We start from the raw sequence: 72,089 nt of genomic DNA, 5'->3' as shown, positions 1-72,089 counted from the left end.
TTGAACAACTCTTAGTCTGTTTCAACCGCCTTCTGAATAGGTCGAATAAGCAAAGTAAGCAGATGCTCGTTGATAGCAGAAATATATTACATAAGAAGAATAATAAGTTAACAGATGCATGCCTGTAATAATTGTTCTTGCTTTTATTAGAAATTTATTGAATAGGGGTGGTTCCTCTTAAGTGCCCACGATCTGCTTTCATTTTAAGCCTACCATGAACAAAATTAGGGAGCATTTCGATCGAGTCTCTCGAAACCAAAACTTAAGTAAATCAGTGGAAAGGAAAACTGTGGAAAGGAAGCAATCGAAACTGTAAGTGAAACCAACCAAAGTGCTTTTGACGTGTGTTACAAAGTGACCAAGACGTGATTGGTGTTTTTGGCTGAAACGGGAGCTTCCGTTGCTTCTTGGTGGGTGGGCTACTTGTAGGCTAGCAAAGCAATGCATTCCCAGATTGCTTTGAACACTCACATTTGCTCACGTAAAACAATATAACTCGTCAGATCATTTTATTTTGTCGTTCCCAAGTGGTTATCAACAACTTTATTGAACCATAGGTAGAGAAGAGGGTAGCAAACGAGGGTTCCTGATCCCGTTTCACGCACAAAGTTACCAAAAAATCGCGCGTCTTGTGTACTTTAAATAGTATTTCACGCGCTATAAATATAAAAAGGAAAACTTTAACCTCACTTACCTTGCTTTCCTATAAAAGTTACGAGTCAAGTAGTGATTTTTTTGGCCGTAGTCACGCGTATAAACTCTCTGCCACCCTCAGACAAACCTGCAGGCTTGAGATCGCAGGACGTTATATATGTAATCTCTGACGTTTGAGTGACATGGAAACGAATTATCCAGAAATTAATATTCTGATGGCACGTTGAAGAGGTTCGCGTTGCATGATGGAAGTTTCGGATTATTTACGCATTTCGCGGGAAAATTAAGTCATAGTAGTTCGGTCAGTCTTATCTTTGACCATTTTCTTTTTTTTCCTAATTAATGTACTTTTTGTTTCCAATTCCCTGTAAAATATTACTACATTGGTGTAATATGACGTCACGTCTCTGAACAAATATGCAAATTTGAAAACTCAAACGTCGTCTGGAGGCGATCGATAGTCAGGAAAAGCTCCAACTTATGTTATGAGACGTAATGTCATATTACACTAATGTAGTCATATTTTACAGGGAACTGGAAACGAAAATTACATCAATAAGAAAAAAAAAAAAGAAAGTGGTTAAAGATGACTTTTAGACTAAGGTAGATTCACGGGCAAAGTTTGAAAGAATCGATTTTTTGACCCGAAATGCACCGGACCGCTTTTAATGCCGTCCATCCGAATTCGTTCACTTTGGCAAAGTTTCGATGATTAGAGGGAAAAAAGACATTTTTAAAGCCAACGTAGGTGAGTTTAGGCGGGGTTTGCGGATTTTTTATATTTGTTTACATTTCGCTTTAATTCATCGAAGTCGAACAGGCCTCGACGTGTTCTGAAAATCGTAATTCTGATCGCATCTGGTAGAATTTTTCAGTCACATGATTGTTATAAAGGAAAGACCCACTGGAAGCTTAACTTGCTGATGTGTGGTGCGTATATTTTCCTCAGGGTCCCTGTGCTTTATGTTTTCTCTCGTGGTCGTTTCTTTTCTTTTTCTTTTTTTTAAACTAAATACTCCCTTTGTCTGTCTTCGATTGACACACCATCTTTGTTGTGCGCCTAATAAAAATGGCGCATGACAAAGGGATTACTCAGTTTAAAAAAAAACATACAAGAGGATTTCTCACGTTGTAACTGTAAGTTCGACGTTTCTTCCAACGTTTTTAGGAAAGCACCATATAAGTGCGTGGAAGGAATTTTCAGGACAAATATTAGAAACTGCTAAGTAACATTTATCCCTTAATAACTGTCTGATTTTCAGTCTAGGAGACGAAAATAATTTTTTCCCAATCCTTTTGAAATAAATCTTTCTTTCGTAGACTACAAATGTTCGCATAATTTTATTTCATTCCAACAAGGCAGACATGCTATGAAGACAGAGCGTGTTATCTATTTAAGGTTTCGGCTGAACAATGGGGCACGTTCTGGAATGAACCAATAAATGCCCGGCTGTCAAAAATTTACACATAATTTCCGCTGCAAGGTTCTTTCAAACTTCATAAGAGTCTCAGATATTTGTCACGCGATTTCAAGACACTTAGAAAACATTTTGGATCCGATTTCCGGGAACAGTCTTGAACTGAGAATAGATGTTTTAGATGTTACTATTGTTTCTTTTGGAAATTTTATATTAATTGTGCGAAGCAGAAATTTGTCAGCGGCGATTATCAATATCCATTTTTTCTTTCAGAAAACTGTTCACAGGCAAATTTTAAGGAACGAAATAAATTGATGATAACGAAAGAAGTGATGCATAACACCAAAAGAATGTTCTAAAACGAAATGTTATTCGTTTCATAAACAAGTGATTGAGTGTTACATTAAATTTGTTAAGATTAATGAAAAGGCTATTCTAATGTTTACTTTAAAATCAATAAATTGGAAGTTTCTAAGTTTTGATATTTATGCTTTCTTTCAAAAACTGTCCACAGGCAAATTTTAAGGAACGAAATAAATTTTATGATAACGAAAGAAGTGATGCATAACACCAAAAGAATGTTCTAAAAAGAAATGTTATTCGTTTCATAATCAAGTGATTAAGTGTTACATTAAATTTGCTGAGATCAATCAAAAGGCTTTTCTAATGTTTACTTTAAAATTGATAACTTGGAAGTTTCTAAAAAGTTAGCCGTTAAGCGCTTGAATTTTTCAGAGCCCAACTCAATACTCAATAGACTAAAGAATAATAAACCTTGTTTCGAACGTCTACAATAAATTGACCAAAATTCTTGGCATATGCATCTTTGATAATGCAAGAAAACGACCAACTTTCCCGGAAAATCCGCCGAATGCGTTCGGTTGAGAAACCAACTCCCTCTTGTTGTGAAATATTATTCATACCTAGTTAAGCTGATTTTTTTTTCACATGTGTTGTGCTTGGCCAATTTTTGAGTGTTTTTACAGAGACTTCATATTCATTTTAGTAACCATTGCTTTTCCAGTTTTTTTTCACTTCATTCAAGGATGCGAGGCCTTGCGGGTGTAAAAAAGTATGGAATGAAGAACAAAATCGAAAGTTTTCAGAAATGGTTACCGAAGTAATTCTAATCGACTTTACAGTAATAATCCCTTACTCGCCCTAATGTCGCCTTAAGCGCTCCATATTTTACCACCGACGAAGAATTTGAATTTAGTAAGACAACGCGGTAATTATAATTCCCGAGGAGTTTTGAATCTCACTCGCTAGATTGCTTCAAAAGCTTTTGAAAAGTCGCAAACTTTCTTTTTACTTACTCACAAATGAGAAGAGTTTTTTTTTTTACCAATTCGGTCACAAGCATGGGACACAGAAAAAATGCTGAGTCATGAAGAATTGAAGCTCAGACCTTCGTCCCCTGATGCTCTACAACTGAGCCACAGAGACACCAAGGTGATCCACATTAACATTACTGCATACTGCTAGGATCAACAATGTCGAAAGCCTCATGTGTCAAGTAAGAAAATGATGAATCTTCAGCAAAATGAAGAAATATGTTTTCCGCCTCCAGTTTTACGAGTGTGGAACGAAGAAAAAAAATAGGACTCAACATCTATCTTACATTATTAACTCACGCAGGGCTTTCGACACTGTTGATCCTGGCAGTTTGCGGGATGTGCGTCACATATGAGCTTAGTAAGAGTCTGACTAAGCGTACAGTCTCTGAGGCCCAGTGATAGAGCGTCTGAGCGTGGTCTGACCCGAAGATTTAACTCATGAGCTTTCTAATTTCAATTTCTTAATTCTCAGAGCCAGTTTAGAGTCTCTATTTTGGCGGATAATTTCGAGGAGTTTGTGGTCCCACTTTACATGCATAAGTTCTTGACTGTTCCTGTAAACGTCATTATACTAATCCAAAGCCCATGATACTATTTCTATTTCAGGACAACCAGGTGACTGAAAGGTTCAATTAAAAAATACGAAGGAACTCGCAAATTTATTTGAGATTACAGCTTTTTGAGCAAAATAATGAACAAGAAACTAACTAAAAGCATGCTGTATTATTCATTAAGTTTATTCACTAGATCATTCCTTATTCATAATTTGTTGCTGTATATAATGATTCGATTTAGCACCCAATCCACAATAGGCGACGTATTCACTCGGTGAGAAACACTGCGGAGTGTGGTCTGGCAACAGCCAGAGGACGCGAAGTTATTTGAAGATCAATGCAAAAGTTTACGTTCTAGTTTACAAATTTATTCTTTTTGATTGCTCAAGAGCCCATTTATTAAAAGTTCTGGTAAGCATTGGTCCGAAAATGCTGTTTTTTAGATATCAATGGCTTTGAAATTCAAACTATAAAATGGTGAAGAAAACGACTTAGAACAGGCTGGATTTTGAGCGAATACCTGCCACGCTGTTCCCTAGATTAAGATCTCAGAATATGACCTGTGAAGTTACCAAAACGTGGGAGAAACGACTCCCTGGGACAAATCTAATCATTATATAATACGTGCAGTATTGTATAGTGACACGCTTATAGTAGTCGATGATCTTAGTTCCATTCTGTCGTTGTTGGCTTCTTTTCCTTTTTCTTTTTTGCCGGAGTATCATAATCATAATAGTAATAATAATAATCAACTTTATTGTTACGTGACGTTGGTAAGGAGCCCGGTTGTTGTAGAAGTGAAATGGATATAGATGTCTGGGCAACGTTATTACTCTTATGTACATTCCGTCACCCCATGTCGCCCAACACTCCTGAGTTTGTTTACATTTGGATCAGTTCACAGAACATAACCTACAAAAACTAGAAACCGAGCGAAAAGCTTGCAGATGCTCTTGTTTGAGAAGAAAAGAGAACCCCTCACAGAGTACTATAAAGTTTAAGAACATAAGCTCGCTGATTCCTACTTAGATCGGATGTAATTATGCGATTTACTAATTGTGTCTATATTTAATCAAATCACTAAGGCCGATCAATGGGCAGTGGATCGTGAACAATTATTACGCTAATCAATCATTTTATGATTTAATCTATGCCTCCACAGCATAGGTAACATATAGACTGGACCATTGGACCCTTGGACTATTGGACTATTTCTTGGACTATTTTTTTGGACCAATTTTTGGACCATTTTTTGGACTTTTTTATTTTAAAGGCGCAATTTTTCTTTCACTTATCCGATATTCATTAAATCCACACAAATGCAAATTATAGAATTACTTTACACCGCAAGGTTTACAAGCGGACATAAAACTGCAGGTTGTCACTCGCTTTTGATACACTTAAATGAACTTTCTCATGACATGTTTTAAGAAAGCAATCACGGAAACATACGCAGAATTACAAGTCAGAAAAAATTACTTACACTATAGTAACCGTCTGTTACAGATTTTAAAAGTTTATTACATCGTTTGTCCGTCTTCTCAGAACTCATCAGCTGCCTCCGGCCCAGTGCAGTTACATCTCACTAATTAAGAAAGATCATACATACACAGTTTGTTAACAAGTCTACAGCACATATTCCAATGTAAAAGCAAGGGTAAATTGCTTGTAAAAAGGGTAGATTTAAATTCAATCTGGCCATGAATAATTAAGCTGCAAAACCTTTCTGATTAGCTCTTTCCTTCCTTCTGTTGGGTGTCTCGGACTGGTTTTTCCATCTTGTCTAGATACGCTTTTTCTTTTTTAGTAGTTTTTCCGTTCGAAATACCACCAGTTTTTGTTTGTTGATAACCTACGCTTGACGATAGTTTACGCAACCCCGAATATTCTCGAAGTCTTGAAAACACAAATAGAACTGCGCTTGAAAGAAGAGGAATCCCCTAATTCAATTTCTGTTATCTATCAATCCATGTTACCGGATCAGGCTAATCAACGTCCAAAAATTGACCTCCTCTCAACCCGTCAAAATGAAGACACAATCGATGCAATCAAAGGGGCTTGTCGTACTAAAAATGATGATACTTTCAAATCTGGGAAGGCCCTTGGATGCAACGACTTCGGAGGCCAAATGATTCAATCATTTTTCCCACAACTGGCCAAAAAAATTCCAGTCACAAGGAAATTCTTACAATTCAGTCATAATGGACTCGCTCCAGAGGATTGAAATAGACGTTTCTCACAAATTTGATTTACTTGAACATTGATTTCAGCGCCACAACGATGGGAACCCGCTAACAGTCTATTAATAAAATCACTGAGAGAAGAAAAGTGACTCCTCAAGTTTCCATAGTGCTTAAGTCTTTATCCACGGATAAAAAAAAAAAGCAATATCATTCTACAGTGGAATTATGAGTTTTCGGTGTGACTGATAAATTTGGTATACCAGCTGTGTCGTGGTTGACGATGCTAAGGCATTTGTCTGCCTTGTCAAAGTGGCTACATGTCAGGGAATGTTTCCTAAGTTAAGCATTATATTGTTATGAGGTATCTAGCTAGTTTATAATTATAGTTAGTCATTTAGTTAGTCAGTTAAGTATGAATTAACCTTTCGTTTATATTTAGAACGAATGTAATGCATGAATTCGAATTTTGAAGTTATTTAGTCTATTTAAGTTTTGAGCTGTGGTGATGAGTTTCCGAATCGTGACAGCCTTTTCTAAAATCCTTTAGTGGACTTGCTTAGTTTGTCTGCTAACCCTTCTTTGGACTTTGTTTTGGCTAATGCAGTCAGAAGTTGATTAATTTGATCAGAAGCATTATGATTAAGTGTATAGCTGATGCATAGATTTATTAAATCCACACAAGTGCAAATTACAGAATTACCTTAAACCACAAGGTCCACAAACGGACATAAAACTGAAGATGGAAAAGATTATCACTCGCATGTGAAACACTTAAGCTGCTCTGGATCGTTGGTTGAATTTTGTTCAAAGCTACCATTAAAGCACAGCTTGATAGTTCACAACATGCTCATCAGGAAAACTAAAATATTATTCCATTGACAGCGCCGTGGGCAATGGGGCGTGCAAGACTCTCGGGCTTGCGAACCATCCATGTCGTGAGCTTGTTTAGAAAGCGTCGCATACTGCATTCCGCCCTGGGGTGCTGGCATTGTCTAGAGTGGCCTTACATTTCTATACATGCTAAAATCAGCAAGTCTTAGTCTTGTCTACCAAGAGGGTTAGCATTGCATCATCACCCTGTTATAAAATTGCAGCTGGAAGCTTCCAATCAAGGAACGCACCAACGAATATTACAACGTAACGCTGAAACTAAATCTCTGGTGGCCGGGACTAAGTTACCGACAGTAGAAGAGGTTTGCTGAGAAGATATATTTCGATCAGAAAAAGCACTTGTCTCAATTTTCATAAATACTAAACTTCTTATAACTTTCCTTGATGTTCAACAATATGTAAATTCCGTAACTTGAGTAGTGTCATTAGTGAGCCTGCTTATACTGTTTGCACTTTAGGAATTTCATGCAAAAATATTTTGTGTTCTGAACTGTGGTAACCATTTTATTCTTTACCTGTTTTAGTGTAAATTGTTCAATTTTGTTCAAAGTTACCATTAAAGCGCAGCTTGATAGTTCACAACATACTCCGGCGGAAACAAAACTATTACTCCGTTTACAGCACCGTGGGCAAAGGGGCGTGCGAGACTGTCGAACTAACGAACCATTTATGCCTTGGGGGTCTTTAAGTACTGTCTCATCACATATTCTTCCCTGACGTGCTACCACCGGAACAAATTAAAGCCTGTCCTTCCTAAAAATTAATTGGAGCAAAAAGTAAACAACGAGAGAATTTTTTTCGGCAAAGCTCGGACAAACTCCCCTTAGTTGGCTTGCAAAATGCCGTTTATGTCATGTATGCCAAAGGGTTTCGTCTTTTACTGATCTAGTAGGATGGATGTACAGCGTTAAGTTCGAAGCTTTATTGAAGAAAACGAATACAGATGCTTAACAGTTGGCGACACAAATTTGTGTATGTAAATTGAACCAAGTCGGGAAGAACTCCAACTTATGGCATAAGACGTGACGTCATAATACATTATCACATGTCATATCTCAAGGTAGTTCTAATGTAAATCTGAGCGTTCTAATCTGTTCCTGCTTGGTCCGTTTTCTTTTTTTTTCGCCATATAAACCAGTTCCTTGGAAATGGTCATAAGCCCTGTATTTTTGCAGATCGATAGTGCCAGCAGTCTTTTACGTCTGTCTGTCTGTCTGTCCGGTGGTCAAGTTTCATTCTCCGCTTTTGTGATCTAAGGGTTAACAGAAGACATACTTTTAGAAACCACAATACCCTGTTGTCGTATAACGTTAATCCATCGTCATTGACGCCAGGAGGTCCCGTCCCATCGGTTTGCGGTTTCAGGAGGCCAGATAATCTCCTGGAGTGGCGCGTTTGCGAACCTATATTAAACCTATTTTTTAAGGAATACAACCACATTGAACAAATTAATAGGATATGTAGATCTGACCGATTTTCGTCAGATTTCACCTAAACATTCCAGGAATAATGAAAAACGAAGGTGTGTCGGGAAATTTGATATTTGAAACTGATAGCACCTTTTGAATTCCATTTGAACGAACGAAACGGCTCATGAAAACCACAAGCAAGCCAAATAAACCAGTTTCTCGGAAATGGTCATAAGCCTTGTATTTTTGGTCGACGATTGACGTACTACGCCCGCGATTTTAAACTTCAACCCTTTGATCATAGAGTTAAAATCGTTGGAATGCAACTGGTGGAACTTGATTTATGAGTGCACTGAATGTAGCCGGAAAATTATATCTAGTCACTTTTAACTTTTCCTACTCTACTTTATGTGTATCATGTATACCATTTGTTTCGTTAAGTTGCAGATACATGCATCATGGAAAACAAAGCTAACGGTTTGAGAGACTCCTTCGTGGCCAGACACACTACAGACCATACCTTACGCTTGGAATTACTCTGTCGTAATCAAAATGGCTTACACCATGACCGAGGCTCAGGGATGGGGGCAGAGGTGCTTTGCGATATCTTTACAGACTGAAATATACCAATATTTATTTACTTAAACAAACTGACCTTGTTTGAAACAGCTCAATGATTTATGACGCATCAAAACGAGCATTCCAAGCGATTAAAATGAGTCTATATCGCCCGCTCAAAGAGCTAGCCATGTAATACATATTTTTGCAAATTATCTTATTTTGTTTCATTTCTCCAGATTGCCGGGTCACACATTATTGCTACTGACTCGTCTGCAGCTGGTTCCCCCTCGGCCGAAGTCTTCCCAACGAACTTTCAAGCTTTAACTCTGTTTGCATTGTCTGCACTGAGTATAAGACCTTGGAATGTTGAGTCTTTAGGGTCCGCAAACAACAGTCCTCTTGCATTGGTGCAAGGAGTAGCCAGAGCAACGGTCCAAATGAACAGGAGAATGCGGGAAAGAGAACAGCGTGAATTGGAGCGGGAACAACTTCAAACGAAACCAGAACAGAAGGGAAACCGAGATTAGAATGAGAAGGAAAAGAGAAATGATTGAAAGAGAAAGAAGAGAAAGAGAAGTTAAAAACTACTCAACCGTTTTAATGCTAATAAGTTTTGTGAAGTTGATAAAATACCTGCTCGTTTACTAAAGGAGACTGCTGATGCATCTGCAGTTCCTCTGAATATGCTCTTCAATCTACCATCAAACGGGGACGCCTGCCTTAATTATGGAAATCAGCTAACATTACGCCCATTAATAAGGATAGTGACCGGGAGCCAGTGGAAAATTGTATAGGACAGAGAAGTTGATGTAGTATTTGTAGAATTTTCATGACGTTTTTGTCATGATATCCTCTTAGCCAAGCTTTGCAAATATGGTGTCGGTAGAGACTTGGTCAATTGGTATAGAGATTATCTAACAGAGGCTCAACGGCGTGAAGCAGTGAAAGGAGAGGCTTCTGATGGGCTAACCGTGACCTGTGATGTTCCACAAGGTTCCTTATTGGGACCATTGTTCTTCATAGTATACATTAATGATTTACCAGGGGTAATTAGTATGAACAGTTCAATTGCTATGTATGCTGATGACAGTAAAATGTACAGGCTCAGAGGCAGATCTAGGGAAGGGGCCCGCGCCCGGAAAAGCTGGCAGGGCAAGGGACAAAAAGTGTAATATGAATAAGATGACAACTCGAGTAACTAGGGAAAAGTCACCTTTAACTGAGGAATATAATATGGAAGGTCAACCTTATGAAAGTGTTAGTGTGTATAAAGATTTAGGATTATTTACTGCTTGTGATTTTTCGTGGAACCAACATATGAATAAAATGACCAAGGCTAATAGGGTTTTAGGGCTGTTTTAAAGGACTTGTAGGGACTTAAATGACATTGGTTCTATGAAAACACTTCACTATTATTACTAAAATATTCATGCAAAACTTGAAACCCACATGCTAAATACAACATTAATAAATTAGAGGCTGTTCTTCGAAGAGCCACCAGATGTATCACTAAGTCTGATGATCATTATGATACTAGATTATCTAAGTTAAAATTGCTGTCATTATCCAGAAGGAGGTTCATAAGAGATGTTACAGTTTTGTTTAATGCAAATAATGGACATAATGATATAGATATCTCAAACAAGCTCCTATTTTGTAAGGACAGAAATGTAAAATATAACTTAAAGGAAAATGACACACAGGACCTTGTTCCAAATTCTAGATGAACTAATGGTTTTATATAGCTGTTTTAACCGAGTTGTTTATGAATAGAATAGTCTACCTAATCATACTAGAGAATCAAATTATATTGCAGCCTTTAAAAAGAACGTTTTAGTTTTATTAAGGATAATTAGAACTTTTATTTTTATATTTGTATATATACTTTTCTCATACCTTAATTAGTGGCACATCCCTAGCATGGTGCGTCAATGCTTTTGGTTGTCTCCTTCTCCACAACGTTTCTTTATTGTAGCGATAATTTAATTTAGTTTATTGTCTATTTGTAATCTAATTGCGTGAATCTGTAATAAAATTAGACTTTAAGCTGCTCTTCTATTTCTCGTCGTAATGTAACTTTTAGCCCTGCGATTTTCTCGACCAACGTAGAAAGCGAAGTTAGCAAAACAAACAAATTTTCTATATTCTTTGTAAACATATAATTACTCGGAGCTACTTCACACTGTTCGATCGAGAGGTAGCAATGTTCTATTTTGGTGGTATATCATTTTGTATAACTACTGTTGACGTCACGGGGAATTAGACATTCATATGGAAACGGGGAAGCCTCGCGGATGTTTTTGCGGGTATTGCAGAGTGGAAGACCTACTTTTTCAATGCAATCAGCTTTCATTAAATATTTGCGCAGCTACTCCATCTTTAGATGCGGATATCTTATCTAACAAGCCTGATACATATTTTTTGATTGATGCCTTGTGAATAAGACTATGCATTCATTCTGCTAGTGCTGTGGCATCCGATACCCGATAAATTTAATACAAGAACCTTGGGTCGTTTCACGCCGGCCCCCAACACTTCCTTAAGTAGAAGTGAAAATATAGCCATAAAAATAATTGAGGCTCCTGAATTTTTTTTCAGGGCTTATTTTCACCAGTACTTAAGTGGTGTTCATAACTGCGAGGATCGCTTCCATATTCGTATCTTCCTTCATTTTACAACCGAGTAAAATCATTTTCCTATTCTGCACACGAGGCTTTCTACATTGTTGATCCTAGCAGTAGATAATAATGAATTATCTCACCCTGGAGTCTCTCTGGCTCAGTTGCAGAGCATCAGGGTGCGAAGGTCTGAGGTTCGACTCTTCATGACTCAGCATCAACACTTCTTTGTCCAATGCTTGTGACCGGATCCGAAAAAAAAACTTTTCTCATGCGTTTATCCACAGTAAATAAACAACAAGAGATTTACACTTTTATTATGATTTAGAAGGTATAGAATACTGCAACAACTTATTCGTTTAGTAACTCCCTAGGAGCTTTCGATCTCATTCATTAGATTGCTTCAAAGGTTTCTGAAAAGTCGCATACTTTCTTACTTGCATACTTTCTTACTTGCCTAGTTGCCTGCTTGCCTACTCATTTATTTGCTTACACAGATGACAGGGTAATGCTTTTGAGCTTTATAACAGGCCTGTCACCACAAATAATAAAAAATACAAAATCATATTATTTTTTCCCCAACATCATGCAACAATGTTTTTTTTTTGGTCAAGTGTGTTTTTCTTTTCTGATGTCTTTATTAAAAAAGCTTGGCTGCCTGGGGGTGATTTCGCTCTTTATTCCTCACTTTTTTTTAAACCGCAAGGCCTTGTTTCCTCGAATGAAGTGAACTGTAACTAGGGAAACATTGGTAACTAAAATGAGTTTGACGTTTCTGTATAAAACACTCGAAAATTAGGCCAAGCACAACACATGAAAAAAATAATAATAATAATAATAAAGAATAAGGGAAAAAGCAACAGAGAATCCGTTGAAACAGGTATGAATAATATATCACGACAAGTGGCGGATTATCTGGGAAAGTTGGTCGTTTTCTTGTGTCATCGAAGAATAACCGGTAATGAATAATATTTGTCACAACAAGCGGTTAGTATTTAAAGTCCCGACAAATTGTATCCGTTTGTCTACATTTTTTAATGTTTAAGGTTTAAGGAAAGCGCATCAATGCCATGGATTAGTTGCGCTGTTGATAAAAACCTTTTATCGACGGCTGGATATAAAGTGCCACGCAACACATAGCATGGATCGCACAATAGGAAATGGAAAACTTTTAAGTCAAACGAGTAGGGTCGCACTTGAAACATTGAGAAGTGAAGTAGACCAGAAACATGTTTACCGCGCGTATGAAGAGATAGCGCGATCATATTTCCTGCTGAAGTTGTCTTGATGTTCATTTCAGAGAGTTCCCATAATTTGCGAAAAAATATATTACATTGTAAGGGATACTAAAATTGACGAGCATTTATATCGAAGACGCGTGTTTTCAAATTGATCGTGTTTCAAATCGACAAAGTTTCACTGACAAGCGATAGTAACACAGTTTTAGCTCCTTGCTTGGCATAAAATATTGGATCCTTCCGTGGGTTTGGAGGTGAGAAATATGTTTTTTATCAACTGCCGTATCAGCTTTTTCTGAACGCTCAGGACTTGCAGTAACCGTAGTAATCTAATGAAGCATAACTTAAATTTTACAAATTCATAGTTTTTATGAATTAGGTAAAGCTCAAGCCGCATGAAGTTAAGAGAGATTGTCAATGATTTTCGAGAATCCGGCGACAGAAGCAAAAATTCAACTTTTTTTTTATTTGCTCAAAAAGACCCTTTTAGTGAATCGTTTTCAAAAATAATATTCAAAAGTTCCAGCGAGTTTTTATTTTGGAAAAAAAATACGAAAGTTCGAAATCGGCCAAAACGTACCTAATTTGCATAATTTCTATTGGGCTTTTAGTGCATTTTCACAACGCTCGTACAAGACAGCGAAAAATTATCTTGGATTCATTTTTTCATAAGTTGTTTTTCATCCCTCGGAGTAGCTTTGCAACTATATTTCATCTCCAACTGAACTTTCTTTCTTTTGTAGCCTGAATTTTGCTATATTTCAGACGACCATAACATCGAGGGTATACAAATGTACATAAAATAAAAGAGCTCTTTTCAACGAGAACTTCTTCATGTTTATCGTGTAAAAATATTATTTTTGGCCCGTGAAAAGCGAGCGCGCCAGACCAAAATATATAGCGTGCATTTTCACGGAGATAGGCCATTTTCCTTGCTGTACTCATACTGCAAATCGCACGCTATTGGGACAAAACTCGACGTGTTTGGTCTCTACTTCAGTTTTGATTCATTTAAATATATCAATTTTAACTTAAAAATTAACCCTACCTTTATTGTTAAGTGAACAAAGCACCGATTTAGGTAAAGTTTTTGAGTTGACTTTTCTCGAGTGCTAAATAAACAAATCGCTGTTTACAAAGATACCAGCTCTGTCGACGTGTTTTTAGCTGAAATTGGCCTGCCGCATATATTGTTCTTTAATTTACAATCTATCCCAACGGAAAAACTTTAGAGTAAATTACACGTAACTATAAATTTTATTGTAAATACTTGAGCGTGAACTAAATAAAATCTTCGCACACTTAAAATATTCGAAACATGTAGTTGTCGCATGAAAATACTAGCTTAATTGTGCATGAACCTCGGTGTTTTGCTCGGTTGCTTTTGTAGATTTCTACCACTGTCACTGTAATTAAAACAGTATGTTTGTGTAGTCCACCTGTTTACATACATTTTCAAATCAACTGAAGGTTGGAATTCTGTTGGTAAAAATTGTCGAAGAAATCCGAGAAAAATGGCATGTAGCACCGGGCAGTCGTGCTACATTCCATCTCCCCGATTTCAACGAAACTTTGCCAGGTTAAAGGATCTACCCCAAAACTAAAAAAGACAAACTGGTTTCTATTTTGGTTTTTTCCGGGAGGATATAGACCACCCCTCCGGTTTTTCTTGATCCTTAGTTAATGTCCACCTCAAGTATCAGTCAATTTGATTGACGGCTTGTCAATCAACAGAGGCAAATAAACGACTGAGTTTTTAGACTTTTTGATTCATCCAAATATTTGACAACTTTGAAAAGTGAGATGCAAAGATCTTTATTATTTTTTTTTAGCTTAATAACAGCTGTACCCTCTCCTGCAGTCTTCGTCTAAATTTGCAAGGTCACTCCTTATCTTCTGCCTTGTTAGGGGCGATTGCCTTACTAGTTTCCTCCCCTGTCCAGCTCGTGTCAAGGAGATAATTCTTTGCTTTCTGAGAAATGGTGGCTGGTTTTTGTGTTTTCCAAAGAGCCCATGCAAAGTCCATTTGGCTAGTTAGGGATGTTTCGTCAGAAGTTTACCTGAGGTCCGACCTTGAACGTAGCCACCCCCTTTAAAATGGCAAGCCGGTCTTCGTCCATTTTCTCCTGATCTTATTATAGGCAGATTTTCTGTCAGCTTCACTGTGTTTGCTTTTGTTAGGGTGCTTTTGGATGGCAGCCAATGACTGAAACGTCTTGATACATCCTTCCTCTTAGCAAGAATATCTCACTTTCTTGTTCTGTCCGTGACGGATTGGATGTAGCTCTCGCGATGAACCGCGTTCAGGGATCCGTGCACGTTGCTGATAACCACCCACTTCTACGATTAGTTTGCTGAAGGTTTCTAATGCGATGAGCCTAGCGAGACCCTTAGGTGCTCCAAACTGTGCCAGTTGGTCTGCGCTATAAACTTGTCGCAGTTCTAAAGTCAGAGGGAGGGTTGCCCACCTCTATTTATGTGAGCGTCTCTACAGTACTTGCGTATCCCTAGCAATCATATGATATAAAGTTCATTTCAGTCACAAATCATTAGTTAGGAAAACTGATGTTCAGATAAGCGCTCTTCTTGCCCTTCTTCCTTATTCATTGCTGACTCTAAGATAGCAGTTACAGCACGCGTTCTATTAGGTTTACAGTCACCTTGCCACCAGGAAGACTCGCCACCAGCTTTGATTTCTTCTGCCATCTTCAGATTCACCTCTCTCTCAACTTTACGTGTCTGATTTTTATGACGAGGATACTGGCATTTACAAACCCGAAGGCCTGAATCTCATACCAAGTTGTGCACGATATTTGAGGCATATCGTGAAATCGCGGCCTTCTTAATCTCCAAATAAGCCAATACGCGCCAGAATAAGCTTCTTCTCGGACGAAACGTATTTTTGGGATACATTGACGTCTCTCAAATGTTTTTTTTGCTTTTTTTTTTTTAATGCTGTACACCCACGAGTTTAGAGGTGTGAGCTGTTGCCGTCCCTGGCCAACGCGAGAGAGCTTTTTAGACACTCGATTTCTTATACGGCATCACTATGAAGACGTAATACAACTGATAAACCTACACTACATAGGATTGACAATGTCTGTTGCGCTGTTGCGAGAAGGAGGAAAATATTACCGGCAGTGTAAATTCTTTAAGAGTTTTAGAGACTTTTCAGAGATGTCTATCTTTGGCTGTCACAAAAATTGACCCTCTCTTAAATTTACTGGGAAAAATGAAATATTATAAAACAGGTCATAAATTGACCAGTGAATAAAATATTTTGAAATATCGTTCGGAATTTGCATTTTATTGCGTGCAAATCAAGGGTAGACAAAGTTTATAAAACATTTGACAAGAATTTCATGGGGTTCACCTCGATAATTTTCGTCGGCCAGAGTCAAGACGCACCAAGCTAAGTCACATCGCCCTCCAGTAAAATAATTTTCCAAAGAATAAACGTGGCGAGCGTGGGGAAACGCACATTTTTTTCATTATTGTGATCAAAGCCCAATGATGTACCTAAATTGGTACTTACGGTATCAAATCATTGATTATGACAGGGTGAGCTTAATTTTTCTGTCGAACTCACTGCACGAACTGAGAAAGTAAAAACTTGTATTTATGTCCCACGCATTTCGTCTGACAATAGTAGACTTCATCAAGGAGTTTTAAAAGTAGGGTAAATAAGCTTGCTCATATACAAATAGTAAATAAGTTGTCTCTTTACTATTGAAGCCAGTGGATATAATTCGCCAGGTGCGCCTACGGTGTTATACATGCGTGACATTTTTCGGAAGTTACATGTACGAGTACGTAATCTGTTTGAGGGTCACATATTTAGTGTAAATATTTGACCACTCGACGTCACGTAATGTCTCTAGTTTACAGAGGTCTTAGAAAGCTTCCTTACTTGGATTTGCCATCTGCGCGTAGAAGGCTACAAGCGAATTTCTCGGGTGTAATTGCTTTTGATTTCTCAACTGATGTTGTCGCAAACAGCTTTTGGGAGTCACGAAACAAAAAAACTTATCGGGACCTAGTTTCATGTACTAATGGAAGTAAATGGCAAATAAAAACATATTCTCTTGAGAAATATAGTTATAAATAACAGGAGTTCTTTGAAACAAATAGTGATAGAAAAGGTTTCAGTTCTGGTCAATATTGACTTTTCATAACCTACTTCCAAATCTGAGGGAACGCGCCGAGGGAATAAAAAAAAAATGCATGTGTGATAATGCAAGGAGGAGAATAAAAATACAAATAAAGAAAAAGGAGAAAACATAGAAACCCGTGTTGCAGCGCGCAGATATCTTTTGAGCCTGACCTACACACTTATGCCCGACACCACGCAAAGAAACTCGAAAGAGTGCTGTATGTGAACTTGCTCGCACGTGCACGCAGGAAAGGCCATGACAATCAGCGAAAATAATGGCAAATGCAGATGACATTTGCAGTCAAAAAACAGACAAATGAGATGACAGAAGGATAAAGAACTTTCTGGAGGTGTCTTCTTAAAAAAAAGAAAAACAATCTTTACTTCTCATGAAAGGTCACGCAGTCACGCTACAAATACTATTTCTACGTGGAATTTCTTGATGGTGGAAAGTGGAAAAACCATTTTCCAGTCTTATTTTCTGGAAACATGGCACAGTTAATGAATTTTATGGGGCTATTGATATTTCCTATGAAATAAGGGGAGCAGAGTTTCCCGAAAAGCCGAAATTGTTACACTCGGGACTTGTACGTCAACAAGCACGCGGCATGTGAATTTAAAATCTCCTCTCCTGTTACAGTTTCCTTTTTGTGAACTGTGCGATAATGATAATAAACAATCAAATTGTAGACTAATGAATGTTTTGGTTTTGTACAAGTGCCCTATTTCCTGATTTTAGCAAATCTTTAAAATAATAAAAGACAGGAGAAAGAAACGCTACGATTTTCTCATCGATTTTTCAGCTAAAAACACGTTTACAGTTTCCTTTTTGTGAACTGTGCGATAATGATAATAAACAATCAAATTGTAGACTAATGAATGTTTTGGTTTTGTACAAGTGCCCTATTTCCTGATTTTAGCAAATCTTTAAAATAATAAAAGACAGGAGAAAGAAACGCTACGATTTTCTCATCGATTTTTCAGCTAAAAACACGTCGACAGAGCTGGTATCTTTGTAAACAGCGATTTGTTTATTTAGCACTCGAGAAAAGTCAACTCAAAAACTTTACCTAAAACGGTGCTTTGTTCACTTAACAATAAAGGTAGGGTTAATTTTTAAGTTAAAATTGATATATTTAAATGAATCAAAACTGAAGTAGAGATCAAACACGTCGAGTTTTGTCCCAATAGCATGCGATTTGCAGTATGAGTACAGCAAGGAAAATGGCCTATCTCCGTGAAAATGCACGCTATATATTTTGGTCTGGAGCGCTCGCTTTTCACGGGCCAAAAATAATATTTTTACACGATAAACACGAAGAAGTTCTCGTTGAAAAGAGCTCTTTTATTTTATGTGCATTCGTATACCCTCGATGTTATGGTCGTCTGAAATATAGCAAAATTCAGGCTACAAAAGAAAGAAAGTTCAGTTGGAGATGAAATATAGTTGCAAAGCTACTCCGAGGGATGAAAAACAACTTATGAAAAAATGAATCCAAGATAATTTTTCGCTGTCTTGTACGAGCGTTGTGAAAATGCACTAAAAGCCCAATAGAAATTATGCAAATTAGGTACGTTTTGGCTGATTTCGAACTTTCGTATTTTTTTCCAAAATAAAAACTCGCTGGACATTTTGAATATTATTTTTGAAAACGATTCACTAAAAGGGTCTTTTTGAGCAAATAAAAAAAAAGTTGAATTTTTGCTTCTGTCGCCGGATTCTCGAAAATTACTGACAACCTCTCTTAAATAACATGATTTTGTTCCAGAAATTTATTTATTTCGTGAGTGTATCTTTTAGTTTGTGGAATCTGAAGCTTTATGAGGATAGTCTCCAACATATATCAAGGTTAACTATGAAACTTCCACTATGACATACATTACATGCTACAACGAAGAGAGGACACTGAACGATTAAACTTAAACTTCTTAAAGCGCTTTGATTTGCTTCTTGTCTCTTTCCCATCGATCATTTATACTTTAATTCAATTTTGGTGTTGCTCTTTACACAGAGCCCTTCTCCTGTCTGGCATAAAATGGTAAAAGCGAGCAAAATATATATATATATATATATATATATATCTTTCTGTCCATTGCCTGCTTATCTAGTTTTTCGAAAATTGTGAATAACGGCAGTGACTGCGAGAGACAAGTATTTTACCCTAATCATATAATGTGTTGTGCGTAATAGGAATAATTAAACCCCAGATTCACCCCATAGACATCTGAATAAATGATTACAAAGCAGATTTTTCTTGTGAGCAAATTTACGACGAAACTACGCCCATGCTTTCAAACTTCAGTCCTTCGATCAACGCGTGAAAACCGTTCGACTGCAAATAGTGAGACTTGATTCACAAGTGCGCTGAATGTAGCTGGAAAACTATATCCGTTTATCTTTAATTTTTCTCACTCTGCTCTCTGTTTGTACAGCATCGGTTTACTTAAGTTGCAAATACATGTATCATGGAAAACGAAGCTAATGGTTTGACAGACTCTTTCGTGGCCAGACACACTACAGATCCTACATTACGCTTTGAACTGCTTTCGTCATCAAAATGGCTCAAGCCATGACCAAGACTCAGTGATGGAGGGAGAGGTGAGAAAGACTAAAGACAGCATAGCTCTTAGATGAGGAGAGGGACACTGATATTGCTTTTCTGGGACCACGTGGCGGGTCTGCCGGGACAGAAAGGGCGTTGTAAAAGTCATTCATCAAAATTGGAGCTGAGGTCGCAGCTTTAATTGACTGCGAAATAAAAACTGGAAAAAACTATGAGACCGAATGATCCAGCAAATCTGATCACACAAGCTTAGTGAAAAATTGATTCCCTCTGTGACAAAAAGATACTTTAGAGAATTCCAAAATAAACTCACGAAAATCGTTGTTATTTTCGTTGTCAAGGCTGCCTCATAGAGGTGTTTTGCGATATCTTTACCGAAAAAAATATTACCAATTTTTATTTACTTAAAACAAAAACAGCTCAGATTTATGAAGCATCAAAACAAGCATCCCGAGCGAGTAAAATGAGTCAATATCGCCCGCTCTATGAGCTAGCCATATGATAAACATTTTTGCAATTTATCTTATTTTGTTTCATTTCTCCAGATTAGCGGGTCAAACAACATTGCCACCGACTCGTCTGCAGCTGGTTCCCCATCGGCCGAAGTCATCCCGATGAACCCTCAAGCTTCAAATCTTTTTGCATTGTCTGCACTGAACATAAGACCTTGGAATGTTGAGTCTTTAGAGTCCACGAACAACAGTCCTCTTGCATTGGAGCAAAGAGTAGCCAAAGCAACGGTCCAAATGATCAGGAGGATGCGGGAAAGAGAACAGCGTGAATTGGAGCGGGAAGAACAGATGGGAAAAAGAGATTAGAATGAGAAAAAAGAGAAACGATAGAAAGGGAGAGAAGGGAAATATGAAGATCTAGGAGAGGATGGCAAGAGGCAGGAGAACAATGTAATAAACATTCCTATTGATTTAGAAATTTTTGTACAATTATAATAAATATTCATTTTCCATGCAAGATGCTGGTCTATGTAAACACCTAAATATTTGATGTGTTAAACGTCCTCAATAATTTCGTCATCAATTTTGAGAGGGCTCGTCGCTAGCAATTTTTTTTTTGTTTAGTCCTAAATATCATGATCTTGGTTTTTTTCACTTTCATGAACAACTTGCTAGCTTTTAGCCAAGTCGCAAAAAGACGAATTTCATCATTGAGGTAATCCATAAGAATGTTAAGATTTCGGATTTAGTAAAAAATGCTGGTATCGACAGCTGTTAATGCCATCCATCTGAATTCGTTCACTTCGGCAAAGTTTCGATGTGAACACTATACGTCCTCCCACTTCTACGATTCAGGAGGGCAAAAGATTTAGACACATGAAACATTTTTCAAGCTAACGTAGGTGAGTTTGTCTGGGGTTTGTAGAATTTACTATGTTTGTTTACATTTCGCTTTAATTCATCGAAGTCGAACATACCTCGACGTGTTCTAAAAATCGTAATTCTGATCGCATCTGGTAGAATTGTTCAGTCACATGATTGTTATAAGGGAAAGAACCGCTCGAAGATTGACTTTCTGATGCGTGGTGCGAATATTTTCCTTCAGATCCCTGTACTTTACGCTTTCTCTCGTGATCGTTTTTTTGTCTTCAATTCACGCGCTATCTTTGTTATGCGCCTAACAAAAATGGCGCCTGACGATGGGATTATTCAGTTCATAAAACATACATGAGGGTTTCTCACGTACAACTTGCTTGTAAACATTGCAACTTTCAAAGTTGGAGGTTTCTGTCGTCGTTTTCAGAAAAGCGCTGTATAAGTGCGTGGGAGGAATTTTCAAGACAAGTATTAGAAACTGCTGCTCTTGAATAACATTCTATCACTTAATAACTGTCTGATTTTCAGTCTAGAGGACGAAAATAAATTTTTCTATTCCTCTTGGAATAAATTTTTGTTTCGTGGGCTACGAATGTTTACAAATTTTATTTGTGAACATTCAAATATTCATGCAAGACAGAGCGTGTTATCTTTTTAAGGTTGCGGCTGAACAGTAGGGCACGCTCTGAAATGAACCAATAAATGCTCGGCGGTCAAAAATTTATACATAATTGAATATTTAAAAATAGTTTTCCTTTTATTTTTCGAAAGTAATGGAGGTTTGGTCACTGGAGAAACTTCGATCAAGGCAAAGCATTTGCCACACTTTTCAAGCTAGCGGCTGCAGCGAAACTGAAAAAGCATATCAAAGAATAATTTCATGAACATAAGGCGCGTTCAGCAGATACTGAACATGTTTCCTCTCGTTGTCCTTGTAGCTGTGCTCGTTGATGTTCGTTTTCCTTCGGTGTAATTACCTTGCACTTGTGCTTGCGCTCTAATGAAAAGCAGGCTTAAGAGATTGTTTAAGCTCCAAAAGCTTAACTGGTTTTTACCATAAATTAAGCCAGCTCTTTCTTTTGAACTGCTAACACCTCTTGATTCGCTCGACCGCGGGTAACGCAAATTAAATTTAGTAAATCAAATTTGTGAGAAACATCTATTGAAATCCTCTAGAGCGAGTCCATTATTATTGAATTGTAAGAACAGGTTTTTTTGGCCAGTTGTGGGAAAAATGATTGAAGTCGCTGCATCCAAGGACCCTCTCGGTTTTGAAAATTGCATCATTTTTAGTACGACAAGCCCCTTTGATTGCTTCGATTGTCTCTTTATTTTGACGTGTTGAGAGGCGGTCAATTTTTGGTCTTAAAATAGCTTTTGTCTTTAAATAGCCTAAAGATAGATAAAAGAAATTGAATCAGGGGATTCCCCCTCTTTCGAGTGCAGATTTACTTTTGTTATTAATATATGTATACGTATGTATTTCTGACGGTTTTAGATCTACCTGCTTGATTTATATCTGGTACGCTTCATGATGACAAGTCCCTCAAAATAGCAGCCAAAATTGGAGATTGCCGAAAATTAGGTAAGTTCACGGAGTTATAAAGTTTTCGTAAAGGTCGGGCCGCAAAGTTTTTTCCTGTAATTACCTTTTCTATGGCACCTACTTCCTAGCTATGCTAGTTGCATCAGTTAAGAACGCCTCACTTTTTCAAAAATTTACCTTGAATTTGATCTGTTTTGGCGTGTGTGACTTAAGCGAACCGATAAGGTGTCATTCAAGTCTTCCTGTTTCTTTGATTGAAACGTGATGTTCACGAAAGTCGCCTCGATAGATAAGATAGAGTTAATATACATGTCTGTGGTATTTGATGCTTGCTGAGTTCCGTAGTTTTTTGTAAATTGTCCTCCAAAGGTGTCTTAAATTAAAGTCTTGAAAAGTGTCATGACGAGCCTTCGTTCGAGTGAAATTTAATTTCCGTAAAACTCTGAAAAATAAAGAGATCCGATCAAACAGATTGTGGTTTTAGTATAGGTACATGAATGTCTTACAACACACAAGAAATGAGCGAAATCTGTGTCTCAAGCAAAATCGACCGGACCGCTCTTACAGCGACACTCTCTTAACGAGGCATATTACATTGTTGTTCCATGAGATGCAAACAATTGGCCGGGTATTCTCAAGTTTAGCAAAGCGTTTTTTCGAGTCTTTCAACTTCTTTTAAACTTCCGAATTTTACTACATTGACGATTTACGCTCTAACCTAGAAAAAATAATTACTGACCATCGTTTGTAATTAAAACCTCCGTCGTTCCTGTTTGTTCGTTGCAACCCTGAAGAAAAATTCAAAAGTGTTTCATAATACACAAAAATCCACAAACCTCGAGGATTTTGAACTCGTTTATTTTTCTTTTTTGTCTTTCTTTCTTCGCTTTCTTGAGCTCCTGAAGATGCATTTTCAGTGATTTTTGTAAGTTTCGCTGGAGGTTAAGTTAGTTTAAAATGGAACAGAAAATCAATTGAATCATTACAATGTTACACTTACCTTTCCCTCTCCGCCTTTTGCTTTTTCTTGTGCTTCCCCATAGATTATGATTGAAGTATCGAGATTTAGAGAAAGAGCAAATCGAATAAACAAATGATACATCAATATTGAAAAAGACACTGCAAATTTTTCTGTAATACCGCGGCTTGTGTCCCTCCACGTGCTCTGAGTGACTGGTGCAGTTTTGACAGTTCCTGGCTTTCGTCTGGCTTCCAATTAAAACTATGCCTCCACGGCCATCAGGAGAATATTACTTTTTGATGCTCTCATTATGATTTATGGAAAATGAATATTTATTTTTGATTTTGGTCAGTCGCGAGTCAGAAGTGCCAGAAAGTTCGAAAGAGTCGAAAAGGAAAAGAGTATTAAGTATTAAGTATTAAGGTCGATACCTCGACCCTAGGTGCCAGATAAAAGTAGCGCAGTCAAGACGTTATGCTTGTAATGTGCGGACCATGATGTGGGACGTCTGAATTTATATCTCAATCATTCGAAGCTCTAAACTGTCGCTGAGAGTTAAGAAATAAAAATTTGAGAGCTCACGAGTTAAATCTTCAGGTAAGGCCACGCTCAGATGCTCCATCACTAGGCTTACTGTATGGACAGTCAAACGCTTATTCAGCTCGTATATGATACACATCCCGCAAACTGTTAGGATCAGCAGTGTCGAAAGCTTCGTGTGAGTTAATAGTTTAAGAAAGATGGTGAGTCGAATTTTTTTTTTCGTTCCACGCTCGCAACACTAAAGGCGGAAAACAACTTTCTTCATTTTATTACCGAGCGGACGATTCATTATTTTTTTATTTGGCACACGAGGCTTTCGACATTGTTGATCCTAGCAGTTTGCAGTAATGGCTTAGCTCACCGTGGAGTCTCTGTGGCTCAGCTGCAGAGCATCAGGGCGCGAAGGTCTGACGATCGACTCTTCATGACTCAGCAGTTTTACTTTGTCTCATACTTGTGACCGGATCGAAAAAAAACTCTTCCCATGCGTTTATTCAAAATAAATAAAGAACAAGAGATTTCCAGAATTACCTCGGTAACCATTTCTGAGAACTTTCGATTTCGTTCTTCATTCCTCACTTTTTTTAAAAAACCGTTAGGCCATGTTTCCCAAAATTAGGCCAAGCACACAAAAAAAGAACAGAAAAAAATAGAAAATTAGTTTAAATGGGTATGAATAATATATCACGACAAGAAGGAATTAGTTTCTCAATTAGTTGTTTTTTACACGAATAATTTATGTTAATTTATTGTAGGTCAGTTCGACACAAACAAAGGTTTTTCATGTGAAAAGCGCTTTCGTAAAGAGCCTGAATGCGAAATGATCAGAATATGTCATGCAGCTACCTGCGGAAATTTACGTAATGATCAGGAATGGATCTTCCAACTCTGTGGAACAGGGAACATAAGTATCCAAGGGGTTCGATCCTCTCCACTTTTAGCACTAAAAATATATTGATATGGTTCAGAGCCTCCCAGCCTTTAGTTATAAAAAAACTAAGGTGGCTCTGTACATGATCTACAGATTCTATTCGAAGTTATCAGGAAGATGAATTTGGATATGCTAACCATTAACCATTGGTGAAAAATAAATAGGTTAAATAATGATAATGATTCAGCAGAGGAAGATGTATGTGGAGTAAAAATTAGCGCTTAAGAGAGAATTTTTCTGGAGACCGCGTGAACTTCAAAAAAATGTGGCACATGCCTAGAAAAAGCCCTACCTTCATACTTCGCTCAAAGATACCTTAGGGTAAGTCTATAAACGTGGTATAATTTTTTTGCTCAGAACTGTTTTTATTTTCTAGAAAATCACCAAACACTATATCGAGCCCCAACCGCCATAACAGTGGCCCAAATGAAGCCGACGAGTAGGGCAACAAAAACGTTATTCTTCAAAAGCGCAAAAGAAAGCAGGTCTTTCCGAATATTATCTATTTGTATACGAGGTATTAACAAATGATTTGAATCTAATAACGGGATTATTGACATAACTATGAATTATTGGCGAATATTTGAAAATCGCCAAAATTTGATCGATTAAAAATTTCATTTTGGAGCAGTTTTTCAATAAAAATTTTTCCTACTCGGTATAACTCGGAATCACTTGAGATGAGCATTTTTCCAAAGTGGAAAGAATGTACTTTTCAAGGATATAAAAATTAATTTGGGGCTCTAAATTACTGCGAAGAAATAGCCCGATCTATTTCGTGCAAATCGCAACGCCGCCGTGTAAACAACCGCAGATAATCCAATTATTCTTTTATTATCGAAGCCATAATTTCTTCAAAATCTTACCGCTTTGAGCTGTGCTTTATCAGAAACTCAATATGTTACCCTTACCTTCTGAAACCAGTGATTAAGGAGTGATGTTTCCATTATTTTTGCTTCAAATCGCCATGTTCACTTGAAAAGTGTTTACAACGTCCGGCTTGACCATTTACAATACTCGGAGCTGTTCATAAATCATCGCAAACCATCGCAACTCTATATTCTGCTTCCATACAACTCCAGTATACACAAAAGTCTTTTTAGTACGATAAACCAAGATGCTTTGATTGCTTACATTTTCAGTTAAGAAACGTTTGGCTCCCCAAATGGCACAACGATGTTCACCAACGAAGTCGTGTGTCATCACTCATGTTTGTCACGCAATCACGCTAAACGTGCACAGGACACCCAGACAGGCATTCGTCTGCAGACATCGCTGTACCGAGTGCAGGGCCAACTAATATTTATTTCTTAGTCAGTGTTATGTTTTAAGCAAAAACCTGCGCGAATTCACTTAAAAAACGTAGTAGATCTCTTTTGAGTGTTTTGAATCAGTGCCATTCTGAAAAACTACTTTTTGACGTTTTCGTAAATTTAGTCACCCCCTGGTACTGACTATACATGCGTTGTTATCGACTCTATTTCCACGACTACGCGCTTGCAAAGATTCTATTTATCAATAGGCACTTTAAGCATGACGTTTAACGGCAAACGGCAAACGCAAGCTTGCCTTTCATTTTGTTACCTATTTATGGAATTCTTAAAAAAATCCTGCACAAAAAATAAAATAAAATAAATCAAACCTACTTAATTCCGTGTACACACGCCTAGAGACAGACGACAGAAATTGAATTTTTGACGTTCGCGGGAAAAACAAACGTCATGCGTAACCTCTCAAATGACGAACTTCCCAGTTAATTAAAACAACTAGTTGGAAGTTAATTGTCTAGTGCTCCGTGATTATATACATCACCTACGTGTCCCTAGTGGATCGATAAGGTCTACCATGACCTTCAGTGGCAGGCAGACAGGTTCCACGGTGAGGTATTCTTTTCTAATGACACTGGAAAAATTCTACCGACTATGTAAACAGAACAACAGACTAACAATTTCGTGCTTTATCTAAGCACTTTGAACGTTAAACTTCACTAAAAACGTAAATCTTCGAGTCACAAAGTCGGCCGCTTGTATCAGGCCGCGAGACATTACGTGTCATTTGATATCGCCTGACTGTAGGTCATTACAATCACATTTTTTAAAGCTTTGAACTTACACAATCTCTGTTTTTTGTTTTTGTTGTTGTTTTTTTTAATTTTCCTTACGATAGCGTGCTCATCAATTTAAACCTTTCGATTTTGTACCTTGATTGCTACGATGATAATGGCCATCGCTAGAAACTTGACAGTTTTCTCAACTCGAACTCGGAAAAAAGTTGTTTCCCGTCCCTTAATCAAACAATTAATCGGCCATTCTTTGAGATCCCGAATTCTCGACAAGACAGAGGCGGCGTACCCTCGGAGATTCAAGAAATCAGGAAGTTCCTCCATACCAGCTAACTGAATGGGTTTTATAAAGCAAAAAAAGAAAGAAAAAAAGAAAGAAAGAAAGAAAGAAAGTAAGGAAAGGAAAAGAATACAGTGTCATATACTTTAGGTGTTTTCCTGGTCAATGAAACCAATATTCAAGCTACATGTAGTTTGTCACTGCTGACAGGTACAGCTAAAACAAAGGGCTTCGATCTTGCTCACGTAAGGCAGCTCACGATGAACGGAGATATCGAGATACCGAAATATTGGAAGGCAAAGTGAATATCGATGCCCGCGCTAAAATGAGATCGACTTCCGATTCAACATCATTCACGCCCACAGCCTGTTTGTGTGCTGAGATGTCTTTCTCACATAAGCGCAGAGGGACTATAAGAGAAGCTTTTCCTGCAACTCGACTTCGCTTATCTTGGGAGCAGCATCCCCCAACTAATCTTTGAAAGGAGCAATTGATTTCCATTTGGTACGCTCACCTCTTAAAAAAATCGGCGGCCAAACGAAAACACCATTTTAGTTTGCTTTGGAAAATTTATGGCTCGATATCTCTGTCTACCCTGCAAGCCGTCACAATTTACAAAATAGGATAACACATTTTTTTACGTCGTTAAAAATTAATGCAGTGAAATTTCCTCTATGCTGTAGTAACATATACCTAATTCATTTAGCAGTCTAGGGTGACGCATGAGTGGTATCGCGCTTAAAAAATGCAAACAACGGTAATTTTAAATTCTGGATTTAAAACTTTTTCCCGGAAATAAAAAATTAGGGGATAAGAAGGAAACAAAATAAGAGCGTATTGGTAACCGAGCCTCCTTTCGAGTGACATGTTATTGCGTGACACCATCGCAAAAAACGAACGTCAATGATTCATTTCATCTGTCAGGATGCTCTGGCTCGTTCTATAAAAAAAAAACTTCCATTCTTATTGTGAAAGGAAGACTTGTAAAATGTGAGTGTTCCAAGCTGAAATATGGTTATAACTGTCCAGCAATGCGACGTTTCCGGCAGGAACCTTCGTGAGATGTTTTCACTGTGATTTGGTATACACCGCCTCTAGTGCTGTACTATCGAAGCTGTTGTCAAGTCTCTTTATAACAAGATTGAGGCAAGGAACCAATCTTAGAAAGATGTTTTTCGCCAGGTGAGCCTAAGAAATCCAGTTTACAATCTAGTATAGGTCAAAGCGATAAGATTTTGTTGGAATTATGGCTTCGATAGTAAAAAGCCTAATTGGATTATCTGCGGTTGTTTACATGGCGGCGTTGCGATTTGCACGAAATAGACCGGGCTACTTCTTCGCAGTAATTAAGAGCCCCAAATTAATTTTTATATCCATGGAAAGAACATTCTTTCCACTTTGGAAAAATGCTCATCTCAAGTGATTCCGAGTTATACCAGGTAGGAAAAATTTTTATTGAAAAACTGCTCCAAAATGTAATTTTTAATCAATCAAATTTTGGCTATTTTCAAATATTCGCCAATAATTCATAGTTATGTCAACAAGCCCGTTATTTGATTCAAATCATTTTTTAATACCTCGTATACAAATAGGTAAAATTCAGAAAGACTTGCTTTCTTTTGCGCTTTTGAGGAATAAAGGTTTTGTTGCCCTACTCGTCGACTTCATTTCGGTCATTTTATGGCGGTTGGGGCTCGATACATCGTTTGGTGATTTTCTAGAAAATAAAAACAGCTCTGAACAAAAAAATTATACCACGTTTATAGACTTACCCTAAGGTATCTCTGAGCGAAATATGAGGATAGTGATTTTTCCGATCATGTGCCACCTCCCACGCGGTGATTAAAAAAAATTCGCTCTTAATCGTTTGCTTTTTCTGGAGTGTGAGCTTGGGCCGCCTCTGTTGACATCAGTAAAGGACATTCTGCATGACAAATATGTCTTAATATAGGATTGATTTTAGTTTTTGATCACGTGATTGTGGGAACCATCAGTTTCTCAAAGTAAACAATGCTGAACAATCTTAGTTACATTCTGGTTGAAATTTATTGTATGAAACCTTAACTGTTTTAAGAAAGCCACTTAACGGTGGAGATATGAAGCATTCGATCAACGGAAAAGTACGCCTATACTAAGTATGCAGTAACATTGAATTTAAGAAAGTCTTAGTTTCTCTCAGAAAATTAAAACATTTCTCTTCGTGAGCGCGCAGCGTCATGACTTATCTTCTTATGCGAGGCTCTAGCGCTTAAGCAGACAAAAAAACAGATTATGGCGTTTAGAAAAATATGTACCGTAGAACCCGCCGCTAGTATCTAAAAATTTAAGTGAATGGTGTCTCGACCATGAAACGTTTGTGTACAAGTAGAAAACGGAAATTCAATTGGAATCTACCGCGATCTCTGAATCGATCGTTTAACTCTCCTAAAAAAGTGTCAAGTTAATAGCAGGTGCAGATCACAGCCTCTGGAAAACCACGTAATGAAGCACTACGGATTTCCTATGATGTCAGCGTGGGACAGTCTAGTTTTATGATCATCAATTTCTCAAATTGAACGATACTCAATAACCTTGTTTTAGTTAATGAGGATAAATTATACGGTATAGAGCCACAGAGATTTAAAAAAGTCGCCGTAGAATCAATTTATTTCACTGTGGTGACGATTCAATCGCGCCATCAACCGCTTTAACGAAGGGCTAACACTCGAAACGTAACATATTGCAAACATAAAGATCAGGTACTGGATAAAGTAAATAATAAAGGGATAAAGTAGGTACTGGGCTTTGCCATAAGAGCCTTACCTCTCTACAGTTACTAAATGACTAAGGCTGATAAAACCCGAGTGACTAGAAGATTTTCAATCGCACTTACCAAGATGTTGACAATGTGGCTGATGCTTTCAAAATGAAACAACAAAAATAACGAATTACTTTTCCCAACCTTCCGAACTTCCGCTGTCACAGTGTTTAATGCATCCAGATCACGTGTGTTCAGGATATTCCCTTCCCCCTCGGGGCTAATCGAAATAAAAGGAAAAGTTTTAAATTGCATATTTTTTTGTGTGCCCGTGTGCCCGTCTATCGCGTCCCATTTAGGTTAAAAATTTTTAACAGTTAGTGGTCATATGATAAAATGCTTATTGACAGAATTTGGTGGGACCAGTGGGGAAAATATTAAGCTCAGGGTCATGAAGAAAGGACCTCGCTGCGCCCCCTACCACTCAATAAGTACACAGTATTTCAGTTTCCTACGTCACACTTTTATCAGTCATGATGTAATTGAACATGGAAAATGAAAAGTGTTATTCTTTTTCCAACAGGAAATGTCAGGCTTCAGTGTTTACCCCTTTGAGAGGTTTGATTTTCATCACAAGATCAATCACAGTACAACCTAAGTCCCTTCTTTTTAACGCTAAGCTATCTTTGCGTAATAATAAACTCATTGTCTTAGTGAACTTTTCATTTTCTAGCGGGTGCGATTTGCATGATCGAAGCCAAAACTACTAAAAAAAAACCAAGTGACTGTAATTCGGTTTTGCAAGTCACACTTTTATAACTAATGATGGTTATAAAATAATTGAGATAGTTCGCACGCTCTCAATAGGCCAACTAGTTAGTTTAGATGAGAGTATGTAAACACAGCTTGTTTGGACGTCACACTTTTAATGTTTGCCGGCGCAATTTGAAAACATTTCAAACTCAAAGTTTTCCCAATACTCGCACAGTAATCTCAAGTGTAAGTGATAAATATTGGAATTGGAGAAGTATGTGCCAATTTTTGATCTAGGGTTTGACTTCCATCCCTTCCCCAGTGAGGTACAAGAAGGAGGAAAAAGAGGAACTAGTACTCTTTTGCCTGCCTTGATGACCATGAACTGTGTGGCTTTGTCGAGGGAGTTCAAGTAAAGACGACAAATATGCAAAAAAATGCGCAGAAAACATCGAAATGTAAGGAAACAAGGAAAAATTCTGGAAAAAAACATTTTGTTCTACGGGCCCTACTTTCAAAGAAACACTTGGAAAACTGTATATCACTGAAAAGCTTATAAAGTATCGAAGAAAGTTTTAAAAGTTTGTTTTTTTCCCAGCAAATTTAATTTCAATGTTTTCTCTAAAAAGAAGAGTAAATAAAATGGAAGTTTGAAATTTGACCAGATCTTGTTGACAGTAACCTCAAATCAAAACTCACAATTCAAGGCAGTAACAAAACAGTTTTTTTGTTATTGCCTTCGCTACATTACAAAACTGAAGAAACCGTTTGTTCGTTGCGGCTGAACGAAAACAAAAATCATGCTGCCTAGGTCTCGAAGGCAGGGTAATTAATTTATTTTTCAAAAATGACATTTAGTTGCCCTTTTGCTGTGCCCTGAGCAAACGCTGGTCCCTCGTAAAAATGCCGAGTTAATCAAGTCGATTTTGAAATTCACGCAGGGGTCATATCATCGAAAGAACTCGGTGACACTGATTGCAAAGTGAGAAATTTTCAAAGTGTGGCTACATTTTTCAAGATAAACAAACAGTGACGTGGCTTGATTAAATTTCCTGAACTTAAGAGTCATCAGATATATTGACAACTGACATACTTAGACGTTAAGTCAAGTACATATGTATTCAAACTGGGGAAACTTTGTGTAAATATTGGTTGAAAGCGAAGGTAATTGATTAATTACCAAAATTACCGACCAATTGCCTAAATTTAGATAGATTTTGCTTTTTGGAAGTTTCTCAGATATCACTGGCTAATTTTCAGCTGGTTAAGATGTCACTTTTTTACCTATGTATTTTCTACCCTTCTTTAACTTCATTCGCTTGCAGTTTATCACTTCTCTTTATCGGAATAGTGGTTAAGATATCCGTGCTTATCTGTTCAAGTTACCAAATTTTCCAGCTTTTGCATGATTCAATTCTGATCTATTCAGATTCACTGTAAAAAGGAAATAAACAACTGGTTTCCTTGGTTTCCCTTCCTGTTATCAATGAAAACTTTCCACTTGAATATTCTCTTCGCATATCTTTTTTTTCCTCTAGTTGCTGCTTCCTGTTCTCTGTTTTTGCACTTAGCTTGTTTTGAAGCCAAAACAAAGGTAAAAATACAAAATATACCACTGAAAGATATTGACAACGTAAGTAATTAGAAAAAAGGCTCTAAAATGGCAAATTACGAAAATACGCGGTCATTCACGGCTGCTGTTTCTCAGTGAAGGCGAGGCCCCTCTTTGATGAGGAAAATGGCTGTTGTTCAGTTGTGTATTTTAGCGCTGTTTGTGGCTTCCACAAAGAGTAGTAGTATGTATTACATGTATTCCAACATGATCATACTCGATGGCAAAAGAAATTACTATGTTTTCTACCACTACAATGAGTCCGCGAACACACTGGAGTTTATGGTGCAAATCAGTTTAAGTTGGTTTCGGTGTTGCTGAAGTAGCATCAAATAAATATATGTTATTTGCCAGCCCACGGCCTCGGGCGGACTGACTTAGACTGGTGAATAACATCTTTATTTTTTCCTTAAACTGAACTAAATTCCTTCCAAAACATCCCGAATCCAGGGCTGTAATTACAGCAGGATCCTCCATAAATTGAGCAATATTTGAGCGGGTAAATGATAGTTAAAATAGAGGTGATGCAAATTAAAGAGAGATGCTGCATCAAAACATTTCCATGTACGTAATGAATAAGATAAGGGTGATTTAAAATTCTTCCTAACAAACTTTGAAACATTTTTACAAGTATCTGTCACAATCTGACACAAGTTAATTGAAGAGCGCGTAAGAAAAAAAAAGGGCATGTACACTTTTGAAAAAACAACCAAACTAGTTTAGCAAAACCAAACTAGTTTAGCAAGGACTGTCACGACAAGGTTTTCTCCAAAAACAGTCAATGATCTGACGGAAAGTATTATTCACTCTCGTCGACGATTAATTCATGTGCGAAGATTTACTGCTGCTCATGAAGTAAATGGCGAGGAAAATAATTGCAAGTAAATTCAAATTTTCTATTTTGAAGTTGTAAGAGTTTGCTCGTTTGTTTGCTGCAATGGCGTGTGTAAATCTGGTCTTTCCTTCACACAAAATCTAAATTCGAATGAGCTGAGACACTTCAACGAGACACAAGGGGATTTAATTCATATATTTGTTGTAGAACTGAAAACTTCGCTCGTCCTTTTACAACGAACAAATTGTTTGACAGAACTAGGATATTAAATGAATGAAGGTTCTATCGATTAATTCAATTTTGACCAAATACCTCACGTTCTAACTTTCTAAGTATTTTTTGTAAAGGTTTAAATTAATTACAGACAGGTTTTAGGCCGCTTATCAACCAATTTAATGGCACTTAAGCTTATAGAATTTAATTTCGAAACCAATATTTTTCTGTCAACCAAGATGATTTGAGAAAGAGAAAAGAGAGGATTCATAAGTTAGTAATAGGTTTGAGTTAGTGACCGACGTCTTTGCTTAGAAATGCTGCCTGTCGGGAAAAACGGATACGGACCGCGTAAAGAACCAATCAGATTGAAGGATACGTTGCCGTGCCCTCTGAGAAAAAAATAAGGGAGAATTAATGAGAGGGAGATATGGAGAGCGAATCAGCATTTCCTCAAACGATGTGAGTCTTCCAACTCTAGCAAATGAATTTCGGATTTGTACATCACTCTTTTATAACCACTGATGGAATTGAACATGTAATAATAACTTATTTCATTCCTTTTAACAGGGAACGTCAGGCTTCTGTGTCTATCCCATTGGAAGATTTTCATCCCAAGATCGATACCAGTAGAACCAAAGCTTCTTTCTTTGAACGGTAAGCTATCTTTGCGCGATAATCAACTTTTCAGACTGATATGGAAAACCAATCCGTAGTTTACTCCGCAGTGAATCTATTTCGGTTTTGCACATCACCCTTTTTCAACCTCAGATGGATTTGAGCATGCAAAAATGAAACATTTATTTCCTCTTATCAGAAAACCTAAGGCTTCACGGTCCATCCCTTTGGAATGGTTTGATTTTCATCACAATGTCCTCGTGAACTTTTCGTTTTCTAGCGGGTGTGATTTTCACGATCGAAGACAAAACTACAAACGGTTATAAGATAATTGAGATAGTTCGCACGCTCTCATAGGTCACTGAAAGACAAACTAAAACCAGAAGTGAAGCTGATTCACGTAAAGTCCGACCTATCAAACCTAAAGCTTTCGCGACTCCAGATCGCACGAACGAGATGTTGTTGTTGTGTTCAAATCTATTCTGAAAAGAGACCACAGTCCAGAACAAATCAAATGCACCCCTTTATCGGGTGTTAATCATACTACAAAAAACTCTGATAAAAGTTGGTTCAAAGCCAATGCAATGGGAGTTAACAAACTTAACAGTCTCATGAAAACAACTCTCACCTTACGAACCACAGTGCGTGAAAACGAATGATTCAAACATTGAATGATAAGGGTATTCCTTCTAATCATATATAATGCAGTTATAAGGACACAAAAATGTGCAGAGTACTTACAACTACAGTCATCTTTCACAAAAAACAATGGAAAAGTATGTCAAGAATATTGAGTGGCCCGACTTCATTAGTTCAAACTGAAACACACTCTTGTCGAAACAACGTAACAACAAAGTCAAACGCCGACAGCAGCAGGGCTATTCGAGGATGCTGTGCTTTACGGAAGAAATTTCAACATCAAGTCGTCCTCGTCTTCAACAGAAGCACATAAACAACAAACTTATAGAGGAATAACATGCATATTTGACTCTTCAGACGACGAAGACACTACACGAGTTCACCTTTGACATAGAAAGAGTCACCTTCGTTGAAAAGCTAAGTACTTATTTTTGTCAAGCTTTTCCTCCTTTTTCTTTAGGATATTTTTGAATGAATACTTACGAAAATTAATTCGTTGCTAATAAACTGTCATGCTGTAAGCTTAGTTAATTTATATCAGTATTTAATTTCACCATTTCTAGCCTTGATTTAATTTGTAAGGCACTTTTTTTGTTAGTTCCATAGAGGGCTCCGAGTCGGACGACCCAGGTTCTAGTCCTGGCCAGGGCAAGGCGTTGTGCCCTTGAGACGTGCGGAAAAAAATGCGAGTTCTGCTTTTAGGCTTGGCTAAATCTATATATTACAAAATAGTAGTAACCCATCAAGCCGAAAAAAATTGGATGTACGATCGTACGACCGTACAAGGTGCTACTTTTAACATGCGTGGTCAACTTTGATCGCAGGGACGCCAATACCAGGCTTTGTTCAGTAGTACAGTGGTCAGTGCACTGGACTCCGAGTCAGACGACCCAGGTTCTAGTCCTGGCCGGGGCAAGGCGTTGTGTCCTTGAGACGTGCGGGGAAAAGAAAATGCGAGCTCCGCTTTTAGGCTTGGCTAAATCTATATATTATGCTGGAGAGCTTGTTAGTAGTAGTCCATGGTTCGGCCGGACATGTTTGCTTGCCTATTTGACTGTGAGAACTCTGGGTATAGAATGGTTTCGACGCAAGGGGTCTTGAAACAGTTAAAAAAAAACACCGTGGGCAGCTATGGAGGACTTTCCTTGTAAGTAACTGTGTTTTCTTCCCGATCCGTGCCTTATCCTTGCTAAAAAATAATAGGGAAGAAAACACAGTTATTTACCAAGAAAGTCCTCCATGGCTGCTCACGATGTTTAAAACCCCCTGCGTTGAAATTATTCTGTACCCAGAGTTCTCACGGTCAAACAGGCAAGCAAACAAATCCAGCCGAACCATGGACGCTGGAAATCATCAGCTACTACAGACAAGCTCTCCATCATATTACTCTTTTCTCGAGACCACCGAAAATTATACTTTACAAATTCGGCGCAAAAATCAGGTTTGTTCAAGTCCCCGAGTCTCACGTCCCCGAGTGCCACGTCACAGAGTCCACGTCCCCGAGTCCCAGTTCTCACGTCTCAGTCTCACTTTTAGTCACAGCCCTAAATCCCTCATATGCGGTGAAACATGGTTTACCTACCAAACATGTCTGAGGCATCAGAAGGCTGCGCGTTAGAGGACAAAGCGAGTTGTACTCGAGTTTCTGCCCAGAATAACATGAGAAGGAGATTTGTGGGAACTAAGTTTAATGCTGGAAAGACGACTGAAAAACTCGTAGGTACAATGTAGTTGATATCGGCTTGTAATTCACTATGCACGTGCACACGTTTACGTCGAAGGAACAGAATTGTAATCGTTCCCACTCTCAAACCCATTTTTAACGCAATTTCTTCCTTTCTCTTCCTTTTTTTGTCGTATTCCTTTCCTTTAGATGCACACGGTATAATTTTTACGTTCATGTCGTACTTTAATATGTATCCTAAGCCCAATAAATGGATGAAAACTGAGTTGTTTTTTTTTTTGCTTGTTTTGGTTTGTTTTGTTTTAATTTCCTTGTCTGTAACCTTGCACTGTTACTTATAATTTGATATACTAGTCGAAATCCCCAGCCCTGGACCCAGTATACATGCCTAAGTCTCTGATACCTGGGGGATGTTAATATGGTAAGATTTCCGCTCAGCTCCATTCTTCATTATGCATACATATCTTGGATAACTGAAAGAAAACGATGGCGAAAACAATAGATTACCTTTGTTTTACAATTGTATGGGACTGTACGGAAATCTTGCTGAAAATATTCCGATCAAACTTTCTGTTCCTTGAGCAAATATTGTCAAGGGATTAAAAAAAAAAATAGTCACTGTTATTGAAATGCCTTACATTCCCTGTTATTCAAGAAATAGGAGCAAATAAGAGAAGAGTTGTTCGTCAGATTCCAGATGAGATTGTCACCAATCTTGAGCTGCAAGATGCTGTGAGACAGGTAAATAATGAGAAACTTCACATGACCCTCGGTTAACTTGACCCTTTAACCCCACAAGTGACCAGGAAAGAATTTCTCCTTACAATATCAGTACAATATCAAGCAGACAAGTGATGAGAATGAAGAAAAATATCAATTAGGGATTAATAGCTGATCCAATACCCAACTTCTCAGAACTGACATGAAAAGAATTGTTGGGCAGACAGTAAGGAGAATTACTAATGAGATCTTGGGAGTCAAAGGGTTTGGACGAGGCGTTGGAATTAACGTACACTGATCCGAACCTAGAATCGGACCCAGAGGATAGCCCTCCAGCATCACAACTCGAGCCAAGGCATAAAGCTGAATTAGCCAAACAACGCAGCAACGAAGGTCTACGCCTTCAAAAAGAAAGCCGTCAAAAAGAAAACCTTCCGAGGAATAGCCGATCCACGCGGCAGCCAAGGAAGAGGAAACATGAAGACACCATCAGCGCTATCCAGTTCAAGAAGCAAAAAACTGAAACCTCCATTTTAAAACTGGAGAGACACTTACAACAAAAGACTTGCCCTAAGTCGCTTCAATACAAGGCGAAGGCAAACGTCACGCCTGACGAAACCTTTCGACAGGAAATAAGCGCTATTAAAAGTGACGCCGAAGAACAATATGTTAGCGCCCTAGTGCGCTTCCATCAGCATAGACTTGTTAGTCACAAGAACAAACTTGAAAAGGCTAATATTGCCAAGTCTCGATCACAATACAATATAAATACACGTGAAAGATCACGTTCGCCCTTGAGGAACACTGTAAATACTGATGTCGACAGGATAGACAAAATAGAAAATCAGCTTTCAGAGCTGAAAGACCTTATATGTACACGCTTTCAGAGTGATAATAAACATGTTGAAAAGTACAACAGTGTCATCTCTGAAAAATCAGTCGCCAAACCCACTGCAGCAAAAAGGCTATCCAAGAATAATAAACGCAAAAAGCGTAGAAAAAATACACTACACAAGCGAGTGACTACAGAAAGGGCGAAAAATGAAAAGTTTTGACATACAAAAACTCAGTCGAAAAACCAATTAAAATTGTTTGTATAATCGAGTAAAAGCTCCATTAGCTAGCAGTGTTTCCTATTACAATCACCTCCCACCCTCCCTGCGTAGTAATAATCCGTCTCACACCCCTCCCTAAGTAATAACACTCCATCTCCCACCCCTCCCTTAGTGCTGATAGACTTCATCCTACCCCTCCCTCAGTACTAATGGTGTGCTCCCCCCTTCAAAATGGTCCAAAAAATAGTCCAAAAAATGGTCCAAAAAATGGTCCAAAAAATGTTCCAAAAAATAGTCCAGTCCATATTTTACCCTATGCCCGTGTTAGCAAAAGGGCTTAAATTTATTGAGACACCCGTGACAAATGAAAATAAGATCAGGCAACAATTGTTGCGTGACTTCGAACAATTCGCTAGGCGAATGAGACTTAGATATATATTCCACGGGAATGACAAGGAACCACATCCTTTTCACGTCAAATCAAACTGGATACCACCAGTACAACCTTCTATTGCCCTTGAACGCTACTTCGAAAATATCAAGTTAAGCCTTGCTGAAATAGAAATAACAAAGCCAAAACACAACCTGTCATACAACGAACTCAAAGCAGTCAAAGAACTGCAAAACAATACTGCCATCAACCTTAAACGTGCTGACTAAGGCACCACAACAGTGATTCTCAACAAGAGGGACAAAATTCAAGAGGCCCAGGTTCAGCTCGACAACAGAGACCACTACCGACCTCTTGAAAACCCCATGGTCACTGACACATTAAAAAAAGTCAATGAGCTTATTGCTCAACTGCACAATGGCAAACATATAGACGATATGACAAAAAAGTGGCTTTCACAGACTCCCAATCCGCCCAGAATACCGATTTTCTACACTTTAACAAAAATCCACAAACCTTTGCCAGTGGGTAGACCGATTATATCGGGCTGCGAAGGACCAACTGAAAGGATATCATCCTTTGTGGATCATTTATTACAGCCTATTGCTCAAAAGCAAACATCGTATCTCAAAGATACGACTGATTTCATAAACTTTATAGAGAAAACGCAAGTGTCAAATGATACTATTTTAGTATCAATGGATGTAACAAGCTTGTACACAAACATCCCACAAGAAGAGGGTATCACAATAGTATGCCAAGCATATGAAAAATACCACAATAACAGCCCTCCCATTCCGTCCCACTACTAAAAACAAATGCTCGGGCTTATACTGAAAGAAAATTCGTTCCAGTTCAACGGAGTAAACTATCTCCACTGTTTTGGAACTGCCATGGGAACACGAATGGCGGTTGCTTTCGCCAATCTCTTTATGGCAGAAATTGAAACAAAACTGCTTCACCAAAGCAGTATCAAGCCGAGAGTATGGAAGCGTTACATTGACGACGTTTTCTCCCTGTGGGATGTTCGTTAACAAGACATTGATCTATTCATAGAACAAGCTAACACGTTCCATCCAACTATAAAGTTCACGGCTGAAATCTCAGAGACTGAAATCACATTCTTAGACACGATTGTCTACAAAGGTGAAAGATTCCAAAACGAAGCTATCCTCGACGTCAAAACTCACTACAAACCGACCGAGACCTTTCAATATACACACTATTCATCTTGCCACCCGCCAGGTGTTAAGAAAGGCTTTATTAAAGGAGAAGCTATCAGACTTCTAAGAACAAACTCCTCGGAAAGAAATTTCCAGGAGGCCATGTGTAACTTCAAAACACGACTTGAAGCACGTGGTTACCCAAAAAGCCTAATTGAAAAGACGTTATCTGAGGTCTCGTTTGCCGCAAGGCAGTCGACACTTAAAAAACAAACCAAAAAAACTAAAGGCAAAATATTGCCTTTTGTGACAGCATACCACCCAGGGGTTAAAAATTTAAAACAAATACTGATGCAAGAATGGAACCTCATCCAAAATCAGCCACTGCTGAAAACAATTTACAAAACGCCTCCGATTATATCATACAAAAGAGGTAAATCGCTCAAAGACATACTCGTCAGAGCGAAGCTTTAATTAAAGGCTTTTGCGTCGCAAACGTAAAACCACACAGGGGAGTCTGTGTAGGCCTGTCTATGACCTTTTCACTCCATTAGAATTTGGTTAAGTTTAGAAAGCATAATTCCAGACTTGCTGTTTAAGACAAACAGTTTTCTGCCGTATCTTTCCGCACTTATGTGGTCGGAGATATGACGATAAGAGTTGAAAAGAAGCGTATAGATGTCGATGTAAAACTGTCGCAGTACTGAATTAAATTGGTCTTTGCTATTTTGATCGGTGCTATTTAGCAAAATCAAACATTCCCTGGATATCTCGATGGCTTTCTGAATGCGATCTGAGTTGAGCAGGAACAGGGCAACAAGTAAGGCGATGCTCATGAAAGCTATCATGGCTTATGCTGTTAGGTTTCCATTGCCATCCTCTCCTGTTATCAGGGAAACATTATTTTTAGTAACACAATACTAAACGAGTTGATAATCTAGATTCATAATGAGTCACTACAAACAGGAACACACATGTTAAGTTACAAAAACGGGCTGGGTCTCTTACACCTGGAAACTTTTTGTCACGAACTGTAAGTGTTGGAATTCACAATATCGACTTAAAACAAAAAATAAGTGAAGAAGAGGATAAGTACATCAACGGATCACATTTGGTGAAACTTGTAAAATTAATTTGACCTGCACAGTTTTTTTGAAACGGACTATGTGACTGTCATGCTGTGAAAGTCAACTGCTATTTAAGTGATTTTTGATCTAACTGTTTCGTTTGTTCATCTTATCTAGTAAAAAAAAAAAAAGCCCCATGCTTGGGTTTGATTAATGGTCGTGTGTCGGGGGGTCTTGTCATCAATTAGGGGGGTTTTTGAAAGGTCGTGGGTTTCTTAAAAACCCAAGAAGGATTGATAAACCTTTAACTATAACGTTCTAGAACATTTGAAAATGTTCCTCTAACAGTTTATCACCAAGTAATGAGCTCACTTATCTAAATTATATGGCTGAAAACTAATTTATTCATAACTGATGAGGATGATTGCCAAGATTTGAGGTAACAATGATTTGATCAACTCGGTTTGTCACCTTTCGTTTTACTTAAGTTGTGATTTTTGTACAACATGATATGACCTTAAAGTCACAGGACAAAGATAAACAAATCAGCATTAATCTTCACTTTTGCTACGAGAACTTTCCCCATGCATAGTTTCTATAAACAACATTAATCAACGGGTTAAGTTTATAGAGAAACTTTTGTGGGGTATTGCAAAATAATTTGGCTTTACCAGCTGAGTTGACTATGTAGATTGGCCATCATAAAGAGTTTCTGAAGCAGACGTTTCGAGCGTTATCCCTTCATTAGAGCATTTGATAATCTTGGGAAATCAATGATGTTGTATTGCCAGTATTCCGCAAAGAAACTTGCAAAGAATGGTCTGCAGTATCTTTATAATGCTTTGTTTTCCATCTGCATTTCTACCGGCCGTCAGAATGTATTTACAATAAAGCCTCAAGGGATCAAGCTACATGCATTCAAATTTTAAACAAGAGAGACAACCTTTTAACACAACTGTCTGCAAGATATCCTGACATTCCGCATTATGGCATGGAACATTTGAAAATATTGTTGTAGCAAGCTATTACCAGGTAACGAGCTTACTTATCAGATGAATGTTACTGAAAACTAATCTATCCTTAGTTGATGAGAATGATGAGCAATATGTGAGGCTACAGAAGTTTGACGAACTCCGGCTTTGTGACGAATTCATTTCATTCAGTGGCGATTTTTGCACAACATAACATGACTTAATACTCACAGGACAGGACAGGACAGGACCAAAAAAAAAAACATTCATGTATACCTTTGCGATAAAAAAGTTACTTATCCCATATGTGATCGTAAAGTTAAAGCTCAGTAATGAGGCCAACCCATGCCATGATTTATAAGTGTTTTGTAGCTCGAAAGAGATCAAAAACTTTCAAAACATCTTGACTAATGTTAGAACCACACAATACGATTCTGCATGTTTTTTATCTTTATAGAATATCGACAAATATTTTGGTTAAAAATTTCAGCAAGTATCTACTACACAAAGGTGTGTGTGATAACGTGACTGAAGTAAAAAGATTGTAATCCTCTTTTTCCCACTTTTATGCAGGTATATACCATGACTTAGTTAAATACTACCAGAAAAATCTCTTGATTTTTAACCAAAGTTGTTTGGGTTTATTGTATAGCCTAACAAAGCAATCGAACAAAATTAATGGTAGAGGTTCGCAGCCTACATCCATTTGAAAAGTAAGCGTTCTGATCAATAACACTACGACAAGATTATAGGGAATCAGTCAAGTAACGGTCTGTTCCTCACAGAAAATACACTATCTTTCTTCGTGAGCTTTAAGCGTCATAGGCTGACCTATCTTCTTACGCAAGACTTTGTAGACCATGTGTACCACTAGACTGACACAGCTTCCGCGTTGAAGTACATTAACTTTGTTAACTTGCAGCTCAGCGAAGTGTAGAATTGTTCTTAGTTGTGAGTATGATATGCAAATGTTAACTCACTTACTCACTAAGTCACTCAGTGAAGGCACTGTCGTAAATAAATTACTTTGATCTAGTTTTTTGGTTCATTCATCTCGTCGGGTGATGTAAAAGAAACAGTTTGCCCTTAGGTTGAATCGTATTCTCACTGATTTCAGTTTTTCACCTTTTTGAGGGTAAACATTAAAAGCGAAAATTATTTTTGTACATCCTTTATGTTGGAGCAGTCTGAAAATTAGTGACAAGTCTTACAAACTTTAAAGCGAACTTGAAGATTATCTACAAACGGTCGAAATGATCGTGAAATGGGATAACATATGATTGGTCAATAGACATCTTGCTCTGTAAGTCACTTTATCATAAAGCTAGCAGCGCACGCGGGCAAGATGAAGTGAATCCTGTGTTCTGATTGGCTACCTGAGCGGGCATGATGGGGTGGGCCCGCTCGGGATTCCCCGTATTGATCTCACGCAAGAAAACTTACAAAGTTCGTAACTTTTGGACAATGTTGGTATAAACATAGAAAAAAATAAACGACCTTCTTGGCTTTATTGCGCTGCAAGCACAGTTGGCTTTCACTATCGGCTCTCGAAATAAACAGGCCATTCTTGATTCTTATCAAAGCGAAATATTTTGCTATACAATAAATCCTTTAATGATTAAGCCGGGAGAATATAAACTCTATTGACCAAGCTTGTATGGTCAAGATTTCTGGGTATTAGTCTCGTGCTTTTTCTTCTTTTTTTATGGACGGAGACTTCGTGTCCGTCCAATAAAAACGCAAAAAAAAAAGAACTCGGCCAACATCCAGCTATTTTGACCTCACGCTTGGTCAATAACGTATATGAATATATTTTATGCAGACCCATACAATTCTGGCAAGGGAAGACAGTACAAAAAATGCACTTCCGAGGCCGGAATTTGTCTAACGTATAAGTCGGTGGACTTCCTTTTCCTTGTAATTATGTTCATGAAATGTTAACTTCAGCACTGATGACAGAAGTATATCATCAAAATCTGTTACACTTAAGAGTCTGAGCCAATGATATAAAGAGAGCTATTGGTCAGCGCTCTCATTGCTTTTGCGTCCGTCAATTTGCTGCCAAAAGCACATCAGTATCAATATAAGGTTTTGTAGCCAGGGCTTTTCAATCTACGTCTTTAGCAAATAAAAAGACGCTGATTAATATCAGTGAGCCCGCAATATGCCATGAATACTGGTCAGAGGATTCTTTGATGCAACAGCTGTCACTTTCACATCTCAACGTTAGCGCAGTTAAATGATTGCATAGGAGCCTTATTACATTTAGGACCGAACGTTATTACATTTAGGGCTTTATTACATTTAGGACCAAATGTTATTACATTTAGGAATTTATTTACATTTAGGACAGTTATTACATTTAGGACTTCTACAAATGGTGTCTCGACCATGAAACGCTTGTGTACGGGTAGAAAACGGAAATTCAAGTCGAATCTACCATGATCTCTTAATCGATCGTTAAACCCTCCTAAAAACAAAGTCAAGTTAATTGCTAGTGCAGATCATAGCTAATGGAAAACCACGTAATGGAGCACTACGGAATTCCAATGATATCAGCGTGGGACAGTCTACACCATAAATAGAGGTCTGAGTTTAGTTTTATGATCATCAACTTCTCAAATTGAACGATGCTCAATAACCTTAGTTAATGAGGATAAATTATACGGTATAAAGCCACAGAGATTTGAAAGAGTCGCCGTAGAACCAATTTATTTCACTGTGGTGACGATTCAATCGCGCCATCAACCGCTCTAACGAAGGGCTAACCCTCGAAACGTGACATATTGCCAACATAAGCATCAAGAGAACAGTTACTGGGTTTTGCCATAAGAGCCTTACCTCTCTACAGTTACTAAATAACCAAAGCTGATAAAAACCGAGCCACTGAGAAAGATTTTAATCGCACTTACCAAGATCTTGACAACGTGACTGATGCTTTTAAAGTGATCAAACAACCAAAATAATGAATTACTTTTCCCAACCTTCCGAACTTCTGCTGTCACAGTGTTTTAGGTATCCAGATCACGTGTGTTTAGGTTATTCCCTTCCCCCTCTAGGCTTATCGAAATAAAAAGGAAAAGTTCTAAATTGCATAATGTTTGTGTACCTGTTAGCCTGTCCATCGCGCGTCTCATTTAGGTTGAAATTTTCAATAGTTAGTAGTCATGATAAACTGCTTATGACCGAATTTGGTGGGGTCAGTGGGTAAAATATTTGGGTAGTGATTTAGGTAAGTGTCAAGGGTAATATTTTCTTTTCTTCTATAATGCTATGATTCCACAAAATTTCATGCACCTGTAAACAATCAATAGTCTTTCCCCTTGGCAGGAAGTTGGAAAAGTGACACCATAGCTTCTTTGAAATACAACTTTCCTGTTAAAGTCTTAGCAATATGAAATGATGTCTGGTTAGCAAACTGTTTTTCCTTTGACCATTTCCAGTAAAGTAGAAGTTCATAATTTTGCAATGTGAGTATGACTTGGTTCAGTACTGTCACTTCAAAGAGACCTTTTCTAATACAATTATAGAACTTATGCAGTATTTTAATAAATTTGTTCAAGCCAAGTATTGTTTTTTCATAAAATAGATTTGGACAAGAAAAATGATAATAAAGAGAAGGTGTGAAAGAAGTGGAATGGTGAAGTAAAGTAAATAGTAACCTAACAACAACTGACATTACAATAAACTAGGCTAACATTTGTTTTAGATGCCATTTTCCACAGTATTCAGAAAATATTTAATTTACCATGCTCATGCGAAAAGAAATTAAATTTTAGAAACAGTATGGGGCCCAAGAAATATTTTTCAATCTGTAACAAATAGGGATTTTTTCATGGAAAGTGTGCACAAATGAGATTTATTGCATCAAACAAAAATTAACATGTGAGCCTAGTGAACTAGTGAATTTTTTTGATCAACGCGGCAAGTGGATAAAAATTGTTCAAGCATTTTCCATGGTATGATACTTCCATTTCATACATACTAAGTCTTTTTCTAACCGTCCAACAAAGATTGGAAGCTGACAACTGTGAAAATACATTGTTTGTTTCATTAGAGCCACAAATGATACTACTAAACAGAGTAAATCCCTATTTGTATTAAAATAAATTCCATTTCTTAACATTTCTCAAATAGAAGATTAAATAATTTTTCAAAGATTTAAAGGTGAGAAGGAACAAAAAAAGGTGATACTATATGATTATTTTTGACTGTTGACAAAGAAATTAAAATTTAATATAGATCAAATAAAAAACCCTTTGAAGATCCATTGCAACAGTTTCCAGTTCATACACATATACAAAGACTGTTTTATTTCCAATCCAACAAAAGCTGCCATAAGCAGGCATTGAAAGATAAAAATCTATGAAAATACAAATAGGGATTTTAGGGCAAAAGGGTAATTTATTTAGATCTTGGGAGTATAGTTGTCAGTTGGGTAACATCTCCTTGCAAGTGCATTGCCTTACCTCAACTTTTAATTTCTTTTTTTTTTCTATCAAAGAAATAAAAAATGTTTCAACTTAGGAGGGAGAGGCCACTCCTACACGGTGGATGTGGTGACCATGCCCACCACGTCAACCTTATTAAAAATATAAAATATGAATCAAAATGAAATCAACTGTCTCTCATTCATTTTATAAATGTAAATTTGCAGCAGAAAAATTCAGCCATAACTGCAAATGATAATTTCTTGCAAGCCTGAGGGCCATACAAGAGAACATTTTCCTGAGTTCCTTACAAAAACAGCGGATGGCCAATATTCCTCAGTAGAATAGGCCATTTTACAGTTGTGTACTTAGTTGCCAAGCCTTTGGTTTGGAGTGAGGCTGAAGGTGACCTTGTTGTGTTAGAGACCAGAATCTAGTTAGCATGATAACAAATTAATTTGCATTTCAAAAGCAGCAAGGTTTGTATCATAACAAGGTCACCCTTAGCCTCACTGCTGTTCAAAGGCTTGGCAACCAAGCACACAACTGTAAAATGGACTATTTGAGCAAGAAAAGTTAGCAAGTGATTCATTACATTGCAATTGGACTAAACTTTTTAGTTTTAAATTTGGTGCCTTTCAAAACAAAAATACATGGATTATGATCGTTTCACAGGAAACGGACAGCATGGAAAAGTGCAGAACAAGTAAGAACCAGATCAGTGCTGGTAATTACCTCCATACTACCGTAGTTATTCGGTTATGAGGCGCACTCGGCTATAAGACGCCATCCCAATTCGACAACTTCATTATTGCGTGTTTTCAAACTGAAAATATCGCTAAAATACTTGGTTATAAGGCGCATCGTTGTTTGGGGAGTAAAGATCGATCAAGTTTATTGTAAATTCTTTCATAAACTTACAAAAAAACGAAAAAGTCGCGTATTGATTTTAGTTTACCGTTAATTAACAAAAGCAGAATTGTCGCACACGCGACCACGCGCACAAACAAAAGCCTTGATTAAACAAAAGCAAAATGTCACACACATTTACAAAAGCCGAAAAATGTCACACAGTTAGTCACATGAGATAAATAAAAGGCAAAAAAAAGTCACACATTTAAATACAACCTATCGGTACATAGTAATTTTTAGCCTTCCCTCTCGGGAAACATGGTTTTAAAGTATAAAAACAATTCGATCAACAAAATCAGTAGTCGCAAATTTACTTCACCTGGTGAACATCATCTTGCGAAGTCTACATTCAGCACAATCATGCCAAACACTCGCCGTCATTCTAATGATCTCAACTTCAGGTTGAAAATCGTAATTGAAGCTGAAGCTGTTAACAACAATCTAGAGATAGCGAGGGAATACGGAATTTTCGAATCAATGGCTTCGAATCAATGGTTCGGCGATCTGAAGATGACAGCCAAGCGCGCTTCCATGGACCGTTACCGACCAAAAGATCCCGAACTTCATCAACTGCAGGCCGACTGGTTCAGTGATCAAAGGAGCCAAGGTAAGCAAATGCCTTCTTATCACGCCGGGCTGGTGAGCGCTCTGAAGCGGAACAATCAGCGTCCACAAATATGGCGTTTGTGACCGTGTGGTTTTTAGAGAAGCCTGGAACTGAGTTAACGCCTGTTGAAAACTGCCTCCGAGCGGTCCTGGAGTTAGTCCGAAGGCGCCAAAACTCGAATGTGCTGAAAGTACACAGTTTTCCCGTCATTTTGATACTAAATATGCCATGGTTTCTTCGATGTTCGCTTAGCAAGAGACAGTAGAGGAAATAGTAAAAGAAAAGGTAAGGTTTATTTGTCGTTTCTATCGTATTTTTGGCTAGGATAGTTTTTTAAGTTTCTCTACTTATCCGAGAATTTGTGCTACGAACCGAAACTTCAAAGCCTTGACAAAAGCTCTATGATTTTTGTTTTCCTAATTTTGCCTTCTTTCCTTAGTTTTTTATGAGTTAATTTCTAGGATGCACAAAGAACACGCGCTTTAACTTGGCTCAATTCATGAAAGCTCGCAAGGTTGCAAGGGAGAAAGCTGTTGATGAAAATCGCAAGCTATCGGCAGAGTACAAAAAAGTCCAGCGAGCCCAAGAAAAGGTGAGATAAATTTGTCCAGTATTAATGTTTTGGGAAGATTTTTATTTTCAATATCAGAGAATATTGTAACAAAGGATTATAGGAAAGTGGTGGAGGTCCATGTGTAGGGAGGCTTGAATTTCAATTTTGACAGGGTAAAAGCTTTTTATGTGTTTAAACTCTAAATGACACTTGAAATTAAACAATCAGTGCTTATGAAATCACTTGTATAATAATTGCTTTCAGTTGGCCACAGTCAGGGAACACTTCAAAGACATAACAAATGAATTAGAAAATATTCCTGTGAGTATACTCTTGATTCTTTATTGTGGTTGTTTTACCAGTACCAGTAAGTATGCAGCAAAAAACTGCTGGGTGCGACCTCCAACTAAGTCTGTAGGTTTGCATTGATTAGTGGTTGGATGAGGTTTAATTTTATGCCAAATTTTATTAATAATGTGAACAGAAAAATATTCAATTTTGTAAAAATAAAAAAAATATTTTGCAAGTTCAATTTCGGTGAACTAACCACTTAACACAGAGCCAGTGCCAGAATGACAGCCATGGTCAGGCTTCTATGCCGGTACCTATGCAAGAAACCTGAGCGAGTGCCTGTGTTCATTTGGTCAGTAAAGACTGTCATAAATGACAGTGTCTCTAAATTGTAAACATCAACATATTGAATGTAAGATATGGCTAAATATCTATTTTGTTATCATCCAACCACATCTAATTTAAATAATTGTGTTACTGCCCAGTGTCTAATTTAGCAATATTTTAGTCACAGGGACAGGTATCTCAGGCACGAACAAGAAGCCCTACTGCACTTGTCAATGGAGAATCAACACTGGGACCAAGAACCGCAAGAAAAAGGAGGCATGAAACCATTGAAGCTGCTGCCAAAATTCATGGGAGCTCAAATGAACATTCCTCAGCCTGTTTCGAGGGAATGTTTGACACTCTGCAAAAGAGATGCAAGTTAGATAAGTTAACAAAATATGTGACAGAGAACAAGCAGTTGACCAATAGAATAGTTTGTAAAGAGTATAAGAAGAGTGTGTTAGAATTTGAAAAGTCAGATGACAACATTGTTTGAAGTATTGCAACATATTATGCAAGTGGTGTAATGGGGAAACGAAAGTACAAAAGTGTAAGACTGGTGCTTTCAATGAAATCAAATGAAGGCAAACCAGGGAAAAGAACAAGTATTTCAATTTGTAAAGGCTGTAAGGTTCCAAAGCTTCTAACTTATAGTAACCTTGTAGAACAGTTAAAAAAGATTGACATTGGGACTGTTCATGAAATTGACCCAGACTATCTAGAGGGCTTAGAAACTGAAAACCAAGTCAATGGTGCATATAGAGACTTGAGACAATACCCACCACTTGCTGTGTCCTCTTAATAAATGTGATGGTGAAAGGCGTTTCAGAAGTTATGGAATTTTGAAGTTCCTTTTCTTGTTCCTTTACTCTACTTAATAAGGAATTCTCGGACTGAGTCTCTGCTTAGCTCAGATAACTGGGCAAAATCTCGAATCAGTCTGTTCTCTCTGTTATAGTAGATTATATCTGTGTGTTTTTCTTCGTTGTGCACAACACCATAAGCGGAACGGGCCTTTTTAACCATCTGTAAAATTAAGGAAAATATTTCCGAGGACATCGCCCTTTTAAACTCTACAGTCCAAGCGCTTCGGGCCTTCATTCTTGGACTGAGGCGCCTATGGAGCATCTTAAGCCACATCTTCACTTCTCCTTCCAGGAGTGCTGTCGCTGGAATTTGTGACATTTTAGCTCGTTTCAAAGAGCTTTGGCCCACACGGTTTTTTTAAAAAATTGAAGTGAGAGCTGTTTTTACTTCTTCAAACACAAAGAAATTATCGACTTCATCACGTAAAGGACGAAGAGCCACAATAGCATTCAAAATGCTATTTTCAGCCGCCATTTTGAAAACTGCTTTGTACTTTTATTCGCATTTCCGCTGTACAATCTCAAACAACAGCGGGCGACAAAGTTCCACTTCACGGCACGCGCCAGCCCGGCGTGATCTAATACACGAAAGTTCACACGGCAACCAGGTGGACCATCAGACATAGTTTGATGCTACTCTGGTTTGCAGATTTAATGAATGTAACCGAAGAAGATACAATTCATAGACCCAACCTTTCGACACTCCTGTCTAGTGCCTTCATCAGGGGTGATCAAGACGCTGTAACTAGAGGTCCTTTTATATGATCACTAATTAGCGGCCTTTTTTTTTTTTCTCTGACGAGGTGTAAAAAGGCGTCAGGAAGCAAACCGCCATCGTCACGATCTAAACCTCCTCCCAAAAACATTCAAATGGATGTTTTCAATGCGCTTATAGCTCTCAAAAAGGATCCGGACAGCTTCGTATTATCTGCTGACAAGGGTAATTGTGTTGTGGTTATGGACAAACAGCAATATCACGACAAAGCTTTGTCTCTGTTTAATGACAAGAGTACGTATGCTGTCTTAAACTCTGATCCTACCAGAAAGACTCAAAGAAAGTTAAACAAAATGTTGCTTGATTTGAAAAAGCTGGTAAAATTAGTGACTCTCCGTACAAAATATTATACAGTAGTGACGGCTTTTGTCCACGTTTTTATGGCTTACCTAAAATTCATAAACCGGGAATTCCTTTGAGACCCATTGTCCTTTTGTTAATTCTCCGACTTATGCAATTTCTGGTTATCTTGCGAGAATTTTGTCGCCTGTTGTTGGGAATACTGATTACACGGATTTCAACCACAACGTTAAAGTTGCTCAAAAACCTTCTAAAAGACTTCAGTTAATATGCATTGGCGATGCGCATGTTTTGAACTAAAAACATACTTTAGTACCCACTGGAACGTATAGAGTTATGTATTTCTACTAGAACTTTAAGGACGTAACTGCCAAAAACCAGTTACAAATAGTAACGCTCTTGATGAAAGGGAACCAGCGACTAGTTTTGCTGTTATTACAGGGTGTTACGAATTAACTTATTCTACAATAGATGAACTCTATATTCCAAGACAGGATTACTTCCATATTTCGCTGCTTCGCGCAGGGTCCATAGCACATCGGATAGGATATCAGAGCGAGTTCTTATTTTTTCACTCGAAGGGCGGCCGATGTAGTTTCTGAGGCTTGCTTTACTGTGATGACCGGAGATCGCCATGATAAGTGAGCTGCGATGGACTTCAGTATGATCATATTTGCTCAGACACCGTCATGATTAGTATGAATTTTAACAGTTATGCCAGTTTGGTTATATTTTTCATCATTTCTGTTTTGTTCTGTTTTGTTTTTGAACTCTGAACTTTATATACTATACGAGTGTTGGCTGTGTTTGATTTTCATTACCGTACGTAAGCTTGCAATCTAACTGAGCGTGAAAATCTTTAAAACTTGGAATGTCTATTTTGCTTTTCCTTTGAGGATTTTCGTATCTGCCCACGTTTTAATAACGTAAATAACGGCGCCTGGTATGTTTACAAACCTTTCTTTGGTTCTTTTGTTACTACTTGCGGGCTCGCTTGTTCCGAAATTTCACTTTAAATTATCGGAAAAAAGCTAAAAAGAAGTCCCGGAAAAGGTCGAACATGGTACAATTTGGCAGATGGCGTGACAGCTTTAGCTCAGTTCTATGCTCTATACTCTCATAGAACACGCTCTTTCAACCAATGACAGCGCGCGTTATATCCGAACTTTATTATAATGTTTTATGGCCATGTGATTTTGAATGTGACATTTCCACATCAGCGTGTTCTTGAGCTTTTGTAAAGCCGGAAGTGATACTTCTCTATTGGAGCAGATAACTTCAGACACGTATTTCTCCAGAACTTCGTCAGGTATCCTCTTTCCCCTCTTTTAGTCGTATTTTTAAGCTCTGTAGGATTTTTTTCTAATGTTGAGTGCTTCGGATTTATTTTTAGGATGCGCAACTCTTAATGTCTTAACTTTACTGAATTCGTTTTACTCAAAAGGCTTACGTAGGTCAACATTGTTTCGTGCTTATTATATCAGAATATAATTTGTGCGTGAAAAACAAAAAATTGTTGAGTACATAACCATTACCTCCTCCTGAGAATATTAGTAAAGAAAGCACCAAAAATTGGAATAGATCTCCCCTAACCTGGGATAGCTCTCTCTTTTTAATGTCGATGAAATACCGGATAGAGTATTTTCTCTATTATTTCTAATAAAATTTTTGCGTTAAAGAACAAAAAATAATTGAGTACGTAACCAATGCATTCTTCTTAGAATATTGAAAAAGAACATTGAACATTGAACTAGATCTCCTCTAATTTATGAGAGCACTTTTTTTAAATGTCAATGAAATACCGTCAGAGTATTTTCTCTACATGTTTCTATACAATTTATGCATCTAAAAGTCTTTTAGCTCTGTTTCCTTTGAGTGATTCTCATTATTTATTCTGTCGGGGTCTCTTTTTCTGTAAAAAAGTAAAAAAAACAACAATTTGTTTCAAACTCAATTAAAATTGTTGATTGCTAATACAATTATACCAAGCTCAATATGTAAAAATATAACTGGCTAACATTTGTATGTGATTGGCAGAGGCCTTTCGAAATTTTATATTTACACCAGAGAGCGTCTAAAGTAACTCTCCGAAAAGACCAAAAAAAAAAAATATATATATATATATATATATATGGATATACTAGCCTTGATGTTCAAGGTAACAAAGGATCCCCGCCGACGGTCAGCGACTGCTAAACCATAGCCACCTTCACACCTAATTTTAAATTAATTTGTGAAATATCTTTTTGAGCTGAGTCTCACCTGGCATTTGTATGTGATTGGCAGAGGCCTTTCGAAATTTTATATTTACACCAGAGAGCGTCTAAAGTAACTCTCCGAAAAGACCAAAAAAAAAAAATATATATATATATATATGGATATACTAGCCTTGATGTTCAAGGTAACAAAGGATCCCCGCCGACGGTCAGCGACTGCTAAACCATAGCCACCTTCACACCTAATTTTAAATTAATTTGTGAAATATCTTTTTGAGCTGAGTCTCACCTGGCGCGTCAAACTCTAATCTCACGTCATCTCCAATCAGCGTGAATGAAAAAAGCCTCCCCTCCTCTGTCGCCAATTTCAGTTGTGATGACAAGCGCTTTTTGGAGATACTCTTCAGCCTTGTCGTATTGGCCAAGCGACTTAAACACAGTACCTAGGTTTCCACAGTTAGCTGCCTCCCCTCCCCTGTCGCCAATTTCAGTTGTGATCACAAGCGCTTTTTGGAGATACTCTTCAGCCTTGTCGTATTGGCCAACGGACAGAAACACACTACCTAGGTTTCCATAGTTAGCTGCCTCCCCTCCTCTGTCGCCAATTTCAGTTGTGATGACAAGCGCTTTTTGGAGATACTCTTCAGCCTTGTCGTATTGGCCAACGGACAGAAACACAGTACCTAGGTTTCCATAACATGATGCTTCCCCTTCTCTGTCGCCAATTTCAGTTGTGATGACAAGCGCTTTTTGGAGATACTCTTCAGCCTTGTCGTATTGGCCAACGGACAGAAACACAGTACCTAGGTTTCCATAGCTAGTTGTCTCCCCTTTTCTGTCGCCAATTTCAGTTTGGATGACAAGCGCTTTTTGGAGATACTCTTCAGCCTTGTCGTATTGGCCAAGCGACTTAAACACAATACCTAGGTTTCCATAACATGATGCTTCCCCTTCTCTGTCGCCAATTTCAGTTTGGATGACAAGCGCTTTTTGGAGATACTCTTCAGCCTTGTCGTATTGGCCAACGGACAGAAACACACTACCTAGGTTTCCATAGTTAGCTGCCTCCCCTCCTCTGTCGCCAATTTCAGTTTGGATGACAAGCGCTTTTTGGAGATACTCTTCAGCCTTGTCGTATTGGCCAAGCGACCTAAACACAATACCTAGGTTTCCATAACATGATGCTTCCCCTTCTCTGTCGCCAATTTCAGTTTGGATGACAAGCGCTTTTTGGAGATACTCTTCAGCCTTGTCGTATTGGCCAACGGACAGAAACACACTACCTAGGTTTCCATAGTTAGCTGCCTCCCCTCCTCTGTCGCCAATTTCAGTTTGGATGACAAGCGCTTTTTGGAGATACTCTTCAGCCTTGTCGTATTGGCCAAGCGACCTAAACACAATACCTAGGTTTCCATAACATGATGCTTCCCCTCCTCTGTCGCCAATTTCAGTTTGGATGACAAGCGCTTTTTGGAGATACTCTTCAGCCTTGTCGTATTGGCCAACGGACAGAAACACACTACCTAGGTTTCCATAGTTAGCTGCCTCCCCTCCTCTGTCGCCAATTTCCGTTTTGATGACAAGCGCGTTTTGGAGATACTCTTCAGCCTTGTCGTATTGGCCAAGCGACCTAAACACAATACCTAGGTTTCCATAACATGATGCTTCCCCTTCTCTGTCGCCAATTTCAGTTTGGATGACAAGCGCTTTTTGGAGATACTCTTCAGCCTTGTCGTATTGGCCAACGGACAGAAACACACTACCTAGGTTTCCATAGTTAGCTGCCTCCCCTCCTCTGTCGCCAATTTTCGTTTGGATGACAAGCGCTTTTTGGAGATACTCTTCAGCCTTGTCGTATTGGCCAACGGACAGAAACACACTACCTAGGTTTCCATAGTTAGCTGCCTCCCCTCCTCTGTCGCCAATTTCCGTTTTGATGACAAGCGCGTTTTGGAGATACTCTTCAGCCTTGTCGTATTGGCCAACGGACAGAAACACACTACCTAGGTTTCCATAGTTAGCTGCCTCCCCTTCTCTGTCACCAATTTCAGTTTTGATGACAAGCGCTTTTTGGAGATACTCTTCAGCCTTGTCGTATTGGCCAAGCGACTTAAACGCAGTACCTAGGTTTTCATAACATGATGCTTCCCCTTCTCTGTCGCCAATTTCAGTTGTGATCACAAGCGCTTTTTGGAGATACTCTTCAGCCTTGTCGTATTGGCCAAGCGACCTAAACACAATACCTAGGTTTCCATAACATGATGCTTTCCCTTCTCTGTCGCCAATTTCAGTTTGGATGACAAGCGCTTTTTGGAGATACTCTTCAGCCTTGTCGTATTGGCCAACGGACAGAAACACAGTACCTAGGTTTCCATAGCTAGTTGCCTCCCCTTCTCTGTCGCCAATTTCAGTTTGGATGACAAGCGCTTTTTGGAGATACTCTTCAGCCTTGTCGTATTGGCCAACGGACAGAAACATACTACCTAGGTTTCCATAGTTAGTTGCCTCCCCTCCTCTGCCGCCAATTTCAGTTCTGATGACAAGCGCTTTTTGGAGATACTCTTCAGCCTTGTCGTATTGGCCAAGCGACTTAAACACAGTACCTAGGTTTTCATAACATGATGCTTCCCCTTCTCTGTTGCCAATTTCAGTTGTGATCACAAGCGCTTTTTGGAGATACTCCTCAGCCTTGTCGTATTTGCCAAGCCACTGAAACACAGTACCTAGGTTTCCATAACATGATGCTTCCCCTTCTCTGTCGCCAATTTCAGTTGCGATGACAAGCGTTTTTTGGAGACATTCGCTGCATATCTCAATGGCTTTCTGAATGCGATCTGAGTTGAACAAGAACTGGGCAACAAGTAAGGCGATGCTCATGAAAGGTGTCATGGCTTCTGATGTTAGGTTTGCATTGCAATCCTCTCCTGTTATCAGGGAAACATTATTTTTATTAACACAATACTAAACAAAAAAAGAAAAAAAAAAAAAGAAAACGGACGGAGTGGATCGGTAATTTGCTCGAACATAACCACATCACTTGTTATCACATACTTAATAGTTTTTCATATTTCTTTTGAGGAAGGGAGAGGTGGGGGATGAATTTCGGCTTTGTACGTCACACTTTCGTGACCAATGATAGAATTGAACATGTAAAATTAAATTATTTCATTCTTTTTTTAACCGGAAACGTCAGGCTTCTGTGTCCATCCATTTCGAAAATTGAAATCTCATTACAAGATCGATACCAACAGAACCAAAGCTTCTTTCTTTAAACGGTAAGCTATCTGTGAGCGATAATCAACTTTTCATGAACTGATATGGAAAACCGATCCGTAGTTTACTCCGCAGTGAATCTATTTCGGTTTTGTACGTCACATTTTTATAACTTCAAATCGACCATCTTTCGTTCCCCATACAATTCCTTATGACGTGTTCAACTCTGGTAAGTTAACACCGAGTCACACAACGCGTGACGCTTTCATGAATTAATCGTTTGCTTTTTCTCGAGTGTGAGCTTGGGCCGCCTCTGTTGACATCAGTAAAGGACATTCTGCATGACAAATATGTCTTAATATAGGATTGATTTTAGTTTTTGATCACGTGATTGTGGGAACCATCAGTTTCTCAAACTAAACAATGCTGAACAATCTTAGTTAAATTCTGGTTGAAATTTATTGTATGAAACCTTAACTGTTTTAAGAAAGCCATTTAACGGTGGAGATATGAAGCATCCGATCAACGGAAAAGTACGCCTATACTACGTATGCAGTAACATTGAATTTAAGAAAGTCTTAGTTTCTCTCAGAAAATTAAAACATCTCTCTTCGCGAGCGCGCAGCGTCATGACTTATCTTCTTATGCGAGGCTCTAGCGCTTAAGCAGACAAAAAAACAGATTACGGCGTTTAGAAAAATATGTACCGTAGAACCCGCCGCTAGTATCTAAAAATTTAAGTGAATGGTGTCTCGACCTTGAAACGTTAGTGTACAAGTAGAAAACGGAAATTCAATTGGAATCTACCGCGATCTCTGAATCGATCGTTAAACTCTCCTAAAAAAGTGTCAAGTTAATAGCCAGTGCAGATCATAGCCTCTGGAAAACCACGTAATGAAGCACTACGGATTTCCTATGATGTCAGCGTGGGACAGTCTAGTTTTATGATCATCAATTTCTCAAATTGAACGATACTCAATAACCTTGTTTTAGTTAATGAGGATAAATTATACGGTATAAAGCCACAGAGATTTAAAAAAGTCGCCGTAGAATCAATTTATTTCACTGTGGTGACGATTCAATCGCGCCATCAACCGCTTTAACGAAGGGCTCGAAACGTAACATATTGCAAACATAAAGATCAGGTACTGGATAAAGTAAATAATAAAGGGATAAAGTAGGTACTGGGCTTTGCCATAAGAGCCTTACCTCTCTACAGTTACTAAATGACTAAGGCTGATAAAAACCGAGTGACTAGAAAAGATTTTCAATCGCACTTACCAAGATGTTGACAATGTGGCTGATGCTTTCAAAATGAAACAACAAAAATAACGAATTACTTTTCCCAACCTTCTGAACTTCCGCTGTCACAGTGTTTAATGCATCCAGATCACGTGTGTTCAGGATATTCCCTTCCCCCTCGGGGCTAATCGAAATAAAAGGAAAAGTTTTAAATTGCATATTTTTTTGTGTGCCCGTATGCCCGTCTATCGCGTCCCATTTAGGTTAAAAATTTTTAACAGTTAGTGGTCATATGATAAAATGCTTATTGACAGAATTTGGTGGGACCAGTGGGGAAAATATTAAGCTCAGGGTCATGAAGAAAGGACCTCGCTGCACCCCCTACCACTCAATAAGTCCACAGTATTTCGGTTTCGTACGTCACACTTTTATCAGTCATGATGTAATTGAACATGGAAAATGAAAAGTGTTATTCTTTTTCCAACAGGAAATGTCAGGCTTCAGTGTTTACTCCTTTGAGAGGTTTGATTTTCATCACAAGATCAATCACAGTACAACCTAAGTCTCTTCTTTTTAACGCTAAGCTATCTTTGCGTGATAATAAACTCCTTGTCTTCGTGAACTTTTCATTTTCTAGCGGGTGTGATTTGCATGATCGAAGCCAAAACTACTAAAAAAAACCAAGTGACTGTAATTCGGTTTTGCAAGTCACACTTTTATAACTAATGATGGTTATAAAATAATTGAGATAGTTCGCACGCTCTCAATAAGCCAACTAGTTAGTTTAGATGAGAGTATGTAAACACAGCTTGTTTGTTCAGCAGGAGAAACTTCAGGTTAGTATCAATGAACTTTGCACTGTCATTACTGCTACAGGGCTGACTTAGAAAGAAGTGCACAGCTTGTTGAAAAACGTGATATTCTCTACAAAACGGCGACAATTTCGTCACTGTGTGAGAGGCTAAAGACAGATGTTTGTACCTTGGTTACCCTTCAACTCGCAAGATTTTATTAGAACTTCGCCCCTACAGCAAACATATCCTTGTTAATAGAGCACTTTTCGATTGAATGTCGTAAATCCAGAGCCAAAGTGATCAGATCGGCCAATCACAAGAAAGAGTGAGAATGGCGCGAGTTTTTGGACCAGAGCGAAGTGCAGCAAAACCAATACTATCTTGGATTACTCTCGACACTCAATTGAAAATTTTTCCAAGTCTTGTGACAAGATAGTGGATTCCATGTAATATTCCTGGCTCATAAGTCTCTTCCCTTTACCTGTTTGCTAAATGATGTATCGAAATACAGGGAAGGAGCTACATTATAATCTTTTCCCAACGTAAAAGGGGTCCAGCCTCGTGAGCATAGCACGAGTAGCAAAATGTGGCCGAAAGTCTGAAGAGGAAGACATTGGTTCATTATTCTTATTTATCTTGTTAAAGGAAATCCAGAAGGCTTTGTCGGCCAAGGAACCAGATCTTTCTTCATGTAAAGAACTTGGAGACGACCTTAAGAAATACCTCGTCCAAGAAGAAAAACCAAAAGTAGATCAAGCACAGAGCGAGGTGGACGAAAAGTGGCGCTCTTTGCAAGCCGATGTGGACGCGCTGGCCAAGAAATTGTTTTCACCTCAGGCCCGTGTAGACAGTTACCAGCTTGAAGTGAACGAGTTGAAGGCGTGGCTCACTGATACTGAAGGAAAGCTGACCAATTTGGAGCCTGTGGGGGTCGAGCCAGAGCAAGTCAAACAACAGTTAGGAACACAGGCGGTAAGTTGCGTGGCTGTGCGGAAGAGGCTATGTCAGTCTGATCCTCCAATACCCCCTCGCACTTACTTAGAGTGATGAAGGAAAAAAATTAAGCTAAAGAAAACAGCGAAATTAATTGTAAAATATAAGATGTGTCTTGTAAATTGAACACGGAAGTTCTTACAATAGCGCTGGTTTTATTTGTAAAACTGGGAGTTCTCTAACGAGTAAGCGTGTTGAGAGGGTGATTTTCCTTATTCTCATTACCTCTCTGCGGGACAGTGCACTGAAATAGTAAGGAAATTGTACGTACTCATCGCCTCTGGAGTTGAAAGGGTTGGCGATCTTTTATACAAGTTTCTCGTTTTCTGTTTCTAGGCCCTCAACGCAGACGTTACAGCCCATGAGAAACCCGTTAAATCTGTGTGCGAGAACGGCGAGGCGCTGATACCAGCACTTAAGGATGAGGAACAGCAAGCCATCAAAGATGATCTCGAAAGTATCAAGACTCGCTACCAGGGTGTAAAGAATGACACGTCAGTTAGGCAGGCAGCTTTAGTAGAGGCTCTGTTGCTGTCTCAGCAGTTCAGAGACATTCACAAAGAAGTGGTCACTTGGCTTGATCGCTGCGAGGAAAACTTCCTTAAGCTGGACGATGAATCGGTTGCGGAACTTCAACAGGAGAGAATCAAGGTAATTTTCTTTTGCTTTACTGAGATATTTCCGTTGTCTTTATAACCTTTAGACTCTAAGAAGGCACGATCACGAGTTTGGAAAGTTCCTGTGGTGCAGCTTGCACGGGGAAGCGCGATCCTGCGACATTTCATTTCACTGGTATCTATTCATGCTCCTGGAGGGAGAAGAGGCCCCCGAGACAGTTAAGTGCCCTGCGTGGGGGCACAACACCAGCGCGTCAACCATTACCTAAACGCGTCTTACCTGTTTTCAATTTCACTCCTTCATTGAAAGAACGAGTTCTTTGGTTTCTTTTGCAGTCAATCCAAGAGGGTATCACTGCCCTTAAAGTTTTAATCGGCAATTTGGAAGAGACTGGAAGCGACCTTGTTAAGTTGAGCGGCCCAGGTGAGGCATCCACTTCAATTGAACAAAAGGTGGCAGCTTGTGTTGAGCGCTACGAACGACTTCAGCTACAGACAGAGGAGCGAGGAATTAAGATCGGAATGACCCTAGCACAAGAAGAAGAAGTGCAGACCAGATTGGACGAGTTACAGACACTGTTAGAAAAGAGAAAAGAAGACTTTGGAAGTTTGAAACCGATCAGTGTGAGACCAGATGTAATTCGTGAACAGATTGAAGAGCTGAAGGTAATTTGGCATAACTCAATGTTCAAACATGTGACACAAAAGGTTGCGTTTGTTTATTGCGCAGCGGGAATATTAAAGCGGTTTTTGATCGCCTGTCGTAATACACAACCCAAGTGTAATTTTCCTATCTTTCATTGTTCAGGTACTTCAAAGTGAGTTTGATCCAGAGAAGGAAATGGTGGAAGAAATCAGACCGCTAGCGACTGCTGTGGTAAATGCCAACCCAGATTCCAAAACATCATTGCTCCACGCTTGCATCCGATACGCAGACCATGTATGATGACAGGCACAAATCTCTAGAACTGACCCTCGATGCCGGGGACAAATTTTGGACGGGCTTAGATGAGATAAAGCACATCCTCAAGGACGTGCAGGATCATCAGGACTCCGAAGAACCCCCGGCCCCTGAGCTAGAGGTACTGGAGGAGCAGATTCACGATCATCAGGTAGGAATCTCTTACTTCCTACTGTTTTGAACTATCTCACTTTTACAACCAGCATGTCTCTTTTCGTGAGACGTCAAATAACACAGTCACACCAAACCATCAACCATGTCAAGTCAGTGACGTCCCAGTTTGTGTTCTCCGTGGTTTCTCCGACTGTAATCTTTGTACGGTATGGGGAACTCTTTTCTTTGAAGTCTTACCCATGATCTGCATTGCATATTTGGACCTACCGGTAATAAACTTCTTGCGACATCCCCTCTAAATATCTCTGGTTGTTTCGTCTTTTTTATTTAGGAGCTTCGAACAGAGCTGGACGCACACAGTGAAGCAGTGAATGTGTTGTGTGAGATCAGTCCTGTTCTTGTAGCGCACTGTAGTCCAGGCGACAAGATGCTAGTACAAACAGAACTCTCCAAGGTCACCAAACAGTGGGCAGACATCGAGAAGACCTGGAACAAGAGAGAAGCTGACATGGCGGAAGTCAAGGAAACAGCTACTCAGTATCACAATACCCATGACCCCTTGCTGGCTAAGTTGACTAACTTAGAAGAAAGGCTGGCCGAGCAGCCGCCGGTGGGAACTGAGTTGGATATCGTCAAAGAACAACTTAAAGAGCAGAAGGTAACTTCTTTGTGCTAAATTAACGAACGTCCTCTAATGATATGTTTCTATCATCATCACAATTTAGCCTAGAGCAATTGAAATTTGCCAATTTCTAGTCAAGTTTATGTAGAAGCTTTTCAGAAATGCAAAATTAATACCGAGGATTTTTTGATTCTGTTGTAAAAGTTAAACTACCGTATTCGTGGCCTCTAAAACTAAAAAGCTTTCTTCTGTTATAGGACTTCCATAAGGAACTTACACCACTCCAAAGCGATGTGACAGCTGTAAACCAAAAGGGTACAATTCTTAGTGAGCAATGTCGTCCGGAGGACGCAGATTTAATAGCGGCCCAGCTGGAGGATTTGAACACTCGATGGGATGACTTGTGTCTTCATTCCGGTGAGAGGCAGAAGACAATTGAAGGTGCTCTGTTACAGCTAGGACAGTTCCAACTGGCCTTAGAGGAGCTTCTGGTTTGGGTCAAACAGACCAATGCTACTTTGGATGAGCAGCTGGCCAGGGATGTTCAGGGAGACGTTAAGTTTATTGAGGTGGAAAAAGCCAAACAGAAGGTGTGAATCTTTACTTTTGAGCAAGTGACGAATATCAATCGTCAAATGCTGCTGTTGTTGTTGTTTGTTTGTTTTTTTTAAAGTAGAAAGAGTAATTGTGACACATGCACGAGGCGGCCCCATGTCCTCAGTGATGGGAAGCAAGCTATCTCGCCTCTGAGCCCTTTCGGTTCTGGCTTTTCTCACCTTAACTGCTAATAGTTATTAGGACACTCAGAGAGATATTTACTTCTGCGATTTTCGTCTTCAGATTCTCTACAATGACATCTTGGCCCACGAACCATCTGTGGAATCCGTGACGCGCGCGGCTTCTTCCCTGCTGACGGAACATGGAGACAGCAAGTTGGATAGTGGTTCCCTGCAGATGAAGATGACGGAACTACAGGACGGCTGGCAGGAGGTGTTAGACAAAGCAGCCCGCTTAGACGCCCACCTCGCAGCTGCCCTAAGCGCGTCTCATGACGTCATGGACCAGATGAAGGAACTGAGAACTTGGCTGAATGAGGGACGTGACTTCCTTGACTCCAGGAGACAAATTGGCGGGCGCCCTGGGAGTGCACGTAACCAACTGACCAAGCATAAGGTTTGTTTTGGGAAATAAATGCCTTAAATTCTTACTTACGGGTTTGAACGATAGTTTCATTCATTGCGGGGGTTTGAAAACATAATATGAATATGTTTAAAAATCCTTGATAATCTACTTTGTTGGAGTAGAGAAAACATCACTCGCGCAAGAATAAACCAGTTGCTACTGAACTAAAAATTTTAAGATGTTCTGCAATAGATAAACAAACCGGGAACGATTTGCACTCGAACCACGCAGGCAATATTTTTTATTGACGATGTCAATGATCCCTTTACTTCTACAGGACTTCCTAGACGTACTTGAAAAACGTAAGGAAACATACCAACGAATCACTGAAGCCGTCCAAGCCATGATAAAGAACAGCGATCCTACCACAGCAGCCTCCCTTCAAAGGCAGTCGGATGAATTGACAGAAGCCTGGGAACAAGTGAGCACAAAGGCTGACGAGGAAGGCCGTAAGTTGGATGACGCGCTCAAGAATGCAGTGGAATTAGAGAAACAAATCACAGATATGGACTCTTGGCTCAAGCAGGTTCATGACCAAATAGTGTCCTTTGATAATGTCAGCTGCATTTTAGACATTTTGGAAAAGCAACGACAGGAATACAAGGTATGAAAGGGAAACGGAATGGTGACACATTACTTGAGTGATATTTGTAATCCTATAACTCCCAAGATCAGATGGTAAATTCTCCCCTCTAGCTGTTACACATTTCCTTGTAAATTAATTATAAGAATTTTGTATGACTTCTACTTGATTAGTTTTAGTATATTACCTTTTTGCTGGATAATGTATGGATATTATAGAGAGGTTACATGTTTATCACTTGTGGGAGCTAAAGGGTTAAGAGATGATTAAATGCGCTAGCTAAAGTATCATGCCATCCTAATGGAGCCGCAGCCTTCAAATGAAACTCTTCCTTTTTTTAAGCTTTTGTTTATTTCTTTGCCAAGGAAAAGTTTTTAAGTAGTTTACTGCAGTTGATAGAAACGGTCTTCGAAAAAAATTTCTTCATTTTCATTTGCTCTTTTTTTTACGAAGGTTGTTCAAGTGTTTTACTAAATTCAAGAATAATGTCTGAACAAAATTCCCAATAAATGTCCTCCTAAATTTTAAAAATTTACCTCTTTCTGATGGAAAAACTAAGTATTGAGTTTGAGAATTTAGGTCGAGGGTCAAAGAGTTAAATGGTCCTTCTTCCCTTATAGGATCTCAAAGAGGACATTGACGCACACCGTGACCCGTTCAAACAACTCAAGGTACTAGCATTCAAGATCACAGATGTGTGTCTCCAGGAGGACGTGACTTACATCGACGATACGATCCGTGACCTGGACGCTCGCTGGAAAGAGCTGACAGGTCTGTCTTCGGGTAGAAAGAAAGATCTCGATGAAAATTACAAGCTGTCGCACAAGTTCTTCAAAGGTGCTGAAGAACTATTGAACATGCTGGACGAAGCTGAGCGGAGCCTTAAAGATGAGGAACCTATTGGGGTGGACCCCGCTCACCTGAGGTCCCAACTTAAAAAACACAAGGTTTGTGAATGTCTTTTTTTTCACCTTTTTGTCTCCTTTGTGCTAAATGAGCAGCATTACCTTATTTTGGGTCATTTCTCACGTCGTAGAAAGTTTCGTTCAACAGAATAAAACGTCGAATAGTTATTTGTTAACCTTGTACACCCTGACATCAGTATGCATATTCTCCATACTGTTCTCTAATCATTTCCTGTGGACCTTACAAGGAGAATGTGTATGACAATCAATACTTTCTTTAGTTCGCGATCATCTCCTTTATTCACATGAGCTTAAGGTGTGATTCAGGGGTGAGAAGTGTCGGCAGAAGTTGGACGCTTATCACTTCTAGGGATTTAAGGGTGAAGGGTAAAAAAAAGCTGAAAGGGAACAAGAATATAAATCGATAAAGCGACAACTTGCACGGGTCGCAGATGATAGAGAATGAAGTAGCTTTTTGACAATGTTGTTACTTATCTCTGATGATGATGAGATGACGCCATTATTATCGAAGGAAAGATAGCTGACCTCAAGGCACGATGGGACGCCATCTGCGCGCTATCAGTAGAAAGGTTAGTTGCATGTAACACTTAGTATCATGGAGGTCTAACGTTTAATAGTAAAACAATTAGCTCTACGGTTTCTTTTTATATGATGACTTGTGTTTGCTTCACTCCTTTTTCAGACAACAAAAACTAGAGGAGGCTCTCCTCTTCACTGGTATGTTCCAGGATGCCCTGCAGTCGCTGCTTGACTGGCTCAGTGCAGTAGAGCCCAGTCTTTCCACTGAAACTGCCGTCATGGGTGACCCTGAAACTGTACAGATCTTAATTGACAATCACAAGGTTAGGGATGCAACATGGATTTCGAGCATACTTGAACCGAATCAGAATCTTTTAAGAAAATTTCCTAAGCATAGGACATTCACTCGCGGATTTTAGCATGACAGATTTGTACACAAAGAACACATGCTACTGACCGAGACAAAAACGCTGCACCGGTATCGCAGAGGTCATGGGTTCAAATCCCGTACGAGCCTGAAAATTTTTTTCAGGTCTTATTTCAACTACCAGTTCAGTAGTTTTCTTAGCTGCGAGGATCTCTTATATTCACATTCTAACAGTGTACTTGTTCCAATCTTGCAGACCTTCCAACGCGAGCTCGGACGCCGCCAAGCAAATTACGACTCGGTAATGAATACAGGTAGAACAATGATCAATGAGAACAAAGTGGAGGACCCGCACAAACTGGAAGAGAGGCTCGATGACTTGCGCATGCGTTGGGAAGCCATCAGCGCCTTATCTAACACTAAACAAGATAGGTAACGCTTTTTAAGTTGACTAAAACGGAAGCATGTTTTGACATTTTACCTTTCTGGCAAAATTGCCTACTGTTCACACTACCCACTCACAGATAACTAAATTTCTCCATTTAACTCATCTGGTAGACTCGACAATGCACTCGTTTTGGCGAAGGAGTTCGACACTGCCGTCAAGACAGAGTTGCGCATACTGAAAGACTTCGAAGATACGCTTAGGGGACTGGGTCCAATTGCCGACGACTTAGAAACTATTGCTGATCAACTGAATGAACACAAGGTACGTGTGAAGTAATAGGACACCGCTGGCTAACTTTCAATTTATGAGAAGTGGCTCTTCTTTTTACGAGTCATGACGATCTCCGAATTTCAAAGGTTTTCTAACATTTGCCTTGGCTCCTTGTGCGATCGCGAAGTTTGCCTTTAATTGTACAAAAATTTAGTGTAGGTCCGTTAAGTTTGCCACATTAACAATTCATTGGATTCGTGTCCATGGTAGGTTTTCCACGAAGATCTAATGGCAGAGGAAGTGAACGTTCAATCAGCCATTAAGAAGGGCCAAGTGATTGCACGATTCTGTCATCCAAGCGCACTGCCAATCATCCAGCAATGGATTGCAAGATTAAAGAAACGATGGGATGAGGTGACTTAGTGAATCTGTACATTTGAATACGAGCTGTAAAACAAAGCTATTCGCTCTGAAACGTTCGTCGGTAATATTGTCTGTGAGTGTGGACACATTAGAGCTTCCTCCTTTAAAACTTTTTCCTTGTCTAGAGTGGCAAAGAATTAAGGTGGAGCAGAATTTTCCTGAAATCTTCGTGACAAGTGTCCTTTTCAAGTTAAGTCATCTACACCAGAAAATTTTTTCCTTGAAAAGTTATTCCTTCACAATCCTCCTTTTCCAAAAACTGGCGAGTGAGGTTCTCAACAAGGTGACTTGTCAAGGGAAATTTCGTCATATTGTTTAACCTTCACTGCTAAGGGAAATTTTTTCTAAAGAATATTTGTTAAAGAAAACCTGCTGGTGTAATTTGACTGTAATTGGATGAATAACAAACAGTTGGCTGGCTCTTTTCCAGGTTCGCAAATGGTCAGTTCAAAGATTGACTCGCCTGGAGGAAGAACAATCTAAGCTGACAGAGGAGCAAAGCATGACGGAGGAACTGCTGCAGTGGATTGGAGAGAAAGAAGAAATCCTGATCGAAAAGGAAAATGAGCCTATCCCTGACGATGATTACGAGCAAGTCATGACGCTGTTGGAAGACCACAAAGGTTTTCAAGAAGAAATGGCCAAGAAACGGATAACATACGACAGACTCACCAAGTCGGTAAAACGACGTGGTTTCTGTAGCGCCTACCGCTGTTTCTGCTGCCCCAGTCCAAGCTCAGACCACTCCGGACAAGCAAGGTCGGCGTGGAAGCAGAATACCTAAACTCACCTCCAGTCCTTCTCCGTCCTTCACTCGCGAACGGTCACGCGAGAAGTTGACGCTGGTCACCAGCCCGGGTTCTTCGTTCACTCGGTCTGGTTCCACCACACTTGATAAGAATCAACCAGCTTTGCTGCACTTGTTCAAACGATGGCAGCATTTGTGGCTTCTTTCGATGGAGAGGCTGCGACGTCTTCAAGAGAAGTTGGAACGAATTGCCATCGTAAGTAAAGTTACTGTGATTCAGTCGCGCATCACTCAGGAAAATAAAAAGGCGTGATTCACGCTGTTTTGATTTAGTTTGTTTCCTCGCGAAAAAAAGCTTATTTAGCGATGCCTTTCCTCAAAGTTCACAATGAATCGCTGCTTTTTTCCCGCTTTTTTTTTCTTTTTATCTAGCTGTTGTGACATTTTATCAATCTTTCTGAATAAGTGGGTGGACAATTTTCAATAGTAAATTGATTATTTTTTCTTTTTTTATAACAAATATTCAATTTATTTCCTTTTTCAGAGACGAGCCTCGGCGAAGTTTGACTTCAACGAGTGGAAGAGTAGGGTAAGTTTATCAAACAGATTATGAACAATTTACTGTAAAGATAGATCTTCTTTTTCAAGATATGCACACGTATTATTCCAGTTACATCTTGTCGTTTTATTGATCTGATGAATTTTTTTTTGTTCACAGTTTAACAAATGGCTGCGTGACAGCAAGTCACGCGTTCTTGACATCTTCCGCCGCATGGATCAAGACCGAGATGGCAAGCTTACCAGAGAGCAGTTTATCTCAGGAGTGCTCAGCACAAGTAAGCGTGACATATTGTTCCACCTTAACTTGTTGAGATACTTATTAAGCTAAGCGTGACATACTGTCTAATATAAACATGACATGTTTGGAGTAACACCCTTTCTGTCTTTGTTTTCCAGGTTTCCCAACAGAGAGATGGGAGATGGAAATAGTCGCCAGTAAATTTGAACGTGATGGACTGATCGACTACAAAGAATTCGTAAACTCGCTTAAGGATAAAAAACCAGTAAGCACCATTTCCTACCAGTTCAACTCATGACATTTAAAAGGGGAGTTGTGTCACATCTTGTTAGGAGGCGCAGGCTTTGTGGTCAGCGGGCGTGCTTTCTAGATAGAAAGTTCTGGCCCCAAGCCTTCGGCTGGTTTATTGTGTTGTGTTCCGGAAGAAGACACTTAACCTCTAGACTTTCTTCCTCCACAGGGGAATATAGAAGGGTACCAGAAAACTATCAGTGAAAACTAGCGGATTTTAGGTGATTCCCATAAATTAAACTAGCTCTCCGCTTCGTGCCACTGAAACTAGGAAACGTTGTTGCAGTAAGGGGCCAGTATTCACCAGGAGTGTGTAATTATAATTATTGGTCTGACACTTATTCCTTTCATCAGACTAAGAAGCCAGAGAAGCCTAAGACTGAAGAACAACAGATTCAGTCTGAAATTGAACGCCTATGTCGCAAGTGCGGCGTGACATTTGTCAAAGTGGCTGAGAACAAGTACAGGGTAAGAGCCCCCTTAAATAATTAATATTTAGCTTTCCAAGCTCACAATTCCTTCACCGCTTTGCCCATTTATTTCCTCGGTTATTTCGTCACATCGCACCAAACTACTCTCTCAGCATTGGACAGTTTGCTTGATACTATTATGCGCAATCTGATTGGTTGTTTGCTCGTTTCGTATCAGAAAGTACAACAGCGAAGTGGTGTACGATGTAATTTTGTAGATTTTCATGATATTACGAAGTAAATATGTAAAATTCTTTAATTATAACTTTGTAAAACGATGCAACATAGCAACTTGTTAAGGAGAATTTTCCTCAGGATTGTGTTTATACTTATCCTGTGACCGCGGTGTGAGTAGTTTTCTGTATGCTTGCTCACGGATCTTGCCGCACACCGAAAACTGATCACCAATCACCACTGCTTACTTTATATTTAACCGTCTGTTTTGCCATCTCTTACAGTTCGGTGACTCCCAGAAGATGCGTTTGGTTCGTATCCTTCGCAGCACTGTCATGGTACGAGTCGGAGGAGGCTGGGAAACACTGGAAGAATTCCTTCTAAAGAACGAACCCAGCAAAGGTAAATGAAAGTACTTAGAGGCAAAGAAACTATAACCTACCACAACTAAACAAGTTGTTGCCGACCACAGACTTTTTAACCCCTTTACACCCTAACATCAGTTTCCGTATTCTTCATACTCTTCTCTACAATTTCTATGGTACTGGCAGGACAATCTGTTTTTGAACAAGTAAGGAGATGTTGCATGTTGATCTCATTGTGTCATATTTTTCCTTTAGCTACTGGACGAACAAATGTAGAACTTAGAGAACAGTTGTCAAGACCTGAAGGCGTCACACAGACCATGGGAGCCTTCACAAGCAAACGACACTCGGAACAGAAATCGACAGTGGTCACGGAAAAACCGCCCACTGGTCTCGGTCGAAAACCTAGGCTCGACGTTCCGAGTAGTGGTTACGGCCTCCGTCGAGAGAAATCCGGTGAACTTCGGCCTCGTCGTGAAAAGTCGGGAGAACTTCGGCTACCAAGTGGTCCCACCAAACAGAGAAGCGGAACAAATTTAAAGGGGACGGCTGAAAAGTCCCCCTCGACGAAGAGACCTAGTGGCGTATCAAGGGTTAGGAAATCTGACAGTCAGACGTCACTTGGTAGTACGGGATCGCTCGAGGACTCTTCGGAGGGCACTTCACCTCGGGTATCTTCGGGAATTCCCTCAAGCCCAAGCAGCACCTCGTCTCGCGGGTCTCCGGATCGTCCAGGTTCGGCCGCGTCTAAATCAGCTACTAAGTCGACTGGAATGGCAAGAACCGGAAGTCGGGAAAATGTGCGAGGTAGCAGGGAGAGTCTTCACAAAGCCAAAGAAGGAACGACGAAAAGTTCTGGGATGACTAAAAGTACAACGAGAAGCCCTGGAACAACAAAGTTAAAGAACGGAGAAGAAAAGAAAGGTCTGAAAAGTAAAGGAAAAAACTGTTTTTCAAATCATTTTTGTTTTTGGATTGAAACGAAGCGAATTTGAATAGGCAGAGCAAATTAATAGGTAGTCTTAAATTAATTTTTTTGTCTTCATCAAGCAAGGAAAGTATTTAATTTAATGCTCTTAAAAAGAGTCAAAGTTAATTATGTGGTATGATATTGTTTCATTTAACTTCGTTTATATGAAAAGCTAACAACGACCACAAACACGCAGTCGTTCTATTTCGTAAACTTAATTTTTCGTAATTTTTACTAAGATAAGAAAAACCGTCATTTTTGTACTGGGCGCTTTTTATAATACACTTCCATTTTCTCGAAGGCAATTAAAGCTTTTCACTGAGTGCATTACAACGCTCTGGTCGTTTCGCCCGTAATATAGCTCTTTAAGAATGTGAGAGCAAACTAAGTTAAACCTTTTTGGGACAATAATATTTCTTGAAAAAGTGTAGAGTTTGTATGTGAATCTTCAAGAAACTATTTAAGTAGAGATTAATATTGTCAATTTGCACGTTTGCCATGACCCATTTCAATGTGAAACCATTTGTTACAGAGAGTACAGCTTCCAGACTCTCTCGATACAGGGGATTCTATGTTTTTGTGAATGTTAAGTAAAGCTTTAAACATTTTGTAGGAATTGAATAAACAAAGGTAATTTTCTATGACGTGCGAATTTGTTTGTTGTTTAGATCAGTCCTGAAATCAATGAATTGAGTCCCCATGAATTGACGCTAGCAACTTTGTGATGCACTTGTCAAGAAGACCTTGTTCACTGTAAAAGCTGTCAACATGAGAAAGAATGAACTTAACCACTGTGGTCCATTTTATCGAAGAGGCCCTTCCCTCGCAGATCAGTAGCTTGGGCAAGCGACCGAGAGAGAGAGACAGAGGCAGGATGCAAAATAGTTCAACTTTTAGCTTAAAATCCTAGTGTGAAAATTATAAGCTTGAGAGGATTTTTAAGGATTCAGGTTGGATCTGTTTCCTTGGCTACCCGATGAAAATCAAGAGAGTACTTTTCTTCTATTTGTTAACCCTTTAACCCCTAAGAATGACTAGTATCTAATTTCTCCCTGCAATATCATCAACTGAAAAACCTCTTGATTGTTAAACAAATTCTCCTCGTCAGCACCTTAGGAAATATGTAGAGAACAGCATGAAGAATATACAAAGTGGTGTTGAGGGTTAGAAGTCGGCGAACCAGTAGTGAATAAGGCTATTTGGGATAGCGAAGCGCGCACAAATACCAGTCATTGTGGCTTACGTTAATTATTTTAAGGCTTCAACTCTTTAAGTTACATCCCCCTGAGTTGTTAAGTTGGCTGAATTTAACAACAATCCAAAGATAAACCAAGATTTCTGTTGTCATCATCACCATCATTGCGATTTGATCTCACCGCACCAGTGGGCGTATAAGGTCATCATCACTAGATTTTGTGTCACCACCCTCGCCGCACCCTTCTTCTTTCACCTGACTTGATTTCTTCCCCTGTACGCTGACCTTCTCCAAGCGGTCATCAGCCCCCCTCTGCTGTCTTCATGCACTCTCCTTTGTGTTTCCTTTACCAGATTCATCTTCTAAATACCTCGCGGCAAACATTTTCACTACTTTAACGTCAACCACTCCCGCTGTTACAGAAACTAAAAGCGTTAAAATCAATAGCATATATTCTATACACGGATTGTATTAACAGGAAAGTTAATCACTGGAGCATAAAAGCCCCTAACCTCTAACTCACTCGTGGTTCAGCTGATAATAATGCCTAATTAATATTTGGGAGGCACTGACTGAAGTCTCAGCAGATACCGTGACTGTCAACAGAGAAACAAGCGAAAGAGAAGAAACAAAACAGTTTTCATTTAACTACCGACAACAATTGATTTTAAATCGGCTTACCTGTGAGGATCTCACCTTCCATCCCCCCCTCCCTCCCTCCCCCCCCCCCACGCCTCGTTAGCAGTTAATTGGCAATCAATTTACTACGGTCCCGCCTTTAATTAAACTCTGTTAGCGACGGATAATTCCCAAACTTTCTCCCTAAAAACCATGTAATCCTTAAAATCCTCCATCCACCCCCCCCCCCCCCCCCGGCGATAAATCTAATGACTAGTC

At 38.9% G+C, this 72,089-nt stretch overlaps 3 protein-coding genes and 2 pseudogenes across 3 annotated transcripts; 4 read left to right on the top strand and 1 right to left on the bottom strand.

The window, feature by feature from the left end:
* Positions 1 to 37,942: 37,942 nt before the first annotated feature.
* Positions 37,943 to 40,157, top strand: LOC136283328 (uncharacterized; annotated as a pseudogene).
* A 7,506-nt stretch (positions 40,158 to 47,663) lies between these two features.
* On the top strand, positions 47,664 to 49,631 carry LOC136283430 (uncharacterized). Its single transcript, XM_066172284.1, has 3 exons — positions 47,664 to 48,230; positions 48,456 to 48,512; positions 48,991 to 49,631. The coding sequence occupies exons 1-3, from the start codon at positions 48,138 to 48,140 to the stop codon at positions 49,303 to 49,305; spliced, it is 465 nt and encodes a 154-aa protein (XP_066028381.1). The 5' UTR covers positions 47,664 to 48,137; the 3' UTR covers positions 49,306 to 49,631.
* LOC131783155 (uncharacterized) lies at positions 49,057 to 50,150 on the bottom strand (annotated as a pseudogene).
* Positions 50,151 to 58,209: 8,059 nt separating this feature from the next.
* Positions 58,210 to 66,977, top strand: LOC136283327 (microtubule-actin cross-linking factor 1, isoforms 6/7-like). The gene is made up of 16 exons (XM_066171933.1): positions 58,210 to 58,257; positions 58,861 to 59,187; positions 59,545 to 59,859; positions 60,162 to 60,491; positions 60,719 to 60,937; positions 61,232 to 61,558; positions 61,780 to 62,112; positions 62,363 to 62,695; positions 62,982 to 63,308; positions 63,908 to 64,238; positions 64,704 to 64,782; positions 64,896 to 65,055; positions 65,356 to 65,531; positions 65,658 to 65,808; positions 66,028 to 66,171; positions 66,611 to 66,977. Exons 1-16 carry the CDS (start codon positions 58,210 to 58,212, stop codon positions 66,962 to 66,964), a joined length of 3,954 nt encoding a protein of 1,317 aa, XP_066028030.1. The 3' UTR covers positions 66,965 to 66,977.
* LOC136283607 (microtubule-actin cross-linking factor 1, isoforms 6/7-like) lies at positions 66,977 to 70,645 on the top strand. Its single transcript, XM_066172707.1, has 7 exons — positions 66,977 to 67,184; positions 67,473 to 67,517; positions 67,647 to 67,764; positions 67,886 to 67,992; positions 68,373 to 68,486; positions 68,947 to 69,064; positions 69,283 to 70,645. Exons 1-7 carry the CDS (start codon positions 67,137 to 67,139, stop codon positions 70,020 to 70,022), a joined length of 1,290 nt encoding a protein of 429 aa, XP_066028804.1. The 5' UTR covers positions 66,977 to 67,136; the 3' UTR covers positions 70,023 to 70,645.
* Positions 70,646 to 72,089: the final 1,444 nt, after the last annotated feature.

Source organism: Pocillopora verrucosa, chromosome 9, assembly GCF_036669915.1.
Source record: "Pocillopora verrucosa isolate sample1 chromosome 9, ASM3666991v2, whole genome shotgun sequence".
NCBI lineage: Eukaryota > Metazoa > Cnidaria > Anthozoa > Scleractinia > Pocilloporidae > Pocillopora > Pocillopora verrucosa.
This window is presented reverse-complemented; position numbering and strand designations above follow the sequence as displayed.

Excerpts from the sequence above, each read along its gene's own strand:
- LOC136283430 (XM_066172284.1), top strand. The coding sequence starts at position 48,138 with ATGAAAGCTCGCAAGGTTGCAAGGGAGAAAGCTGTTGATGAAAATCGC. Across the intron at positions 48,231-48,455 it reads TCCAGCGAGCCCAAGAAAAG|TTGGCCACAGTCAGGGAACA; the intron begins GTGAGATAAATT and ends AATTGCTTTCAG. Across the intron at positions 48,513-48,990 it reads ATGAATTAGAAAATATTCCT|TCACAGGGACAGGTATCTCA; the intron begins GTGAGTATACTC and ends GCAATATTTTAG.
- LOC136283327 (XM_066171933.1), top strand. The coding sequence starts at position 58,210 with ATGAGAGTATGTAAACACAGCTTGTTTGTTCAGCAGGAGAAACTTCAG. Across the intron at positions 61,559-61,779 it reads AACAACTTAAAGAGCAGAAG|GACTTCCATAAGGAACTTAC; the intron begins GTAACTTCTTTG and ends CTTCTGTTATAG. Across the intron at positions 66,172-66,610 it reads TAAAGAAACGATGGGATGAG|GTTCGCAAATGGTCAGTTCA; the intron begins GTGACTTAGTGA and ends GCTCTTTTCCAG.
- LOC136283607 (XM_066172707.1), top strand. The coding sequence starts at position 67,137 with ATGGAGAGGCTGCGACGTCTTCAAGAGAAGTTGGAACGAATTGCCATC. Across the intron at positions 67,185-67,472 it reads AGTTGGAACGAATTGCCATC|AGACGAGCCTCGGCGAAGTT; the intron begins GTAAGTAAAGTT and ends TTCCTTTTTCAG. Across the intron at positions 67,765-67,885 it reads CTCAGGAGTGCTCAGCACAA|GTTTCCCAACAGAGAGATGG; the intron begins GTAAGCGTGACA and ends TTTGTTTTCCAG.